The 60948-nt window shown below is 45.6% G+C and overlaps 2 protein-coding genes across 6 annotated transcripts in view; both read left to right on the top strand.

The window, feature by feature from the left end:
* Positions 1-240: 240 nt before the first annotated feature.
* TRIM35 (tripartite motif containing 35) lies at positions 241-20056 on the top strand. The gene is made up of 6 exons (XM_082842316.1): positions 241-707; positions 12439-12534; positions 14752-14982; positions 16773-16795; positions 17543-17661; positions 19084-20056. The coding sequence occupies exons 1-6, from the start codon at positions 273-275 to the stop codon at positions 19659-19661; spliced, it is 1482 nt and encodes a 493-aa protein (XP_082698442.1). The 5' UTR covers positions 241-272; the 3' UTR covers positions 19662-20056.
* Positions 20057-60024: 39968 nt separating this feature from the next.
* STMN4 (stathmin 4) overlaps positions 60025-60948 on the top strand; it is a gene marked incomplete at its 3' end in the record, with an annotated part of 5569 nt that continues 4645 nt past the window's right edge. For 3 of the 5 annotated variants that reach the window (XM_082842552.1, XM_082842551.1, XM_082842550.1), the window contains exon 1: positions 60025-60115. In XM_082842552.1, coding sequence (XP_082698678.1) covers positions 60034-60115 — 82 coding nt within the window. In that variant the 5' untranslated portion in view covers positions 60025-60033. Of the gene's footprint in view, positions 60116-60769; positions 60851-60948 lie in introns of all 5 variants that reach the window. The other 2 variants (XM_082842549.1, XM_082842548.1) reach the window with 1 other exon arrangement.

Raw genomic sequence — 60948 nt, 5'->3', positions numbered from 1 at the left:
GGGTGTTTTTTCCCGGCTAAACTCGCTCGCCTAGGACTGACCGGGATTGCGGAGCATACGGGGCCCACCTCGCTCTTCCGGGGTTTCCCGAGCCGACCGGAACTGGGGCGGAGCCTCCCGAGCGCGCCCAGCGCGATTGGCCGGCACCGCTGTCGCTCAGTGCTCCGAGTGGAAGGGGCTGACCGCCGGCATCCGCAGGGTCGCGGGAGCAGCGCGGCGGATGGGAGGGGCTGGAGCGAAAGTTGCGGGCGCGGGATCCGGTATCCGGGGCAATGGAAGCGGGGCCCGCCTTGTCCCCCGGGCCTTCCCGCTCCTTCAAGGAGGAGCTGCTCTGCGCCGTCTGCTACGACCCCTTCCGTGACGCCGTGACTCTGCGCTGCGGCCACAACTTCTGCCGCGGGTGCGTGACCCGCTGCTGGGAGGTGCAGGTGGCACCCACCTGCCCGGTGTGCAAGGACCGCGCGGCCCCCGCCGACCTGCGCACCAACCACACCCTCAATAACCTCGTGGAGAAGCTGCTGCGCGAGGAGGCCGAGGGCGCGCGCTGGACCGGCCACCGCTCTCCGCGCCTCTGCCGCCTACACCGCGGCCAGTTCAACCTCTTCTGTCTTGACGACAAGGAGCTGCTGTGCTGCTCGTGCCAGACGGACCCCCGGCACCAGGGGCACCGCGTGCAGCCGGTGAAGGACACTGCCCACGACTTTCGGGTAAGCGCGGACGCGTGCTGGAGGTGGCCGAGCGCGCACGTGGACTGGAACCCAGCACCCTGACCCCGCTGCTCCTGCACTCCAGCCTGCCAGAGCTGGTGTGCCCGGTCCCGCCCCTCTTCCCCCTGCCAGCTTGCTGGTGCCTCCTCGGGACCCCCACTCCCTGCCGCTGGTAACATACAGAGGCTGCCTTCTTCATCAAGGCCGGCCCAGGGGCCTGAGATGGAAGGAGAGAGAATGTCAACAGGAAGTGTGAGAACTGGGGTTACAGGATGTTCTCAAGACAGCTCCCCTGCCCCACCACCTCTGAAGGGCTGAGGCCGTGCACCCTTTCTACCACAGGTGTGTGGCCCATGCCACTTTTAGAAGCACAGGTGTGGGTAAGCCCGCAACCCTGGAACTTGGCACACTCAGGGTGGAGGTGCAGGACCCCAAGACCTGGCCAAAGATGTGGAGCCTTTTAGATCTCCCCACATCTTTCCCCTCCTTCCCGGGCTGGAGCCCTGTATTGTGTAGCTGTGGGGAGGCCTCTGGCCCTGGCCCTGGCCCTGGCCCTGGCCAGCTGGTCCCTTCTGGATCACTCTCTCAGCATCCCCCTAGAGTTCCAGTGGCTATAAATAAGGTAAGGAACAATTTTAGGGCAAACTAACATGGAGAAGTTTTTGGCAGAGGAAGGAAGAATGATCAGGAAATAAGGATTAGCCATCTCAGAGGTTTTCAGATTTTTTGACCTCAGCTAGCACATGGTAAGACATGTTTTTTCATTGAGACCCAGAACTGCCACATGCATGTATGGTGTCTGTATCAGCTGAAACAAAAGTTCTGTGAAAATGTCTATTGTACTCAGGTATTTTCTGTCGTTTTATTTTAAAAACTGCACAGGGTGTAAAATATTAATTTATTTCATCACCAACTAAAACCTACTAATACATAGGTCAGACCCACAGTTTGGAGAACCCAGCTCTGCTAGTCTGAAGCTGAGTGTATTGAAAAGGAGGCACTATAAGAATGCCTGTCTCCAGACACTGTTTTAGTTTGTTTGCTTTAATGCCTTTCTTAAGAAATATCAAAAGTTGACAGTTCCATACACATTTTGACAAAGTTCAAGGGAAGGGGAATGTCATCAATATGCTTGTTTGAACCCTACACTAGCTCGGCAATGGGATAAGCCTGTAACTGCTGTCACAGTGGTCCACAGCAGTGCTTTTTCTCATTCATTTCCGTTGGTAGAAGTGCCAGGTCCTGATTTGGGATAGCTGAAGTAAGTGCTGGGCATTCTGGGGGCTGGGGTTGAGGTAGGGGGCCACCAGGGATCGAGTCATGACGAATCACCATGGGACCGCCAGAAGTATAGATCAGGAAGATGGGCAGGGGTCAAGGCCAAGAGCACTAAGGCAGAACCCAGGGCTGAGCTAAGCCAGGATTCAAGATAAGTGAGCCAGGTGCCCCAAAGTGCATATGGTCTAATGACATCTTTCTGTTTATTCAGCAGATGCCTCGTACTGCTAGGCCCTGGGGATACTGCAGGACACGAGCTAAACAGTAATTCATACCTTCAAGGAGCTTCAAGCAGAGACTGAGGGGTTAGCCAGGTGAAGGGGGGTCAGGGAGGGTATTTCAGGCAGAGGCAGCAGCATGCGTAAGGGTCCAGAAGCAGTGACTTTCCAGACACTGAGAGAATGAGGATGGAGTTGCAAAAGGAGCCAGGAGGCCCCAGTCTTGGCCTTTGTTCTAAAGGCTGTAGGGAGCAGTTGGAGGGTTTTAAACAGAGGAATGATGCTGACAGACCAGTGGGCACTCAGGGCTATGTCTGAGGGGGTGAAGAGTCCAGTCCGGAAAGATCTGAGGAGTGTGCTCAGCCTGGTGCTGGGTGGCATCACTCATGCGTTAGACAGCTGTGCGCCAGGACCTATCCTGGTTGCTGAGGCTGCAGAAGTCAGTAAGCCAGAGCCCCTGCCCCATGGAGCTCGCACTGTAGTGTGGGGACGTCAGCCAGCAAATAGACAAGTTGTCGTTCTGCATGGGTGGATAGGCGGTGGTGGTGGGGACAGTGTGGGAAGGCTGGACAGGTGAGAAGGGGCTGATGGGGAGCCCTGAAAGCTGTCCCACAGGGGCTTTGCGATGAGATGTGTACATTCGAAAGATTACTTTGGCAACCGTATGAGGGACTCCAGCAAAAATAATCATACCAGCCAACACTTTTTGACCACTAAACTAGGTACCATGTGCTCTTAAGTGTTTACTTGTCAACACACTTAATCCTCACAAAAACCCCATGAGGTTGTGTTTTAGTTTCCTCTCGCTGTTGTAATAAATTGCCGCATACTTTGTGGTTTAACACAGCACAGATTTATTAGCTTACGGCTCTGGAGGTCAGAAGTCCCGACATCAAGGTGTTGGCTCCATGCCCTTTGGAGGCTAGGAGAGGATTTATTTCATTACCTTGTCCAGCTTTTGGAGGCCCCTTCCTTCATCTCTGAAGTGCATCATTCCAACTTCTGCTTCTGTTGTCCCATCGTCTTCTCTACCCCCCTGCCACCCTATCGTAAGGACCCTTGTGATTACAGGGGGCCCCCGCAGACAATCCAGGATAATCTCCCCATCTTAAAATCCATATTTTAATCACATCTACGGAATCCCTTTTGCCGTGTAAGGTAACACATTGCCAGGTTCTGGGGATTAGGATGTGGACATCTTTGGAGGGGCTGCTATTCAGCTTGCTACAAGTGGGTACTGTTCTCCCCATTTTACAGGCAATGACACTGAGTCTCACAGAGGTTAAGCAACTTGTCCAGAGTTAGAGCATTTACTGTACAGTTCACCTGGGGCCTTGCTCTGCTCTTACTCTGGTCATGGACTTTTTTTTTTTTTTTTTTTTTTTTTTTTTTGCGGTACACGGGCCTCTCACTGTTGTGGCCTCTCCCGTTGCGGAGCACAGGCTCCGGACGCCCAGGCGCAGCGGCCATGGCTCACGGGCGCAGCCGCTCCGTGGCATGTGGGATCCTCCCAGACCGGGGCACGAACCCGCGTCCCCTGCATCGGCAGGCGGACTCTCAACCACTGCGCCACCAGGGAAGCCCTGGTCATGGACTTTGATAGAAGCTGCTCTGGTCCCTGCTGGCCCTCTGTTCCGGAGCCGTGAGGGCAGCCGCCTCTGTGTTGTGGGTCCTTAGAGGCTTGTGTGAATGAGAACCATCGTCAGTGGGCCGACAGGTGTGGACTGAGTGCCTGCTCTGTGCCAGGCACAGTGTGTGCAGGAAAGGACAGTGTGGTTCAAACCCCTGCATTCTTGGAGTCAGGTGGGCATGATCGAATACTAATCACACCAATGGTCAGTCACGGGCAGTGAAAGCGGTACCTCTAGGATTAGAACGCAGGTCTCCTGACTCCCAGTCTGATGTTTGGCCCGGCTTGCATCTTCAGAGCAAACCAGCCCTGAACCTCCACCAGGTCCCAGGCCTCAGAACTTCCTTGTCTAGACCCCTTTCTTCTCCATCTCACCAGACTGATATGACAGCCATTCTCTGCCCTCCAGCTTCTTCCTGCCCCAGACCCAGCCTCTTCCCCTTCTGGGGTTACCTTAGAATCAGTCTAGCCAAGCCTAATCGAGGTTTATTCCAGAAACCTCTTAAGTCTTCCCCCTTCCAATCCTTTCCCCTTTTCCCAACTGCTCAGCCTCATCCTGGATCTCTCCTTATGGGCCAGGCCTTCCCAGATCCAGGTTGTACTGGAGGATGTTTAATTGCCTCCTGGCAAGGCCTGTGACCAGGGGCAGGATGGGGTCTTACTGAGTACCGCCCATTGAGCTCCTGAGTTAGGGGGCCTAGCTCTAGTTGCCATGGTAGACACCTGCTTCTTAAGGAGGACTGACTACCAAGGGGAAAGGAAGAATGGGAGCCTGGATTGGAGTTGGAGAAGAAGGGCATCTGAATGAGATCAAGTTGTCCCAGATGCATCTCTGCATCCATTTAAGAAACCTGGAAAATAAACCAGGAGGAGAGTTAAGTTACCTGGGACCAAGTGACGCTCAGTAGTAACGAGCTAACACATGCCTGGTGCACTCTTATAAGTACTGAACGTGGATCCTCACAGCCATCCTCTGAGCTAGGTAGTGTTCTCATCCCTCCTATCCGGATGAGGAAACTGAGGCACCGAGAAGTTAAGGAACGTGCTGAAGATCACCCGCTACTAAGTGGAGGAGCTGGGATTTGAACCTGGGTGGCCAAGTGCCAGAGCTCTTAGCTGCTATTTCAATCTGCCTGAAAAACAAATGTTTGAAATACATAGGAAAAATGACACTACCTGGAGACAGATGCCAGAAAATTCTGGTGATGGGCTAGGTGAGCATGTACAGAGAAAACTACATACTTCATTTTTATGGTGGCATTTGAGAGACCATGGGCACTTTCTTGCCTTTATCTTTCAGGGTTGGAGCCTGACTGCCCGACAAAGAGCTTTTGCCAAAGTTCTCACCAGTGGTCAGTGAAAAGGACAAGGTACAGATCAGGCCTCCGAGCTCTCGATCCAGGAGGCCATGGGTTGTAGTGGAGAGAACGTCAACGCCGAGTGTATTTGTCAACTGGGCAAGTGGTTAGTTGAGCATCTAGTTTGTGCTGAGACCTGGAGATGTGCAGTGGTTGAAACAGTCTCTACCTTTTCAGAGCAAGCCTTCATTTTCCGTCTGCAGTTTATGGAGCGCTACTGTGCTCGGTGAGAGGACCAGGCAAGAGGACCTGCCCCCAGGAAGCCTGCAGCCTTTACAGGAAAGTGAAGTGGTGATGCTGAATAGGAAGTTCAGTGGCAGAGGTGTCCACAGAGAGGCAACTAAACTCTACTGGGGAGGCCGAGGTGGCTTTCTGGAGGAAATGAAGAGGGCCTGAGCTTAGTTTTCAAGACCACGTTGGGATAGTTGGGTGAAGCAGGTGGGAATCGGTCAGAAGCAGCAGTATATGTAGGGCCTCAGAGGACAGAGAACCTGGCTTGTGCTGGACAACGCTGGCTGCACACATAGCTCTAGCACTTTGATAAGTACTTGAAAGGGTGCTGTGACAGGAAATAATATTCTCTTACTGGCACCCTTCCCCTTTTCTTTTATATCACACAGCACCTGTGTTAATGGATATTTTGGGTAAAACAATATTGTAAAATCCTTAGGATATTAAATATGCAGTTGAAATTTGCTGCTCAAGGTATCAAATTGTAGTTTTTAAAAACACCTGGTAGACTATATAATCACATTCTGAATCCTTTAGTGTAAATAAAACCTTCCTATTTTGTGTGTATTTATAATTTAAGTCATCTTGAATGTTATAATTGAAGCCAAAATCAGAGCTTTTGCTGGGCTTGGGCCCTGGGTGATGTTCCAGATGTGTCATGGGCCACTTAGCTCCACGCAGGGCAGTGATGACCCTTATTGGTCCTGACCAGCCTTTGCACCAGAGCCCCCACTAGTCTCTGTCATTTCAGGCACTCCTTGGACTACATGCGGGTCCCTGAATGGTGGGTCCAATTGTGATCCAAGTGTGTTTAGTGTTAAAATCAGAATATCAGAAGCAAACATGAAAAGTGTATTGTTTAGATTCATTTGAAATCGCACTTTCTCCCTGTAGTATTTTGTAGGTTAACCACTAAATGTATATAGGGGAAAAAAGTGGAATAAAAAATCTACAGTCTAAAAAAAGACAAGGAAGAGAAGAAAAAGACGTATCGAGCAAGCAGGACAGATAGCACAGAACGAGAAGGTGGACTTAAATGCAATTATATTGGTAATTATGTTAAGTACTCCAGTTAAATGACAAAAGCTGTCTGACTGGATAAGAAAACAAAATCCAATTCTGGGCCACTTAAATATGATGAAATCATTAAATGAAAAAATTGATTTGCTTAAATTCAGTATCCTTTTGTGATTGAAAAAAAATTAGCAAACTAGGAATAGAAGGAACTTTATTAAACTGCTTAAGAATACCAAAAAACTTATAGCAAATATCATATTTAATGGTGAAACACTTAGAGTTTTCTTACTGAGAACAAGAAGAAGGCAGGAATGCCTATTATGACCAATTTTATCCAAGTTTGTATTGGAGAGCCTAGCAAATAAAGTCAGGAATAAAGGCATAAGGTTTGGAAAGAGGGAAACAACACTGGCATTATATGCAGATAATATGATTGAATCTGCATAGAAATTTCTGTTGCATAGAAAATAAAAAGGTGCTATAGATAAATTATAAATATGTAAATGAGTTAGACAGAATGCTGGTTTGTAAAATAAAGATTAACAGTTGTATTTATATCAGTAGCAAATTGAAAATTTTAAAAACCATTTACAATAGTATTTTAAAAAAATCAGATATCTGGGAATAAATGTAACAAGAAGTGTGCAGAACTCTGGCAGGGAAAAATAGAAAACTTTGTTGAGGGACATCAAAGAAGACTAAGTGGGAAGATATACCATATTCATAGATTAGAAGACAGTATTTAAAGATGTCAGTTATTCTCAAACTGATCTGTAGGGTCAATTCTATCCCAATCAAAATCCCAACATGATTATTTTGTGGATTTTGACAAGCTGATTTTAAAATTCACATGCAAGCTCAAAGGGCCAAGAATTGCAAAGCATTCTTAGGAAATATTTATTAGATGTCAGTTTATATTGTAGCTGTAGAAGTTAAGATTGTGATACTGGCACAAGGATAAACAGATGGCCAGGGAAACAGACTGGGGAACCTAGAAACAAATCTGTGTGTGGTGTATGACAGAGGTGGCCTTCAGACCAGTAGGGGAATGGTAGTATTCTTTTTTAAATTAAAAAAAAAAATTTATTGAAATATAGTTGATTTACAATGTTGTATTAGTTTCCAGTTTATTCTTAAATAATGCTTTTGGAGCAAACAAGCTACTGGGTCACACCATTCACAAAATAAACTTCAGGCATCCACATTAGACCCAAATGTGAAAGGAAAGCTATAACTTTAAATAATATAGGAGATTATCTTTATGACCTCAGAGTAGGGAGGTATTTCTTAAAACCAACGAGCACTAATTCCAGAGGAAAACACTGATACATTGGATCACACTGAAATTAAGAAATATAAGTGGTACAATAGGAGATACTAGTTATGCATTTAACCCATAAAAGACATACACTGTGTATTTATAATAAATTCTTACATGCCAGTAGGAAAATGGCAGGCAACTCAATAGAAAAAGGGTCAAAGATTTTAATAACAGGTATTTAAAAAATAAAGATCCAAATGATTAATAAACATTTTTCATTCACATTGCTCATGTGGTATAAATTGGTACACCTGCTTTGGAAAAACGTTTAGCATTTATCTACGAAAGTTGAAGATACACGTACCAGTGGCCCAGCAATTCTACCCCCAGGAAATATTTTGTAGAAGAACCAGTGTACCTGTGCCCTAGGAGACCTATACAAGAATGTTCATCCTATTTGTATTACTCGAAGTTGTAAATGACCCAGCTATCCATTGACAACAGAATGGATACCTGATTGTGGTGTATTCATAAAATAAATTACAATGCAACGATGAACGGGTAAACTTACATACAATTATGTATTTGAATCCTACAAACTTTATGTTATGTAGAGGAAGCAAGACACAAAAGAATATATAGTTTTATTCCATTAATATAAAGCTCAAAACCAGGCAAAACTAAAGTGTATTATTTAGGTTAGGGATCATACATAGCGAATATAACTCTAAAGAAAAGCAAGGAAGTACCATAGAAATTAGGAGTTTCCTCTGACAGAAAAAAGGGATTAAGGTTCAGAAGGGACATGTCCTGGGTGGTGGTTACAGGGGTGTTCAGTTTATAATTATTTAAGAGATAGCACGTTTATGTCTTATGCAAAGAAAATAAATTGGTGACAACAACAAAGGAGATGGAAAGGTACAAAGTAACTCATTAAATTGGAGAGAAAAGGGAATTAATTCCCTGGCAGTCCAGGGGTTAGGACTCGGCGCTTTCACTGCTGTGGGTCAGGGTTCCATCCCTGGTAGGGGAACTAAGATCCCGCAAGCTACACAGCAGGGCCAAAAAAAAAAAAAAAAAAATTGGAGTGAAAAGGAAGGAATTTCCTCTCATTAAGCTCTTGGTAATTTATAAGAAAAAGTTAAAACTTCTAAAGTTTTCATTTTATAGGCTTTTAAAAATTTGAGGTATAACTTACATACAGTTAGATGCATAGATCTTAAATGTTCAGTTGGATGAGTTCTATTACACACACCCTATACCTGCCACTGCAAACGAAGTAGAGAACATCTCCATCACCCTGGAGGGGTCCCTCCTTCTTCCCAGTCAGTCTTCCACCAAGAGGCAACCACTTTCTGATTTATCACCTTGGATTAGTGTTGCCTGATCTTCAACTTCACATAAATGGAATGATACTGTGTACTCTCCTCCAGCGTAGTATATACATATACCTTTTGGTTCACCTATGTTATGTGTATCAGTAGTTTGCTCCTTTTTTTACTGCTAAGTAGCTTTCCATTGTATGAATATACCATAATTTACTCACCCATCTCTTGCTGATGGACATTTGGGTCATTTCCAGTTTTTGATTTTCCATAAGTTTTAAAGATGCATTGTTTAATTTGACATTTATGGGAGGAAAATTTCATTCACATGCTAGGTTGTTTAAGGAATTGGGCAAAGTATGGCCAGAACTATAAGAGTTTATTCTCCAGAACTAAAGAAACTGACATGTTTGATGTCAACAGATTTGGAAATAAGATGACACATTTGGAAACACAAAAGACAACTAGACAACATAGTAGTAGCTCCCTGAATGAAATAGGGCGGGTAGTCTTGTGGTTAAGACTGTGGCCTTTATTCTTGGTCAGTTCTGCAGACAGATCGTGGTTCTGCTGCTAACTATAATTTTGGCAATTTACTTAACTTTCCTGGGCCGCCTTTTCTCTTCTATATATTAGCAATATAGCGCCTACCTTGCAAAAATGTAAGAATTCAATAGAATGATGTTTGTAAAGTACCTAATTTAGTGCCTTGTGCATAGTACATGCTCAATAATAACTGCTTGCTGGTGGTAATATAATCATTGGTGGGTCTCACCAGCTAGCATCTCAGAGAAGGGCACATTTTATTTAGGGTTGGGATTTGCTGAATTAAAGCAAAACTCTCCAAGTGTTTGAAAAGTTTGGGAAGGACAAGGGACTGTCACCCCCCTCCCATCTTCATTACCCCATAAATCCCGGACTGAAGGTTGAAGGGCAGAAGGTTGGGCCGTGTTGTTTGGGGCCAGCATGCCCCTGGATAATGTGACTTGCTTCGCTCCTGTCATTCACACTTCTTTGGCAAATCGTGGAATTGTCTTTGGGGACCCTATTACATAACTTTGCAACAAAACATTTCGTCCCACAAAATAACACATTGGGATGATATTTCAGTGGTTTTGTGGGACGCTCATGCTAATGTTATTTTGCTGTTGACGAGACACACCTTAGAGGTGATATGCTACGGAAAACAGTATTTTTAAAAAATCTGTTAAATATTGTCAAGAAGAACATAAACATGACTAGAATGAATAGAAAACAAAAGCTGCAGAAAAAGAAATCATTGTTTATTTTCCGTAGAAGAGTGGTTAAAAGAATGGACTGTGGAGCAGGACAGATGGGCTAGTTATCTAGTGCTGTGTAACAAATTGCCCCAATCATAGCGGCTTAAAACAAAAATGTCTATTATGTCATGGTTTCTGTAGGTCAGGAATCTGGCGTGACCTGACTGGTTGTTTCTGCCTCAGGGTCTCATGATGCTGCAGTGTTGGTCGGGGCTACAATCTCATCTGAAGGCCCAAGAAAGCCAGGATCCCCACTCAGGCTCACTTGTGTGGTTGGTGGCAGGATTCGGGTCCTTGCGGCTGTTGGTTGGATACCCTCAGTTCCTAGCCCCATGGGCTGCTCCAGAGGGTGGATCACTTCCATGCAAGGGAGCAAGCACGGGAGGGCAAGAAAGGGGTGTGTGCAGACTTTTTGTCACCTCGGTTCATGTCCCATCACTTTTGCCATATTCTGTTGGTTAGAAGCGAGTCACTAGATCCAGCCCACAGGGAGGGGATTCCACCAGGGCATGAGTACAGGGAGGTGGGATCATTGGGGCCATTTTAGAGGCTGTCTCCTTCAATCTGTGCTCTGGCTCCAATGATGGATGTCCCTCCCACATGCAGAGTATGTTCACCCCCTCCCAAGATTCCCAAGCATCTTGTCCCATTACAGCATCAGCTTGAAGTCCAGAATCTCGCCATCTACATCAGGCCCAGGTGGGGATGAGGCTTTCGAGGACAAATCTGTATTTATCACTCATAACAAATTAGCCTCAAATTTGGCATCTTAAAACAACAAACTTTCTTATCTCACAGGAGGGATCACTGGGAACGATCTTAGAGGCTGCCTGCCACCACTGTTTAGGTTCTCATCCTTGCTCTGCCATGAACTAGCCGTGTGCCCTTGGGCTAGTCACTTCCCCTTTCTGTGCTTCAGTTTTTTCATCGGTAAAAGCGGGCTGATAAAATTACTAATAGGAATAATGTGATGATTAAGTGACGTAATGTGTAAAGTAATTAGCAAAGTCCCTGGCACATAGTAAATGCTCAATAAATAGTAGTCATTTATAATTATTGTTGTTAGAATTGTTATTTTTCCAAAGAGAAAACTTGTGAGGCTTTTTCAGAATGTAGAGGGAAAAGGATAAAGATGGAGAGAAAATGCTAGGCCTGGGATACAAAAGGTCAGAATCCAACCTAAAACCAGCAGTGGTTCCTCTAGGAGCCCAGGGAGATCAGAGCAGAGGTTAAATTTATAAAACAAAAACTAAGCAAGAAGTATTTGAATCTGCTGATTAAAGTCTTTCACACGATCCAAGCACTACTAGAATATCAGGATAAGGCAGGGATGCGGGGAGACGTGTACAGTAGCCCCTCTGTAGTTACAGGTTCCACATCTGTGGATTCAACCAATGGGAGATCAAAGATATTCGGGGGGGGGAAATCCAGAAAGTTCCAAAAAACAACTTGAATTTGCCACTCTGGCAACTATTTACATAGCATTTACATTGTACTTACAACTACTTACATAGCATTTTATACAAATACGACACCATTTTTATATAAGGGACTTGAACATCCTTGGATTTCAGTATCCATGGGGATCCTGGAACCAATACCCTATGGATACCAAGGGAAGACTGCAGTTTAGATAAGGCCCTGTGGGAAGAACTGGGTCATCCCCACTATCAGGCCTATTCTTTCGTGACTGCAGACCAGTCCAGTTCAGAAAGTCACCAAGGGAGCCTGTGAGGACATTGTCTTTACCATCGGGCCCACAGCTCGGGTTCATGGCCCAGCCTTCACCAGCTTTAGGCCAAGCGGGATGCCTTCTGTGCTGTCCCGTGACCAGTGTGGGAGGGAACAGGTCCCTTTACCTCCTCACCCTGTCTCTCCATCTGTATCAGGTATAAACGAAGGGACTGGGTTAGAGGCTATCTGAGGCTCTTTATGCTGTACCCCATCCGGTTCAAGGTCAGGGCTGTGCTTTTCCAGCTGTGTCCCACAGCACGTGGCCGGACCGGGTGCAGTAAATGTGGTCGAGTGGTACCCACGGTGATGTGCAACTCCCGCTGTGATGTGGCGTGCTGCATCCCTGCCTGGCCTCCACCCTAACCTGCCTCCTTGCCTCCTTCTCGCCCCTCACGGCAGGCCAAGTGCAGGAACATGGAACACGCACTGCGGGAGAAAGCCAAGGCCTTCTGGGCCATGCGGCGCTCCTACGAGGCCATCGCCAAGCACAATCAGGTGAGTGACGCTGGGGCTGAACGGGGCGACGGGGACACCCGGGGTTGCTGCGGGGAGAGGTGCAGGTGGGCCGGCCCTGGCCATGCTGCTGCCCACAGGGTCGGCCTTTGCCATCCCTGATGGCCTCACACAGCCTTGCCCTCGGATGCCGGTTGTGGCTGCGTGGGCTCTTCAGACACCATGCCAGCAGCCATGGAGCAGCTTCAACAGCCCCCTGCACCACCTGCCCTGTGGTTTCAGGCTGACAGCACGTGCCACGCTGCACCGCTTGCCCGGCCGCTCAAGCCAGCGGCACCCTCATTCTCACTCCCCACGTCCATGGTCTCCAGAATGCATCCGTCCGTTGACAGTCGTGCTGCACTGCCACCATCCTGGTCCAGGTCCCCATTGTTTTTTCCCTGGCCTCCTACCCGGGCCCCGTACTTCCACTCTTGTCCTGCAGTCCACACTCCCTGGAGTGGGCTGATCTTTTCTAAAGATAGATCGATTGTGTCACTCCTCTGCTTAAAACTGTCCAGTGGTTTCCATGGCACCCGTGGCACAGTCCAGACTCCTCACCATCCAAGGGCCTCATCCAGCCTCCGCCTGCCCCTCAGCTTCATCTCCTCCCAAGCTCGGCCTGTGCCGTGTGCCTGGCTGGCCTGGTGCAAGGTGCGGTGGGGACACCTAGGGAGTGTCCATGTGTCCAAGTGACAGCTGCTGTCTGTCCATCCCAGGCACTGTGGAATTCTCAGGAGGCCAGGTGTGAAAAGTCCAGGATTCCAGCTTCATTAATGCTTTTCCTCTAAAGCCAGTCAGTCCAGGTGGATGAAAAATGAAAGTTTTGTGTTTACCTCTTTATTGAGGGGCTGCCACTGCCAGCATGGGAGTGGCTGGAGCTGAATTTACACTGGCTGGTTTTTCCTGTCTACTCTGTTTTTCATCATCTGGTATGATAAGAATCATCCCGGATTTCACTCTCTCCCTCTATACGTTATCAGTCTTTTTACCTGATATTTCAACAGCGCCATCTCTCCTCATATGCATTTCTTTGTTTATTAATAAGTGTGTACATCCTTTCACAAGTATAACAGCCATTTGCATTTCTTCTGTGAAGTTCACATTCTTTTTCTTGGAATGCTTGTCTTTTCTCCTTGCGTGTTCATAAGAACACTATTATGAAGAATAATAATAATCTACCATATAGGTTGGAAGTATTTTTCCTAGTTCGTCCTTTTTCAAAAACTCATTTCCCCCCTTTTTTTGGTCATTTTCCCTTTTTCAATGAATCATTTTGTCATCGTATTATCAGAGCCATAAACATATATTGAATTTTCAGTTCAAATATGTGGGTTACTAACCTGCCATTGCTAGAGCACACAATTCGAGTTGTTTTTCCAAAATTTGTCATGGAATTGTACTTATGTATTTAGTCTCTTGCCATGTAAAACTTCTTATTTTTATATGTATCCAATTATCTCATTCGTTCTTTGAGGCTTCTCAATTTCATATCATGATAAGAAAGGTCTTTCTCATTCCAAGATGAGAAATAGGTCTCTGCTTTTTCTTTGAGTATGTTTATGGTTTTGTTTTAACTTACTTTAAATGCTTTTCATAGTTATGATTAGGAGTGTGCATGTTATTAATGATTCAGTTTTAAGATAAAAACTTCCTACTATTTTTTTGGTAAGCCTCTCTATCAAATTTGAGGTCCTAATATTGGAAGGCAAATAATTTGTTTTAAACAATTAGACATTGGATTTTATTTTATTTACTTATTTTGGCCATGCGGCGCTGCATGCAGGATCTTAGTTCCCTGACCAGGGATTGAACCCCTGCCCCCTGCAGTGGAAGTGCGGAGTCTTAACCACTGGACATCCAGGGAACTCCCTGGAAGGCAAATAATTTTTTTAAATCTTTGCTGTTTGCAACAGTTCACTTCTGTGATTCAGGGCTTCCCTCACTATTGCACAACCTATACAGGTACAGAGTATTGCTGAGGAATTTATAGGACTACAGTTGTCATCTATAAGCGGTGATTTGATTTTTCATGTATCAAAACAACCTCGTTAGGCTGTTTGACTTATTTTAAACTTACAAATTCGTGCTAAGAAAGCTGCATGTATATTTTGTCTTTCGAGGTTTTGCATGTGATTCCTCCTGAAAAATGGAGTTCCTTTGCTAAACATCTGGGAGCCAGATGTGGTGGCTGAGGCCCCCTCCCGCCCTCTGCTGCAGGTGGAGGCTTCCTGGCTGGAAGGGCGAATCCGGCAGGAGTTTGACAAGCTTCGAGAGTTCTTGAGAGTGGAGGAGCAGGCCATCCTGGATGCCATGGCCGAGGAGGCCAGGCAGAAGCAGCTTCTGGCCGAGGAGAAGATGAAGCGGCTGGCAGAAGACACGGAGGCCCTGGCCCATGAGATTGAGCGGCTGCAGATGGAGATGAAGGAGGATGACGTTTCCTTTCTCATGGTGAGGAGCTCAACGTCCAGAGTCAGTGACAGGGACCAGACGTTCAGGGGCCAGCGGGGAGCCTGAGGCCAGCGGCCCTGGCCGACCCAGCCTTCCCATAGCTTCCGGACCCCAGGTTGGAGGAGCTTCCAGATGAGATGCTTGGCTTGTGTCAGGAGGTGTAGGAGTTTTTTTTTTTTTTTCGTAGGAGCTTTTAATCAAGACCTTGAGGGCCTCTCCACTCCTCTCTGCCTCTCTCCTTCCCTCCTCCTCCCTCTCCCTTCCTCTCTTGCACTTATTCTTCCTCTCTCATTTTTTTTTTTTTTTTTTTTTTTTTTTTTTTGCGGTACGCGGGCCTCTCACTGCTGTGGCCTCTCCCACCGCGGAGCACAGGCTCCAGACGCGCAGGCCCAGCGGCCATGGCCCACGGGCCCAGCCGCTCCGCGGCACGTGGGATCCTCCCAGACCGGGGCACGAACCCGTGTCCCCCGCATCGGCAGGCGGACTCCCAACCACTGCGCCACCAGGGAGGCCCCTCTCTCATTTTTTGTTTCTTCTCTCTTGACTCCTTCTTGATACAGTGGAGTGCTTTTTAAATAATTTTTTATGTGCGGCTTCTCTAGATTTATGGAAAGTTGCCATTCTGTAGGTTATCTTTTCACTTTCTTGATGACGTCCTTTGAAGCACAAAAGTTTTCCATTTTGCTGAAGTCCTATTTATCTGTTTTCTTTTGCTGTTTGCGCTTTTGGTGTCATATCTAAGAAACCATAGCCTGATCCAAGGTCATGAGTTTTATAGTCTTGTCTCTACATTTAAGTCTGATCCATTTTGAGCTAATTTTTGTATATGGTACAAGGTGGGAATCCAGCCTTTTGCATGTGGATACCCAATTGTCCCAGCACCATTTGTTAAAGACCTTTCTTTTCTCATTGAATGGTCTTGGCACCCATGTTGATAACCAGCTGACAGTAAATATGAGGGTTTATTTCTAGACTTTCAGTGTCCATTGATCTATATGTCCTTATGTTAGTAGCACACCATCTTGTTTAGTGTTGCTTTTAATGAGGTTTTTTTTAAATTGAGGTATAGTTGATTTACAATATTATATTAGTTTCAGGTGTTCAGTATAGTGATTCAAAATTTTTATAGATTTATATTCCATTTAAAGTTATTATAAAATATCGGCTATATTCCCTGTGCTGTAAATATATCCTTGTAGCCTATTTATTTTGTACATAGGAGTTTGTGTCTTTTCATCCCCTCTCCTTATCTTGCCCCTCCCCTCTTCCCCTTCCCTACTGATAACCACTAGCTTGTTCTCTATATCTGTGAGTCTGTTTCTGTTTTATTATATTCATTTGTTTGTTTAATTTTTTTTTATATTCCACATATAAGTAGTAACATATAGTATTTGTCTTTCCCTGACTTATTTCACTTAGCATGATACTGTTGTTGCAAATGCCAAAATTTTATTCTTTTTTTATGGCCGAGTAGTAACTTTTAATAAGTTTTGAAACCAGAAAGTGTGAGCCACCAACTTTGTCCTTCTTTTCCAGGATTGTTTTGGCTCTTCTGAGTCCCTTGAATTTCATATCAATTTTAGTATCAGCTTATCAGTTTCTGCAAAGAAACCAGCTGTTATTTTGCTAGGAATTGCATTGAATCTGTAGATCAGTTTGGGGCGGGTATTGCCATCTTAACAATATTAAGTCTTTCAATCCATGAACATGGGATGTATGGCTCCTTTTGAGGTCAGAAACTCATGTTTTCTCTGTGTCTCTGTTTGTGTCTCTGTTTTTTTCTTTTTCAGAAACACAAGAGCCGAAAACGCCGGTAAGTTGCCAAGGCTGGTAGAGGGGAGGGGAGGAGTCAGCAGAAATACCAGGGGTGCAAACTCCCATGGCTCCAGGGCCAGGCATGTAATGAGGCTGGCTGGGTGCAATACAGAGGGAGCAGGGGGACTGACCAGGTGGAGAGCCCTCTTTCAAGGCACCCACTTCTGATTTGCACTGGTGCAGTGTTGTTTTCCTGAGTGTGCAACGTGACCATTCCCTGTGTGGGGAGAGAGTGCCGTCGTGCACGGGGACTGTAGTTCTCTGGGGGCCGGCCCCCTGCCTCTGAGAGCCTCAGGACATGCTGGTTTGTGTTGATGGTTGTAGAGTTCACAGGGATGAATACGGAAGAAATGTGTCCCCGTCAGAGCCGTACAAAGATGCTTTGGGCAGTAGTGAGTTCCCTGAGATGTTGAAGCAAAGGCCAGTGACCCCTTCAAAATGTGGGACTAGAGGACCCTTAAGGTGCCTTCCAACTCATATACCCTGTGAGCTGATGTGTACGTGTGATTTCTGCCCACATGCATGTCTGAGAACCTCCTATTTATATTTATCCCAGTGGGGGCAGGATGGGCTCAAGTACTGAGTCCTGAAGGGGTGTGAGCTGCCCAGTTGGCTCCTCTTGTATTGAGTAAGATGGCCAGGGAGTCTAGGCCTGAGGCAAGGGATCCTATTTCCAGCTGACCCAGTTAGGTCCCAGGATGCATGGCCCTGGCCCAGCACACCAGGCCCAATTTTCCTTTCCCAGCCTCTTCTGCACGATGGAGCCAGAGCCTGTCCAGCCTGGTATGCTGATCGACGTTTGCAAGTACCTGGACTCCCTGCAGTACCGAGTCTGGAGGAAGATGCTCGTGTGTGTCGAATCTGGTGAGAGGGGCCCAGGCGGGTGTAAGAGCGGGGGGGAGGTCATGCAAGGCAGAGAGCCAGCTGAACTCACTCCTTCCAGCTTCCCACCCCTCCTCCTCCTCCCCCCACTGGTCCTCTTTCATTCAAGCCCCGTGCCCTGCTCCCCTTCTTGCCCCACTGCTCAAACCCCTCCTGGCCGAACCCTTCCTTTTTGGGTCCTGACTCTTGGCCACCTCTTCAGAAAGAGCAACTGACTTCCCTTTCTATTCCGAAACGTATTGTATATATAATATAATGAAAGAGTTCCTCAGTTCAGGGGCACCTCTCCAAGGTGATTCCAGCCCACATGAGTCACTATATCATGTGCTGTGGACTGAATGTTTATATGTCCCCCCGCCCTCCAAATTCATATGTTGAAGCCCTAACCTCCATTTGCAAATTCCATTTGGAATTTGCAAACAGGGCCTTTGGGAGGTGATTAGGGTTAGAAGAGGTCATGAGGGTGGGGCCCCGTGATGGGGTTAGTGCCCTTTTAAGAAGAGACACAAGAGAGTTGGCTTCCTCTCTCTCTCTCCCTCCCCTGTGTAAGGACACAGCAAGAAGGTAGCCATCTATAAACCAAAGAGGGCCCTCACCAGCAACTGAGCATGCTGGTACCCTGGTCTCTGAATTCCAGCCTCCAGAACTGTGAGAAATATAGTTCTGTTGTTTAAGCCACCCAGTCTCTTGATACTTTTGGAGTAGCAGTCTGAACGTGATTTTACAGGGAGAAATGTCAGTAACCCAGGGGCATGTTACGTGCTTTTGTTAGATGTCACAGGCATCGTGTCAGGGTCAGGATCCCTGCCTACATTGGCTTCCTGTGGCTGTCCGAACAAGGGACAAAGACTAGACGCTTTAAAATGGCAGAAATGTATTCTTCTGGAGGCTTGAAGTCCAAAGCCAAGGTGTCAGCAGGGCCGTGCTCCCTCTGAAACCTGTAGGGGAGGATCCTTCTCTGCCGCTTCCTACCTTTTGGTATTTGCTGTCAGACCTTGGCTGGTGGCTGCAGCACTTCGACCTGTGCCTCCAATATCACAGGGCTTTTCCCCATTATGTGTCTATGTCTCTTCTCCTCTTTTATAAGGACAACATTCATACTGGATTAAAGGCCCCCTCTACTCCAGTCTGATCTCATCTTAAATACTTACATCTGCAACAATCCCATTCTCAAATAAGGTCACCTCCTGAGATACGGGGTTAAGACTTGAACATAGCTTTTTTGCAGGGCACATTTCAACCCATAACACCACCCCTCAGCCCAGGGCAGCCGCCTCCATGCACTGGGCCCAGTGGGACACAGTCTGTCAGTTTAGGGGGACCGGAGGCATCAGGCTGGCCTGACAGCAGGGCGGGCTGTCAGGTTTGCTGATTTCACCCACTCTCTTCCCACTGCCCACCCAGTGCCTTTCAGCTTTGATCCCAACACTGCGGCTGGCTGGCTGTCCGTGTCAGACGACCTCACCAGTGTCACCAACCACGGCTACCGGGTCCAGGTCGAGAATCCGGAGCGCTTCTCATCGGCACCCTGCCTGCTGGGCTCCTGCGTCTTGTCGCAGGGCTCGCACGCCTGGGAGGTGGACCTGGGGGCACTGCCGAGCTGGCGCGTGGGCGTGGTGCGGATGCGCCAGGACGCGGGCGCCGAGGGCCACTCGCACAGCTGCTACCACGACACGCGCTCGGGCTTCTGGTACGTGTGCCGCACACAGGGCGTGGACGGCGACCACTGCGTGACCTCGGACCCCGCCACATCGCCCCTGGTCCCCGCCATCCCGCGCCGCCTGCGCGTGGAGTTGGAGTGCGAGGAGGGTGAGCTGTCCTTCTACGACGCGGAGCGCCACTGCCACCTGTACACCTTCCACGCCCGCTTCGGGGAGGTACGGCCCTACTTCTACCTGGGCGGCTCACGGGGGGACGGGCCCCCCGAGCCGCTGCGCATCTGCCCCCTGCGCATCACCGTCAAGGAGGAGCTGGATGGCTGAAGCCTGCCCTGCCTGATGCCGCCGGGTCTCGCGCCCCGGTCCCGTTTTCTTTCTGTCTCTTCCCAAAGGCACACTTGCCTTGGTACCTCTCTGCCTCCCGCCTTCTTGCCAGGATCTTCCTACTGGCCATCCTGTCCTTTTCTGTGGCGCCAGGCCATGTACCTCCTCCCTCATTTTTGGTCCCTTCTCTACCCACCTTTGAAAGTTATCCAGGAGACACCTCCCTGATTAGGCTTTTTCCAAAGTTGTGGCATCCTCTGGATGTGAATTTTCTGATTCACATTCTAAGATTGCTGGGGATAATGTTTGCTTCTAAGAATGGGTCTGTTTAAAAATGTAAGTTTCATCATTTTCCAAGAGTGGTGAGGCCAGCAGACTGGAAGAGGACTGCTGTTGAGAAGAGTTTGTTACTCACAGTCTCCAGGAGGAGGGCCCTGCCATGGTGGGGGTGGGGTGGGGTTTGGGAAGCACCAGGGTCCTTAGGAGGCGGGGGGCGTGAGGGGAAAGCTTGGGTGGGAGACTTATTGTGCTTTTCAAGGGAAGGAACAGGCCAGGCAGGGTAAGTGGGTTTATGATTGGCAAGTTGGAATACTTTTGACCAGCGCTAGGGCGCAGGGGCTGCCCCTAGGGATGATTAGGACAGGGAGATATTGGCCTGGAGTGGAGGAGCCCTGTGAGAGCCTGATACAGGAGGTGGTTGGGGGGTATAGCTCTGCGTGTAGAAGGTTGGCTGCATTTGAAAGGCGTGCTCATAGGGGAGTTGTTTGCTGTATCTAGGAATTTGCTAGCCGGAGAAGCCCCAGATGCCAAAGTGTCAAGATTACAGAAAAGAAGAAAATATAGTTAATACAGGACCATTGCCATGGCTTTGGGGAGGACCCATGGCTAGGCTTGTCTGTCACTTTATACCAGTATTTAAAACTGCTCCAGGGGCCTCCCTGGGGCCCTTCAGGGTGAGGTTGGGGGCAAGGCTGCCCATCAGCTCGGCTCTGATTTATTGATTTACACTTCTTGGATGATTTCCTGTGAACAGAGGTTCCAGAGCACTTAAAAACACACAATTTAAAAACCACGGTTTAGACTTGTTCCCTCTGTGGGCCTCACTTTCCTCATCTGCAATGAGATTGTAGGCCTGGAAGGTGGTGCCCTTCTGTAATTGTGTGGAGCATCTTCCTCTGATTCTTCTCACAAAGGTACAGAAGGGAGGGAAAGAGGGGCCCTTGAAAGAGGGAAAGAGGAAAGAGGGTTCCTTCCTTAGGAAGGAAGGAACGGGACGCGGTCCAGGGGAAGTACAAGGAGGGAGGGAGCTCCAGGGCTCTTGTCTTTGCTGACCTCAGCCTGCTCATTCTTGTTCTCCTGGCTTTTGCGTTCTCATCCTGATTTCTTCTCCCTCTGCCATGCCTACAGACTCCTACCTCCACCTTTTCTTCCTCATACCTGCCTGCAGACAGTTTTTAATTGTCAACTCACTGTGTCCTGGGACAGTACTGTAAAAGGAAATGTTTTCCCACTGGAGCAGTGTTCTAACGGGACGCTTTCCTGACCAAGGGCTCACAAACTTTCTCCTGTTTGTGTCCCCTGGTTCACAGAAATGGACATTTTAAGCAGAAATGAGGACTCAAAACTAAATATTGGTTATAAATGGGATGTGTACATCATTGGCAGCCATGGGGAGGGACGTGGTAGGATATGCCACTGAGTGAAGGAAGAGCAGGTGTGGGCGAGGGGGTGAGGATGTTGGCAAACAGGTGTGAGCTGAGCAGGGCCCTGCTAAAGGCTCTCAGACTCAGCAAAGCTCAAGGCACTTTGCAGCCAACACATCTGAGTCCTGTGTGCACTTTCTACCATAAAGTATTTATCTAGCCCATCAAATATAATTTCTACATAATAATCTTGACCTGAAATTATTTTGTTAGTTGTAATAAACTTATAAAAAATGTTTTTCCTTTCCACCTTAGGTGTTGGAAGAGGTTTTCTTAGAGGATAATTTGCATAGCCTAGGGCCCTTTTTACCAAAATGAAAAACGATATTTGAGCTAAAGCCCACTTTGTCTTTTGACATTTTCCTTTCAGTGTTGTTGTAAACAAAAGTTCATTCACCTTGTATTCCACCTTCTTTGTTTTTATTATTGGATAATCTATTGTATGGATATTCTACATTTTATTTATTCTTCAGTTGGTGGAAACATTTCGATTGTTTCCACTTTTTGCCGTTATGAATAACGCTACTGTGAACACTTGAGTACAAGATTTTGTGTGGACATAGGTTTTTCGTTCTCTTGGGTACGTATCTAGGTGTAGACTTGCTGGATCATGTGGTAACTCTGTTTAACCTTCTGAGGGACTGCCAGGGACTTTCCAGTGTGGCTGCACTATTTTATAGTCTTACCAGCAGGGTATGGGGTTCCAATTGCTCTGTATCCTCATCAACACTTGTTATTGTCTGTATTTTAACTTAGCCGTCCTAGTGGGTGTGAAGTGGTATCTCATTGTAGTTTTGACTTGGATTTCCCTGATGCTTAATGGTATCAAGCCTCTTTTCATGTGCTTATTCTCCATTTGTGTATCTTCTTAGGAGAACTGACTTCAGATCCTTTGCCCATTTTTAACTGAGCTTTTTGTCTTTTTACTGTTGAGTTGCAAGACTTCTTTATATACTTTCTAGATACAGGTCCCTTATCACATACATGATTTGCAAAAATTTTCTGCCACTCTGTGGACTGTCTTTTCACTTGCTGGAAGATGTCCTTTGAAACACAAAAGTTTTAATTTTGATGATGTCCAGTTTATTTTTCCTTTCGTTGCTTGTGTATCCTAGATCTCTTACCTTTGACACTGCCCTTAAGCTCAGAGACTCCAGATTCTGGATTTTGGCTCCGGCTTGGGCATTTGTCCTGCTGACAAGGAGCCCTAGTCCAAGAGCCCGTTCCTTCTTCCCTTGAGCCCTCCTACTGCCGCCTCCCTCTCTCACCAGCCCCCATTTCACTTTCCTGCTCAATGTGACATCCAGGCTGGAGGTTGACTTAATGATTCGTGAGCTACCTGAGCCTTTTGAGCCTCTGCTCCCTCATCTAAATGAGGATTAGGATACCTACCTCAGGCTGTTGTGGGGATTTTGGTGTACAAATGCCATGTGGTATATCCTAAACATAGTATAGATGTAATACCTGTTGGCTAATTCTTCAGAAAATGGGAAGTTTTGAATGTTGACCTTACGAATCATGTTAATGAAAAATCCCAAAGGAACCTGAGAAATGTAAGTTATCCAATATTGGGAGCGCTCAGATTCCTTGAGACTTTTAGCAAGATTGTATACACAAAACTTATGTTTATGACAGATTTCAGTAACATGGGAAAATGGTTATGTTGTGATGACCGAGAAGACTAGGATTTATATGTATAGACATGCAACACACACAGAAAGACCATTTGTCTCTAATTTGTGTGTGTTGTTTGATTAGATCATCCATTTATGTGGCTGTAAAATCCAAAGGTACAAAAGGTTCTAGAACAGTCTCCCACTTCTGCCCAAACACTCAGCTCCCTTCCTTGTGGGCAGTCATTACCATTAAAAAATCCTTCCAGAGAGATTTTATGTACAGCAATACTCTTGTTTTATGAGTATATTCTGGTTCCCCTAATACACTGTAATTTAAAAGCAGATACTCTAGATCTGTATCTCTAAGCAACCCAACAAGAGGAGAACACTCAAAATAAAGGATGTTATTCAAATAATTTCCTCCCCTCCAGGGGGAGGTTTGTTATGGATGTTTTCATGCAGTCAGTTCACTGGTGGATTCAGCTTTTCATTGTTTATTTCACCCTAGGGTTTTAAAACAGGGAAAAACAAAGTGGAATTTAGTTCCTCCTGACATTGGAAGACAAAACTTACACTTGAGACCTCAACATATGTTTTTAAAATCTCAATCCTCACCAAGGTGTCCAGTGACCTACATAGCTAGTGGTTAAGAGGCTGGGCTATGGGATGGGCAACCTGGATTCAAACTCTGCCTCAGCCACTGTGTCACCTTGGGAGAGTTATTTAACTTCTCAGTGCCTTAGTTTCATCATGTGAAAGGATGGAGATAATATCTTAAGATTAATGGAGATAATAACCTACTTCATAAGGTGGTTATGAGATTAAGTGAGCAAATGTGTAAAGCACTTAGGATAGGGTCTGGCATATACTTTGCCATTGATAGTTTACCGTTGTTTCCCCTGGCTCTGCTACTCCATAGCTCTGTGGCTTCAGATAAAGCCATTCGACTTCTCTTCTGTAAACGGGGAAATGAAGACACGGGCATGATTTTTTCAAGGTCTTTTCCAGTTCTAATGTCCTGTGATTCACAATTTGTGTCCCTAGCGAAGGCTGGGATCCTGCACACAGTAGGGGCTGCTGATTTAGGGTGCTGCTGTCGACCAGTATCCAAGACCCTGCAAGTGGTACCAGAAGGCTTGCCTCATGTTTGAGTCTGGAGAAAAAGAAAACGAATGAGTCGTAATGTGTGAAGGATAGAAAAGTTATTCCAGAGAGCAGCAGGTCTTGAAATTTTGTTCCTAAGATTAGTAATCAATCATGCACAATAAAATTGTACTGTCATGTTCCACAGATGGTTCATGTGCTTGTTTGTGGGAGGTTAAAGATGATGTCAGTGGACTTCCCTGGCAGTCCAGTGGTTAAGACTCCATGCTTCCAATGCAGGGGGCACAGCTTGGATGCCTGGTTGGGGAACTAAGATCCCACATGCTGTGCAGCCAAAAATAATCAAATAAAATGATATCAAATATTGACTCCCATGCACTGTGAATATGATCTCTGTGGCGGCAGAGCTGTTGGATTGGGCAGAAGATGACTGTTAATTGTTTGTGGTGGGGACTGAAGCAGGTCACTTCAGTTTTCAAAAAGAAACTGCATCTTCTCACATGCCCCTGTGTCACCCATTCCTTCCCCAGCCACGACTGGTGGACTGAGCAAGATGGGTCACTGGCTGTGATAGCCTGATTCCTCAGCACAGGGGAAGTGCTCCTATGGGCACTGTCAGTCCTCTTTTGTGGGTGTCTCTTGGGTGGGTTTCTTTCGCTGGGGAACAGGCCGAGGAAGATGGGAGATTTTGGTTTCTATGGATACTGGGCTAGCTGGGATTTGCATAATGTATTTCAGAGACAGACAGTCTGGGGACACTGGGTCCAGGAGGAATGTAGAGGCACATGGAAACAGGTTGGAGGATCTGGGTAGTCAGGCTCCATTTCAGGCGTCCTCTGGAGATACGGGTCTGGGATCCTCCCCTACCTTCTGGAAAGCTGGCAACTTGGAGCCCCAAGGATCCAAGGATGTGGTGCGTGAATGGTGACCCCTACAGGGCATGGCATGTACTGGGGGGCTCAACAAGTATTCCCGCTCTTTTGCTTCCCCATTTATCTCAGCAATGGACTAAGAGGATCCATCAATAAATAGGTTTAGCGTGTGAATCCTCCCTTGTTTATTTACAAAGCATTCCACCATGCCCCTCGTTTTTCCCTTCTCCGTTAATCGTATTTTTTATTTTTATTGTGGTAAAAATACACATAACATAAAAATTACAATCACCTGGGACAACATTAAATGCACCAACATTCGAATTATAGGGGTCCCAGAAGAAGAAGAGAAAAAGAAAGGGACTAGGAAGTATTTGAAGAGATTATAGTTGAAAACTTCCCTAATATGGGAAAGGAAATAATCAAGTCCAGGAGGCACAGAGAGTCCCATACAGGATAAATCCATGGGAAAAAACGCCAAGACACATATTAATCAAACTATCAAAAATTAAATACAAACAAAAAATATTAAAAGCAGCAAAGGAAAAACAACAAATAACATACAAAGGAATCCCCATAAGCTTAACAGCTGATCTTTCAGAGAAACTCTGCAAGTGAGAAGAGAGTGGCAGGACATATTTAAAGTGATGAAAGAGACAAACCTACAACAAAGATTACTCTACCCAGCAGGGATCTCATTCAGATTCGAAGGAGAAATTAAAACCTTTACAGACAAGCAAAAGCTAAGAGACTTCAGCACCACCAAGCCAGCTTTACAACAAATGCTAAAGGAACTCCACTAGGCAGGAAACACAAGAGAAGGAAAAGACATACAATAACAAACCCAAAACAATTAAGAAAATTGTAATAGGAACATACATATCGATAACTACCTTAGATGTAAATGGATTAAATGCTCAAACCAAAAGACACAGACTGGTTGAATGGATACAAAAACAAGGCCCGTATATATGCTGTCTACAGGAGACCCACTTCACACCTAGGGACACACACAGACTGAAAGTGAGCAGATGGAAAAAGATATTCCATGCAAATGGAAATCAAAGGAAAGCTGGAGTAGCAATTCTCATATCAGACAAAGTAGACTTTAAAGACAATTACAAGAGACAAAGAAGGACACTACATAATGAACAAGGGATCAATCCAAGAAGATTGATATTTATGCACCCAACATAGGAGCACTTCAATATATAAGGCAAATGCTAACAGCCATAAAAGGGGAATGGACAGTAACACAATCATAGTAGGGGACTTTAACACCCCACTTTCACCAATGGACAGATCATGCAAAATGAAAATAAATGAGGAAACACAAGCTTTAAATGGTACATTAAACAATTAAACTTAATTGATATTTATAGGACATTCCATCCAAAAACAACAGAATACACTTTCTTCTCAAGTGCTCATGGAACATTCTCCAGGATAGATCACATCTTGGGTCACAAATTAAGCCTTGGTAAATTTAAGAAAATTGAAATCGTATCAAGTATCATTTCCGACCACAATGCTATGAGACTAGATATCAATTACAGGAAAAAAATGTGTAAAAAATACAAATACATGGAGGCTAAATAATACACTACTAAATAACGAAGAGCTCACTGAAGAAATAAAAAATACCTAGAAACAAATGACAATGAAAACATGACGACCCAAAACCTATGGGATGCAGCAAAGCAGTTCTAAGAGGGAAGTTTATAGCAATACAATCCTACCTCAAGAAACAAGAAACATCTCAAATAAACAACCTAACCTTACACCTAAAGCAATTAGAGAAAGAAGAACAAAAAAACCGCAAAGTTAGCAGAAGAAAAGAAATCATAAAGGTCAGATCAGAAATAAATGAAAACGAAATGAAGGAAACGATAGCAAAGATCAATAAAACTAAAAGCTGGTTCTCTGAAAAGGTAAACAAAATTGATAAACCATTAGCCAGACTCATCAAGAAAAAAGGGAGAAGACTCAAATCCACAGAATTAGAAATGAAAAAGAAGTAACAAGTGACATTGCAGAAATACAAAGGATCATGAGAGACTAGTACAAGCAACTGTATGCCAATAAAATGGACAACCTGGAAGAAATGGACAAATTCTTAGAAAAGCACAGCCTTCCGAGACTGAACATGGAAGAAATAGAAAATATAAACAGATCAATCACAAGCACTGAAATTGAAACTGTGATTTAAAATCTTCCAACATACAAAAGCCCAGGACCAGATGGCTTCACAGGTGAATTCTATCAAACATTTAGAGAAGAGCTAACACCTATCCTTCTCAAACTCTTCCAAAATATAACAGAGGGAGGAACACTCCCAAACTCATTCTATGAGGCCACCATCATCCTGATACCAAAACCAGACAAGAATGTAAGAAAGAAAGAAAACTACAGACCAATATCACTGATAAACATAGATGCAAAAATCCTCAACAACTAGCAAACAGAATCTTACAGCACGTTAAAAGGATCATACACAATGATCAAGTGGGGTTTATCCCAGGAATGCAAGCATTCTTAAATATATGCAAATCAATCAATGTGATAAACCATATTAACAAATTGAAGAATAAAAACCATATGATCGTATCAATAGATGCAGAAAAACCTTTTGAGAAAATTCAACACCCATTTTTATGATAAAAACCCTCCAGAAAGTAGGCATAGAGGGAACTTACCTCAACATAATAAAGGCCATATATGACAAACTCACAGCCAACATTGTTCTCAATGGTGAAAAACTGAAAGCATTTCCTCTAAGATCAGGAACAAGACAAGGTTGTCCACTCTCACCACTATTGTTCAACATAGTTTTGGAAGTTTTAGCCACAGCAATCAGAGAAGAAAAATAAAAGGAATCCAAATCGGAAAAGAAGAAGTAAAGCTGTCACTGTTTGCAGATGACATGATGATACTACACATAGAGAATCCTAAAGATGCTACCAGAAAACTACTAGAGCTAATCAATGAATTCGGTAAAGTAGCAGGATACAAAATTAATGAACAGAAATCTCTTACATTCCTATACACTAATGATGAAAAATCTGAAAAAGAAATTAAGGAAACACTCCCATTTACCACTGCAACAAAAACAATAAAATACCTAGGAATAAACCTACCTAAGGAGACAAAAGACCTGTATGCAGAAAACTATAAGACACTGATGAAAGAAATTAAAGATGATACAAACAGATGGAGAGATATCCCATGTTCTTGGATTGGAAGAATCAACATTGTGAAAATGCCTATACTACCCAAAGCAATCTACAGATCGAATGCAATCCTTATCAAACTACCAATGGCATTTTCCACAGAACTAGAACAAAAAATTTCACAATTTGTATGGAAACACAAAATACCCCCAATAGCCAAAGCAATTTTGAGAAAGAAAAATGGAGCTGGAGGAATCAGGCTTCTAGACTTCAGACTATACTACAAAGCTACAGTAATCAAGACAGTATGGTACTGGCACAAAAACAGAAATATAGATCAATGGACCAAGATAGAAAGCCCAGAGATAAACCCATGCACATATGGTCACCTTATTGTTGATAAAGGAGGCAAGAATATACAATGGAGAAAAGACAGCCTCTTCAATAAGTGGTGCTGGGAAAACTGGAGAGCTACATGTAAAAGAATGAACTTAGAACACTCCCTAAAACCATACACAAAAATAAACTCAAAATGGATTAAAGACCTAAATGTAAGATCAGACACTTTAAAACTCTTAGAGGAAAACATAGGCAGAACACTGTGACATAAATTACAGCAAGATCCTTTTTGACCCACCTCCTAGGGAAATGGAAATAAAAACAAAAAGAAACAAATGGGACCTAATGAAACCTAAAAGCTTTTGCACAGCAAAGGAAAACATAAACAGGACAAAAAGACAACCCTCCGAATGGGAGAAAATATTTGCAAATAAAGCAACTGACAAAGGATTAATCTCCAAAATTTATAAGCAGCTCATGCAGCTCAATATCAAAAAAACAAACAACCCAATCCAAAAATGGGCAGAAAACTTAATAGACTTTTCTCCAAAGAAGATATACAGATGGCCAGCAAACACATGAAAGGAAGCTCATCATCACTAATCATTAGAGGAATGCAAATCAAAACTAAAATGAGGTATCACCTCACACCAGTCTGAATGGCCATGATTAAAAAATCTACAAATAACAAATGCTGGAGAGGGTGTGGAGAAAAGGGAACCCTCTTGCACTGTTGGTGGGAATGTAAATTGATACAGCCACTATGGAGAACAGTATGGAGGTTCCTTAAAAAACTAAAAATAGAACTACCATACGACCCAGCAATCCCACTACTGGGCATATACCATGAGAAAACCATAATTCAAAAAGAGTCACGTACCACAATGTTCATTGCAGCTCTATTTACAATAGCCAGGACACAGAAGCAACCTAAGTGTCCATCGACAGATGAATGGATAAAGAAGATGTGGCACATATATACGATGGAATACTACTCAGCCATAAAAAGAAACGAAATTGAGTTATTTGTAGTGAGGTGGATGGACCTAGAATCTGTCATACAGAGTGAAGTAAGTCAGAAAGAAAAACAAATACTGTATGCTAGCACATATATATGGCATCTAAAAAAAAAAAAAAGGGTTCCGAAGGAACTAGGGGCAGGACAGGAATAAAGACGCAGACGTAGAGAATGGACTTGAGGACACGGGGAGTGGGAAGGGTAAGCTGGGACGAAGTGAGAGAGTAGCATTGACATATATACACTACCAAATGTAAACTAGATAGCTCGTGGGAAGCAACCACATAGCAAAGGGAGATCAGCTCGGTGCTTTGTGACCACCTAGAGGGGTGGGATAGAGAGGGTGGGAGGGAGACGCAAGAGGGAGGAGATACGGGGATATATGTATATGTATAGCTGATTCACTTTGTCTTAAAGCAGAAACTAACACACCATTGTAAAGCAATTATACTCCAATAAAGATGTTAAAAAAATTACCATCTCACTTACTTTTAAGTGTATGGTTCGATCGTGTTAAGTGTATTCACATTGTTGTGTTTTCTTCCTTATCTTAACCTCAGTGTTAATCGCAGTTATATTCTTCTATGTCCTTTCAGAAAATTATATTGTGCCCTCTCATTTTAATCCCCACCCTCATTTGTCCAACCTATGAGACAGATTCACCATGTCAGGAGACTTGTCCAATGGTCATGTGACTAATCTGTAGCAGAGCCAGACCTCAATCCCAGGTCCCCTGGAGTTACCATCCCCAAATCCCAAAACATCTCCTGGGGTTCCCAGCATCAAATGTGGCATAACTGAGGCAGTTCAGTTTGTGAGGCCTGAACTAAGGGATGGGGAGTGAGGATAAAGAGAAATGGGCATTAGATACACCGAAGGAGGTAAGATGGTCAGGAAGTGTCCTGGAGGAATATCCCAGGTGAGGAAAATCAGGAGTCTTATGGCTGCCGAGTTCCTGGCTCGAGTGTTGTGCTGGTCACTGAGCTGTGAAACATAGGAGAGCAGGTGGCTTCAGTATTGTGTGTGGGGCACTGGGTGGAAGTATAGAGAAGGCTGCTGATACAGTTCTGTAGCCCAGGATCTGGATGGGATGGGAAATACAGAGTCAGGAGTCGTCGGCAGAGTTGTCTCATTGGAGCTATTGGAGTCTGAGCTCTCGCGTGGAGAGTGTCTGGAATAGAAGGAGGCAGGGACAGAGTCCTTGGGGGCGCTGACACACGTTAGAGGTGGGCCTAGGATTCCAGGTTCGAGACACGAGGGAATAGAGAAGCAGAAGCAGAACCAGGGCAAGGTAGTGTGGCAGAAGCAAACACAACATGTTAAAGGTAGAAGGGAGGGAGCAACAGCATCAAAAGGCCTAGAAAGTCAGGTAAAATGAAGATGGAAAATAATTCACCGACTCTAGTTTACTCATGGGCCCTGACACGGCTTCTCCCAATATTAGTGAAGACAAAAGAAAAGATGAAAACGCACGTCATCCACAAGAAGTGATGGGTGACCAACCTTTTGGCAGACATTAGGAGGAACGCCCCCCAGGGGAGCTGCAGTTTTAGCACCCACTCAGACTTTGCCTCTTGAAATGCCCACCCAGGAGACATCAAAAGCTACTTTGTCTTCCCCCATCTCTCCTCTGTCTGTATTGTGTGGACTAGATGCTACAGAGGTTCTGCTGTTGGTCCTTTGGGCTCTAATGAGGTAGAAAGCACAAAGTGGAATTTAAAGGGATATATCATACTGACAAAAGCATCAAAAAATATAAGGCAAGTTGTTGGACATACACTGCAATGTGGCTGCTGTAGTATTTGCCTACAAACCCAAGACAATCAACTGAAAACAGAACTAATAAGAGATGTGGTAAAGTGAATCCAAATGACATTAGTTTATAAAAATCGACATTTTTATGTCAGCAATATCCAGCTAGAAAATATGATAGAAATAAGATTCCATTCACAAAATAAACTAAAATATAAAACTACCTTGAATTAAATTCTAAAACTGAACTAGAAAACTTTACCGAAATAAAAAAAAAATTCACTAGACTAAGCAACCATAGATCAAAATAACTAAGGTTTGATTTTGAAATTAGACAAAGTGATTTCAATTTAATTTGGGATAACAAGAAAGGAAGATTAATCAAAATATTTGGGGGCAAAAAGTCTTTAAGGTAATCCTATCACTAAGATTGCATCTGAAATCTTGGGACTAGAAATTATGTACAAAGGCTCCTGTTCTTCATCACAGATTTAAAATAGGGAATAGTTGGAAATCATCTAAATATATAAGAATAGGGGTATAGTTACATTATTCCGTATGCTGCAAAACTATGAAGCCACTAAAAAAACAAAACAAAACCACTAAGAATATTTAAGGACTTGAGGAAATGCTCACATGAGAAAAGCCAAAGGGGAGGGGGGCATGAACAAACTATAATCAGTGCATTTCCAAATTGGCAAATGTATCATGTTTTTGACGTGAACATCTGATATTGTTAACCATGGCTGTCTTTGGATGTTGCTTTTACACAGGACTTGTTTTCTTCCTCCTCCACCTCCCTCATTCCTCTTCCTCCTTTGTTTTCTAAAAAGAGAAAGCATTACACTGAAAAATCAGAAGAAAGTAACTTTAAGAAAATGAGTCTGTTAGATGCAGCTATTAGGTGGTTACTGGTGCCAGTGACGCCGGGTTTTATTTCCAGAACTATGAGTCTAGGAGGGGGACGCCTGAACAGACAAGGGAGAGGGGGCATCAACGCTGAACTGGGTCCTCACAGAGAAGATGAATGACAATATGCGATCAAACTGAAGCAGTCGCATTGACTCGTGAATCTTCTATTGTTTTCAGCCGTCTGCTAAAAAAGCAAGCAGCTGAGGTGTCCGGAAAAAAAGTAGTGAAGCTCTGGACAGAGGGGCTGGGAGAGGAAGCCAGAGCCCTTCAAAGAGCTGCCGTGCAAGGGCCAGCACCGCGGACTCATAGGAGACCCTAGGCTGGCGTGTGCCTGCAGAACAAGCCCCGTCAGGGCACTAGGTGGCGGGGGACGGGGGGCGGGGGGCGGGGGGGCCTAGATCCGCAGGTCGGGTCCACAGTGCTCAGCGGGCCACGTCTAGGGTGGAAACGGCCAGCCACCAAGTGGGTCCAGAAGCCTCTTTAAAGCATCCGGGTCTTAAGGACGCTTCCTAAGCAGGGACGCTGCTGTTGGTTCCTGATCCTGGCATGATGTCACCATCAGCCAATCTGAAGTCAGCAGTTCCTCCCAGGAGAAGGAGTTAATTAGGAATTAATTAACTCTTCCTAAACCATAGGGGTTAGGCAAAAACAGTGCACGTCATCTTTTTTGGCTTCTCTTTGCCAGGAGAGTGAGCAGGTGCGGTTGGAAATAAACGGAAGACCAGATAGTGCCAGGTTTTGTAGATATAGGTATAGCTGTGATTTTTTAATGTATAAAAGTAATGTATGTTCGTTCAGAAAACTGTAAAAAGAATCACTCGTATTCCACCACCTAGAGTTAATAATATTAAACATTTCAATGCAGTTTCTTCCTACATTTTTAAACTCACAAGGGAGAGATTTTTACTGAAATTAACTCACACTATAATTTTTGTAGCATTTTTCATCCATTTACTGTGGATAATTAATAGTCTTCAAATGCGGTAGTACTTAATGGCTGCAAAACTTTTCAACTAAATGGGCATTCCGTAAGTGCCCCATTTTCCAGTATATAAATCAATGCTATCATTTTTACTGGCTGCAAGGAATTGTATTGTATGGATATATCACAATTTATTTTTAAAGTGCCCTGATCACGATTGAAAATAATACTGCAACGAACACCGTTATATATACATTGTATATTTTGATATATACATTGTCCAATTAATTCCTTAGGATAAATTCCTGGAAGTGAAATTCCTGTGTCAAAGATTAAAATACATGTTCCCAAACTGCTTTACTGACAAGGTGCCAACAGTCCATGAGAGTGTTCAATTCTCAACATCCTAAACAAACATGAGTGTTTTCAATCTTTTACATCACTGATAATCTAGTACAGAATGATAGGTAGCTCATGAATCTTTTTCAAAATTCATTTTCTCATTACTAGTGATGTTGACCATGTTTCCATGTATTCAATGGCCTCATATTTCTTTTCTGAGTTCTGTGTCTTCTTTGCCCATTTTTATATCAGGATGTTTGTTTTTTTCTAATCTATTTGCAAGACCTTTAATCCAACTTGACACTGTTTTCTTGACTCCTATTTATTTATTTACTTATTGGCTGAGCCACATGGCATGCGGGATCTTAGTTACTTGACCAGGGATTAAACCTGCATCCTCTGCTGTGGAAGTACGGAATTTTAACCCCTGGACTGCCAGGGAAGCCCCCTTGACTCTTTTTTAATAGATACATAAGTGGGTGTATGGTTTTCTTTTAATATGCTATTTTTTGTTGAGCTTTTGTTTCAGTGTTCAGTTACTTTTGTAGTGTAATTGGACAGCTTTTCTATTTTTCTTCTGTGCCATGGAATAGTTTATGTGGTATGTTCCTGGAAAGTTTAAAGAACCAGAGTCATTATTGGAGGTAATTCTTTGACTACTTTTAAAATATTTTACATAATTATTAGTCAATTCAATTCAATTAATCTATGCTTTACTAAGTATTAAAATTTTTAATTATTTTTAGTTCAATAAGTTAAAGCTACAATTAAAACTTTATTACAATATCTTTATTAATTTTAAAATTATGCTGTATAAAAATTAAGTTAAATTAAAAATTAAAAAAATTTTTTAATTAATAATATTCACTTGGGAACAAATGCAACTTCAAAAGGAAGACATTACAAGTAAATTTCTCTCTCTTCTCTGCCCCCAACCATCTACTTCCTATTCCCATAAAAACCATTATTACTGGTTTATTATGGATCTTTCCATAGATATACTAAAAACAGGCACATTGCTTTACTTTTTTTAACCACAGAATAGTCACAGACTGTAAGTATCTTTACTTTGCTTTTTAAAAACATAATATACTTTGAAGATTATATCTTATATATACACATAGAGGTGCTCCATTCTTTTTTTTTTTTTTTTTTTTTCGGTACACGGGCCTCTCACTGTTGCGGCCTCTCCCGTTGCGGAGCACAGGCTCCGGACACGCAGGCTCAGCGGCCATGGCTCACGGGCCCAGCCGCTCCACAGCATGTGGGATCTTCCCGGACCGGGGCACGAACCCGTGTCCCCTGCATCGGTAGGCGGACTCTCAACCATTGCGCCACCAGGGAAGCCCACTCCATTCTTTTTAAAATCTGTGTGGTCTCATTGTATGAAACTTATAATTTACTTAGCCACCTCAATTTTGAGAGAAATTAAGGTTATCGCTAATATTTGATATTACAAATTATGCTACAATAACTACCCTTACACATAACTATCAAATCTGTGAGTTTTTTCCTTTTATTAAGCAAGGTTAGCTCATTTGTAATAATTAGTGTGACAGATAAACTTAACTTAATCCTGTCATCAAATTAATATTATGAATTCTGTTTTTACATTCTGAATTTTTTTTTACACAGCAGGTTCTTATTAGTCATCAATTTTATACACATCAGTGTATACATGTCAAGCCCAATTGCCCAATTCAGCACACCACCATCCCCACACCCCCGTGGTTTTCCCCACTTGGTGTCCATACATTTGTTCTCTACATCTGTGTCTCAACTTCTGCCCTGCAAACCGGTTCATCTGTACCATTTTTCTAGGTTCCACATACATGTGTTAATATACGATATTTGTTTTTCTCTTTCTGACTTACTTCACTCTGTATGACAGTCTGTAGATCCATCCACATCTCAACAAATTACTCAACTTCATTCCTTTTTATGGCTGAATAATATTCCATTGTACATATGCACCACAACTTCTTTATCCTTTCGTCTGTCGATGGGCATTTAGGTTGCTTCCATGACCTGGCTATTGTAAATAGTGCTGCAATGAACATTGGGTGCATGTCTTTTTGAATTCTGGTTTTCTCTGGGTATATGCCCAGTAGTGGGATTGCTAGATCATATGGTAATTCTATTTTTAGTTTTTTAAGGAACCTCCATACTGTTCTCCATAGTGGCTGTATCAATTTACATTCCCACCAACAGTGCAAGAGGGTTCCCTTTTCTCCACACCCTCTCCAGCATTTGTTGTTTGTAGATTTTCTGATGATGCCCATTCTAACTGGTGTGAGGTGATACCTCATTGTAGTTTTGATTTGCATTTCTCTAATAATTAGTGATGTTGAGCAGCTTTTCATGTGCTTCTTCGCCATCTGTATGTCTTCTTTGGAGAAATGTCTATTTAGGTCTTCTGCCCATTTTTGGATTCGGTTGTTTGTTTTTTTTAATATTGAGCTGCATGAGCTGTTTATATATTTTGGAGATTAATCCTTTGTCCGTTGATTCGTTTGCAAATATTTTCTCCCATTCTGAGGGTTGTCTTTTCGTCTTGTTTATGGTTTCCTTTGCTGTGCAAAAGCTTTGAAGTTTCATTAGGTCCCATTTGTTTATTTTTGTTTTTATTTCTGTTACTCTAGGAGGTGAATCAAAAAAGATCTTGCTGTGGTCTATGTAAAAGAGTGTTCTTCCTATGTTTTCCTCTAAAAGTTTTATAGTGTCCGGTCTTACATTTAGGTCTCAAATCCATTTTGAGTTTATTTTTGTGTATGGTGTTAGGGAGTGTTCAAATTTCATTCTTTTACATGTAGCTCTCCAGTTTTCCCAGCACCACTTATTGAAGAAAAACCACTTTTCTCCATTGTATATCTTTGCCTCCTTTGTCATAGATTAGTTGACCATAGGTGTGTGGGTTTATCTCTGGGCTTTCTATCTTGTTTCATTGATCAATGTTTCTCTTTTTGTGCCACTACCATATTGTCTTGATTACTAGGAGTCTGATTCCTCCAGCTCTGTTTTTTTCCCTCAAGACTGCTTTGGCTATTCGGGGTCTTTTGTGTCTACATACAAATTTTAAGATTATTTGTTCTAGCTCTGTAAAAAATGCCATTGGTAATTTGGTAGGGATTGCATTGAATCTGTAGATTGCTTTGGGTAGTAGAGTCATTTTCACAATATTGATTCTTCCAATCCAAGAACATGGTATATCTCTCCATCTGTTGGTATCATCTTTAATTTCTTTCATCAGTGTCTTATAGTTTTCTGCATACAGGTCTTTTGTCTCCTTAGATAGGTTTATTCCTAGGTATTTTATTCTTTTTGTTGCAGTGGTAAATGGGAGTGTTTCCTTAATTTCTCTTTCAGATTTTTCATCATTAGTGTATAGGAATGCAAGAGATTTCTGTGCATTAATTTTGTGTCCTGCAACATTACCAAATTCATTGATTAGCTCTAGTAGTTTTCCGGTAGCATTTTTAGGATACTCTATGTATAGTATCATGCCATCTGCAAACAGTGACAGTTTTACTTCTTCTTTTCCAGTTTGTATTCCTTTTATTTCTTTTTCTTCTCTGATTGCCGTGGCTAGGACTTCCAAAGCTATGTTGAGTAATAGTGGTGAGAGTGGACAACCTTGTCTTGTTCCTGATCTTAGAGGAAATGCTTTCCGTTTTTCACCTTTGAGAATGATGTTTACTGTGGGTTTGTCATATATGGCCTTTATTATGTTGAGGTAGGTTCCCTCTATGCCCACCTTCTGGAGAGTTTTTACCATAAATGGGTGTTGAATTTTGTCACAAGGTTTTCCTGCATCTATTGAGATGATCATTTGGTTTTTATTCTTCAGTTTGTTACTATGATGTATCACATTGATTGATTTGCATATATTGAAGAATCCTTGCAACTCTGGAATAAATCCCACTTGATCATTGTGTATGATCCTTTTAATGTGTTGATGGATTCTGTTTGCTAGTATTTTGTTGAGGATTTTTGCATCTATATTCATCCGTGATATTGGTCTGTAATTTTCTTTTTTTGTAGTATCATTGTCTGGTTTTGGTATCAGGGTGATGGTGGCCTCAGAATGAGTTTGGGAGTGTTCCTTCTTCTGCAATTTTTTGGAAGAGTTTGAGAAGGATGGGTGTTAGCTCTTCTCTAAATGTTTGATAGAATTCACCTGTGAAGCCATCTGGTCCTGGGCTTTTGTTTGTTGGAAGATTTTTTTCTTTTTCTTTCCTTTGCGGTACGCGGGCCTGACACCCTGTATTCAAAGCATCACTTCTTAGCTCTGAGCTCTGATACCAGCCAGAGGAGGTATCTCTCTGGGGGGTTCAGCCCCCTTCTGCCTGGAATTCTGCCCTGGGGAAGGAGATAGCTCTAGTGCTAGAGGCCAAGATATGCAGAAGGCAAATATTCTTCTCATTCCCAGCATTTCTCTTTTTTCACCTATCCTGATTCAAGCGTTTTGCCATTGGCAATTACCTATTTTTCAAAGACATTTTTGCAGTGAGCACAATATTGCTGTTTTACTGTGAGTCACTAACCCTGGTGGGGTTCCCATGTGGGATGTCTGCTCCGGTCTCCATGATGTCCCACTCTGAGAACAGAACCCTACTTCCCGCAGATTCACACTATGCAGCCCAGCCCCTGGCCCAGTTCTTGACATCAGACACGCACACCTTAGTGAAATTGGGCCAGATGGATTCTCTTGCCTGGACATTTGAAATTAGGATTGAAAGAGGGCTAGTCTGTTTCTCTGTCACCACAAGAAACATGGGATGGCCAGTGCTCAGAAAGCAAAGAGAGTTTCTCATGGAGATGGAAGGAAATCGCCTTTAGATGGTGCAGATGTGGACATGAGTGACCACGTGATGATGTGGGAGGGAAGCACATCCATGTCCAGAAAGAAGGAGAGAGGCTGGGAGAGAGGGAAAGAGGGGGAGAGGGAGAGAGAAATCCGCTGCTCAGATTCTGTTGGTTTCCTAGTTCCAGCCCAGCTGTTCTTTTGTGTTAGCTTCTATACGATAGCCCGGTAAACTTGAATGAACTTCCTGTTTTTGCCTACGGTAATTTGGAGTAGTTTCCTGTTAATTTGAAGCCAAAAGACTCTGAATAAAATGCAACCTGGTATCAGGAAATGAAGTTGCACATAACCACAGAACTGGCCCATTTCAGGGCTTGGGAACGGTAAGGATTCCTCCATCCCGGGACACGGAGGAATGTTAGTGGAACAGAGACTAAAGCAGCCAGTGAAATTAGTGTCAGTTGTTTCAGGGACTTCAATAATTTTCCTTTTGAGGCTGAGACTTTAGGAGGCCACCTTGAAGGATGTCTGACCGTGCTGGCGCCTCCTCGGGACTTCAGTATGGTGCACGGGAGACATGCACCAGTCTGAGGCTGCCTGGCTTAAAATGGATGGGGGGAAACAGGTCAGTTATGCAACTCTGCTCCTGGAAGTCCTTTCTGCTTATAGTATAGGAGCTGAGACCACTTTTGGTCCGTTTTCAAAATTCATCGTAGGACTTACTGAGCTGCAGCACTTCCACTCTGTGGGGCAACCTACATTGAGAGCTAAACGTGGTGAATCAGTTACGAAACAGTGATGTCCTAGCGCTTGGAAAGAGGACATCTGGGATGTGCCAGGGGTGTTGGGGACTCCTAATCTTTCAACGCTTCTTCCAAGTCTGTCTGCTGCACCCTCTTGCAGGACAGAGGTGCTGACACCTGCCAATGTGAAGCACTCCTTAGGACAGGTTTTGGATGCTCTATTGAGCTAAAGAGGTGAAACAGGCTCTCTGCTGCCCTCTTGCACCCTAAGGTGAAACCCATTAAGCAGAGAACTGGGCACAGCCCTTCTAAGAAACTGAAGCCCACCATGCATGGCCCACCTCTGACTGCCCAGCTGAACAAGACGTCTAGCAAAGGCATCCTACAAGTTGAATCTCTCTAACTTAACGGGCTGCCAGCTAAGGTCTTACAGGCATTACACTGCCAGGAAACCTCAAGCCTGGAGAACAGGGTCTTTGGAGGGACACAAATCCACGCCACAGGGCTTTTTGATCCCTCAGGCAAACCCAGGCTCAAGCTCAGAGGCTGCTGGCTCCATTCAGAAGGTGTCACATGCCCCACAACTAACTCCTTCCCAATCTCCTTCCAGGGGTGGCCCTGGAGGACCCAGGACAAGGACCAGGTCCTCGGGGGAGGAACCTGGAGTGGCTCTACTGGAGAACGAAGGAGCTCATCCTGCAGGATTCAACAGGCGATGGCCACGCACTTCATCAGATAACCAGCGACCGACTTGGGGCTGCTGTCTTGGAGGCCCCCTCCGTCTTCATTTTTAAGTGGAGGCTTTGTGGTTATTGTCTGGTCTCTCTTCCTGCATTCTGTATCAGATGGGATATAGATGGCAGGTTTTTGTCATGTCCTCTACAGACTGAACAGGCTTGGGACTGACTTGGAGAAGGAGGCGTTGTCTGGGAATAGGGCCTCAGTGGGAGAGGTGAAGGTGTTGACATTGGCAGGCACATCAGTGCTCTGTGACCCCCTGCCATGGGATGAGGCAGGACTCCAGGTCCAGACAGGCCTGGTTCATTTTGTTTTCCTGGAAATTTTGAATTGCATCAAAGACAGCTAATGGATTTCTCTGTGTGGCCCAACTACAAACTATACCAGCAAGGCCAGAAGGCAACGGGGTCCCTCATGGCCGTGAAGCAGCCACACGCACAGAGCAGCAGAGACAGTAGTCTACAAAGAGAGAAGAAAGCACCTCTGCAAACAGGAGAGAGAGACAGAGACAGAGATAAAGATAGAGAGATACAGAAAGAGAGAGACAGGGAGACAGACTGATTCATGATTGCTTTCCGGCTGTTCGTTTCCTGGGGGGAGGTGTTGCACCCTGCTTTGGACTCCATCCCTGATACTCCCTCCGCCTTAAATACAAACTTTTAGGCCTTCCCTGGTGGCGCGGTGGTTGAGAGTCCGCCTGCCGATGCAGGGGATGCGGGTTCGTGCCCCGGTCCGGGAAGATCCCACATGCCGCGGAGCGGCTGGGCCCGTGAGCCATGGCCGCTGAGCCTGCGCGTCCGGAGCCTGTGCTCTGCAATGGGAGAGGCCACAACAGTGAGAGGCCCGTGTACCGCAAAAAAACAAAACAAAACAAAACAAAAACCAAACTTAGTTGTGAAATAATTATAGATCCAGAGGAAGTTGCAAGACAGGACAGGGAGGTCCCATGTGTCCATAAGTGTTCTGCCCACGGTTACAATTTACATAACTGTAATATAATATCAAAGCAAGAAGTTGACATCAGTATAATGTGTGCTATTTTATCATGTGTGGATTTGTGTAACCACCACTGCAGTCAAGATACAGAACTATGCATCCCATAAAGATCTTACTGCTACCTCGATATAGTCACCCCTCCTCCCACCATTCCTAATCCCCAGCAACTACCAATCTGTTTTTCATCTCTATAATTTCATTATTTTGAGAATATTCTATGAGTGGAATCACAGTTTGTGACTTTCTGAGACTGGCTTCTTTTCCTCAGCATAAATCCCTTGAGATCCGTCCAGGTTAGGGTGTGTATCTCTAGTCCACTCACGTTATTGATGACTAGTAGCCCATGGCACGGATGGACCAGGGTTTTTTGAACCATTCACCCAGGGAGGGACATTTTGGTTTTTTCCAGTTTGGGGCTATTATAAATAAAGCTGCTGTGAGCATTTGTGTACAGGTTTTCGTGTGAACTTGTATTCATTTCTCTGGGAATAATGCCAGGAGTGCAATTATGGTGAGCGTACGTTTTGTTTTTTTTAAGAAACTGACTACTTTCTGGAGTGACTTACCATTTTATGTTCACAGCAGCTATGCACGAGAGTTCCAATTTCTCTGCATCCTTGCCAGCACTTGGTATCGTCATTTTTAATTTTACCTGCTCTAATAGGTGTAGAGTGATATCTCCTGGTGGTCTTAAATTTTATTTCCTTTATTGCTAGTAATGTTGAACATTTTTTCACAGGTATGTGTGTGCATGCCCTAATTGTCTGCATGCCCTAATTGATGAAATGTCTCGTCATATCTTTTGCCCATTTTCTTTTTTTTTTTAATTTATTTATTTTATTTATTTATTTTTGGCTGCATTGGGTCTTCATTGCTGTGCGCGGGCTTTCTCTAGTTGTGGCGAGCGGGGGCTACTCTTCGTTGCGGTGCATGGGCTTCTCATTGCGGTGGCTTCTCTTGTTGCGGAGCATGGGCTCTAGGTGCGTGGGCTTCAGCAGATGTGGCACATGGGCTCAGTAGTTGTGGCTCACGGGCTCTAGAGCGCAGGCTCAGTAGGTGTGGCGCACAGGGTTAGTTGCTCCACTGCTTGTGGGATCTTCCCGGACCAGGGATTGAACCCGTGACCCCCGCATTGGCAGGCGGATTCTTAACCACTGTGCCACCAGGGAAGCCCTGCCCGTTTCTAACTGATGTGTGTGTGTGTTTACTATCAAGTTTGTTTGTTTGTTTGTTTTGGATGAGGGTGCATCTCCTCCAACATCTTTTTATTTTTAGTATTTTATAATTGAATTTATTTATTTGTTTATTTTATTATTGGGGTATAGTTGTTTTACAATGTTGTGTTAGTTTCTACTGTACAGTGAAGTGGAGTTCCCTGTGCTATATAGCAGGTTCTTACTAGTTATCTATTTTACACATATTAGTGTATATATGTCAATCCCAGTACTATCAAGTTTTGATATAAATTATCTTGTTTTGTTAACAAGTTTGAAGTGGGCTGTTGTTACTTGCAAACTTATAGGTAGTCTACTTTGTATTTAGTGACAATCATAATAACATCTGATGTTTACTGAGCACACACTGTGTCAGGCATTGTCTCAGTGACTCCCAGGTTTTAGTTCACTGGATATTCGTTGTTTACAAACATCATATATTGTTGTTCTAAACATTACCCGCTGTTACAATTTAGTTTACAAATAACTGTCAGCATAAACAAACAGCTCTGGCATTGCCTAAATTCAAATTGCCTACATTTATTTGTGTTCCAGTTGATTGAAAAAATTCTAAGCCACTGATACACAAGTCAGGATAGCCGCTCTTCAAGTGGAATAACAGTGCTCACAGTTAAAACATATCACATAGTGCACACCTTTGTATTTGTTTTAAGTAAATATCTGACCATGTTCAGTTCAACTCATTCTACAAAAAAAAAAATCCCCCAAACTTTAGTTTCCTCCTAAAACAAGGGCAGAAAATAAATGCCCATTTACATTATATAGTTTCTTTTTTTATGTTTTATTTTTATTTTTTAACGTCTTTATTGGATTATAATTGTTTTACAATGTTGTGTTAGTTTCTAGTGTACAACAAAGTGAATCAGCTATATGTATACATGTATCCCCTCCCTCTTGAGCCTCCCTCCTACCCTCCCCCATTACATAGTTTTTAAAAACCCGCATTGGTGTGGGTGAAGCAGATACACAAGCAGTGATCAGATATTCTGAGTTCCTGGATGAGGTTGGGACCGTATTTCCTGAGGTTTGGAAAGAGATGGGAAGTTTGTTCAGGGTCCCCAAGGCGACTGCACAGTTGGCCGAACAGTAGAACCACCCCGTGACGGGCACGGCCCCTTTGGGGACTGGGCACGCTCCTCTGTGCCCCGGGGCTGTTAGTGTGAGTTACTGGTGAGTCATTGAGCAGGATTGCCCTTGGGCACCTGGCTTCTGGGTGATCCATCATCTGTGCTGCTGCTTCTTTCCACACTTCCAATCAACAGGAGGACGCAGAGCCCATTCCCACATGTTAGACAGTCACGTTTCACCCTTGGAAGAGGCAAATGAATGGGGTCCCCATGGCGCAGCCGGGCAGCACATGGGATTCAGGGAGTGGCCACACACGCCATTGCCACAGTGGAGGGTGGTGTCAGCAGAGTGAAGCTGCAGATCTGCACATCGTGGACCCAAGTCACTTTGACCAATATCCAGCTGCTGTGTTTCGATCACAATCAGCTGTCCCAACCCCCAGCAGACCCAGCAGGTCCAGGAACATCCTCTGCCCTGCCCGTCTTTCTCAGCGAAGTTCACAGCAGCTTTGGACACTGAGGTGTGAGGTGCACGCAGCCCACCCTCCCTCCCCTCCATCTATTCCCTGGGCACCCCCCCCACCAGCCCTCTGAGCCTCCCACCTTTGACCTTGCTCTTTTCTCTCCCCACCCTTTGTCCTTTGGACTTGATGCTTGGTCCATTTCCTTACAAACCATGTTTCTTTCTTTGTTCCGTCACCATGTTGCCTTATGCCACGCCAGGGGAGCAGCCCTGGGACTCTCCCTTCCAGTAAGGTTCCAGGGATGGTTCTACCCACTCTCCCTCTTCCCAATATTCTTTTCTCTCCCCCTCCCCCCAGTTGAACTCCAGGCCTCACCACTTACCAGCTAGGCTGTTTGCAAGTTACCTTTCCCATCTGACTCTGTTTCTTTTTTTTTTCTTTTTTTTCGCGGTACGCGGGCCTCTCACCGTTGTGGCCTCTCCCGTTGCGGAGCGCAGGCTCCGGACGCACAGGCTCAGCGGCCATGGCTCACGGGCCCAGCCGCTCTGCGGCACGTGGGATCTTCCCGGACCGGGGCACGAACCCGTGTCCCCTGCATCGGCAGGCGGACTCTCAACCACTGCACCACCAGAGAAGCCCCTGACTCTGTTTCTTTTATAAATGGTGTCCTTTTCTGTGAGTCCCTTTCTCACAAGGCTGTTGTGAGATTTATGGATTATGTTACACCAGGGGTTGTGAGGAGAGGGAAAGGGGAATTCTTGTTTAATGGGCACAAATTTTCAGTTTGGGAAGATGAAACGTTCTGGAGATGGATGGCAGCACATCATTGTAAATATATTTATATATCCCATCACATCTTAGTACTCAGATCGTAACTAGCTAATTCTAGAAATGGGCAGCCCTCCCCCTTTCTGTCCCCCATCTTGGTCTCTGCTCGCAGGTCATGACGACCTGTCCCCCACCCCCTTGTCCCAGCCCCACCCTCTTATCAGTCAGTCAGGGGGACTCACAGAGCACTCCGCTTCCCCAGCAGCGGAGGACCGCTCACTGGCTGCCATCACCATGGCAACTCACTGCCTCCTCCCCCCTCCCCTCACTTTCCAGAGCCAACAGATTTGTGGAGTTTCAGACTTCTCAGGGCTGGGAGGGAAGAAGAAAGAGACTGGGGGAGGGGAGAGAAGCTCCCTTGACTGCAGAGGCAACCACAGGGTTCAGGTTGGCTTGGAAACCCGATCCCAGCCAGGTATGCAGTGTGGCCTCTGTTGTCCCCGCCTGTTGAGGAAACCTTTTAGGTATCCCTAGGCACTCCTGATTCCCTCTGAGATGGGCCAGTGTGGGGCCCGAGGGTGATGGGCTAGTGGCGTGTGGCATGCGCGGTAGGTAAGCATGATGTTCAAACAGAAGATGGGTCTCTTCTGCTGCTCTTGCAGCACTGCTGGTTCTATCTATGATTACAAGATAGAACCAGTGGCGATGAGCTTTGCAAATGCCAAAGACTGTCGGGGGGCGTTCGTTATTCTGGCCACTCCCAGTGTGGTTGGCCAGAGCGGAGCAGCCTAATGAAAGGTCTCCCCTCCTGAAGCGAAGTGGGGGGCTTGGTGATACAGGTCCTCCTGGAGGACAACACAGGGGCAGTGGGCACAAGATGCCAACCAGTGAGTCCCAGCTGTGGGGTACAGCCCGGGGGTCAGCGCCAGATCTCGAGAACCTACCTTTTCCCCAGCTCACCTGCAGAATCAACACATCCATGTCTTATACATGCAGGACCTGCGACATGTAGATAAATGCTCATTGGTGCTCTTGTAGTTAGAAAAAATAATTTCAAAGCATGGGCTGAATTCGAGGTAACTTTTTGTCATGATGTGCGTCCTCAGTCAGCAGGGCTGTGGTGGTAGAAGGTGAGGGTCGGTGAAATTGATGGCGGTTGAACAAACCCTCCTTTAAAAGGGTGAGGGCATGGAATTTGGACCCAGGCTACAAGGTGGATGGACCTTGAGGACATTCTGCTGAGTGAAGCAAGCCAGACACAAAAGGACAAATACCGTATGATTCCACCTACATGAGGTAATACATGAGGTAATGAGTTTGCTGGAATAGGCAGATTCACTGAGACAATAATAGATTAGAGCTTACTGGAGGTTGTGAGGAGAGGGAAAGGGGAGTTAGTGTTTAATGGAGACGGAGTTTCAGTTCGGGAAGATGAAAAAATTCCTAAGATGGGGGACAGGGTGATGGTAGCACAGCATTGTGAATGTACTTAATGCCACTGAACGGCACACTTAAAAATGTGAAATGGGATTTCCCTGGTGGCGCAGCGGTTGAGAGTCCACCTGCCAATGCAGGGGACACAGGTTCGAGCCCTGGTCCAGGAAGATCCCACATGCCGTGGAGCAACTAAGCCCGTGCGCCACAACTACTGAGCCTGTGCTCTAGAGCCCGCGAGCCACAACTACGGAGCCCGCATGCCACAACTACTGAAGCCCCCGTGCCTAGAGCCCGTGCTCCACAACAAGAGAAGTCACCACAACGAGAGGCCCGCGCACTGCAACGAAGAGTAGCCCCCGCTCGCCGCAACTAGAGAAAGCCCGCACGCAGCAATGAAGACCCAACACAGCCATAAACAAATTTATTTTAAAAAATGGTCGAAATGGTAAATTTTATGTTATGTGTATTTTACCACAATAACAAAAATCACCCCCCGCAAAAAAGGGGGGAGGCGAGGCTGGTTGGTGGCCAGGTGGCTGGCTGTTCCTGCCGTGGAGGTGGGGGGACTCAGGGCTTCCTTAAGAAGGCTTTGATGGGGAGCAGTGTTCTGCAGCACTCCATAGACCTCTGCGCCCCTAACTGCCTCACTCTGCCACCTCCGGCCAACTGGCTGAGGGTGGGCAGGCTGAGAGGTTTGTGTCCTGGGCTCCCTGCCCCCATTTGCTGAAGCCACCACGGATGAGCCGTCACCTCCCTGTAGGGTTCCATCTCATTTAGGAATCACCAGGGTGGTGATGACTTTGAGCTTCAGTCATGGTCTCCCTTCCTCTGGAAGGTGCAGGTGGGCGAGGTGGGCTGTGAGGACCCACCAGTGCTGGCCAAGTGGCCACAGCAAATGTGTGGGCCATGTGCCAGCCAGGTGACGAGAAGGAAGCGTTGTTCTCCTGGGACCCCCGTGCCATGCCCACACCAGCTCCAGGGCCCGGGGTACCTGCAGCTCCTCCTTCCCTTCTGATTCACTGTTCAAACCCACCAGCCCTTCTGACAGAGCTAGAAGCAGACACCAAGCCCTCCAGGGAGCTATATTTAGGGTTCATCTGTTCTTTCTGATTTCTCCTCTAGATTCCATATTCTCCCACCCCCAGATCCGAAAAAGCTAAAGAATCTGGAAATCTTTCATCATTCCCTCTGTCTAGGTGCTCTTTCTTCACTGGGCAGCTCAGTTTGCAAGCTGGGCTCTCACCCTCACCTTCCCGTACCACTCCCTCTTTCTTTCTTCATCCCCACCCTCACCCTCTGGTTCACCAGCTCCAGAGGCAGCACAGAAAGCAAGCTATTTGTCTGACATCATCTTCTACTCCCCGGCCTGCTAAGAGTTACTCACTCAGGCAATCCCTGCTCCGCCAGAGGAGACTGTCCAATTGCCAAGCAACCCACTGTTGGCCAATCACGGAGCTTGGAGGTGATGTCATGGCAAGAGCTGAGCAGTGGTGCTGATGTGGAGAGAAGCCCAGGGTACCACTAATTGAGGGAGTGAAGAAGGGAGCAGCTCACTTCTAACTGGACTGCAGGTAAGTAGAAATAGAATGCAAATTATTTGAGGCTTTTCAGACAAAAGAAAACAAAAACAAAAACAACCCAGCAGCTGCAGAGAGCAGAAGCAAGGAGTCTGGCATCTATTGTGTTGCCTTTCGGTTTCACTCAATTAAACTTTGTCAAATCCTGGTGGAAACGGGGCGAGGTGAAAAGGATGGTGCCTGGCAGAGGGGCGAGGGTGGGCTCCAGGTGTTTCTTCTATTCTGGAGCTCAGGGGACAGAGGATGGGTGGGAATCGCCAGCGTTTCTTTCAGATCGGATGTCCACTGTGAGTTCTTTCTGCATAAAAACGTTTTGTTGCTGAGGCAGAAAGGTTTTGTTCAGAGTCTGGCTTTCCCCGGAGCGGCTCAGGCCCACCAGAGCGCTTTCAAGCTGGAAGCTGCCCTGTGGTTTACGTTGCCTTTCTCAGCCACAGCTGTTCTGTCTCCTTTTCCCATTTGCATCATCCTTTGCTTCCTCCTCTGTCTGCACTGGGTTACTTTTTTCTCTTGGTTCTAAGGGTACAATGAGATCACCATCTCTTCTCGCTCCGCCCCACCCTGAGGTCAACCTGGTCCTACCTGGGCAGGGATGGTTGGCTGTAATGCTGCGAACTGCTGGAACCCACACCTGCCACACCCTGGTCCCTGCCTGTGACCCAGCCGCCCACCCCTGGCGCTCAGCCCGCCGCCCTGGCCAGGAGTTTAGGCATTGTCCCCACCTCATCCCCAGGAACCAGGGATTTGACAGCCAGTGGCCAGCTCTGTTCCCACGTGGTGGTGCTGCCTTTGTTTTATTCCTCTTGGAAGGCACGGTCAGGTGTGAAGGAGTCTCATTGTCCTGAAAAGGGCAGGTCTCCAGGACCCTCTTGGGTGGCTCAGAAATATCCAGGCAGCACGTGTCGAAATACCTTGTGCAGGGACCCCCGTGTCTCAAGACCAAGAGAATAGTGGGGGGGGGGGAGGGACAGCCAGCAGGGTGGCCTGCAGGAGTCCTGCGGGGTGGGTGGGAGGTTGAGAGGGGATGCGGGGGAATCTGTCTCCACTGAGGCTGAGGCTCCCTCTAGGGGGAGGAAGCCTCTCCCACAGGCAGGGAGTCAGGGTGCCGGGGTGGGGGGGTGGCGGGGGGGATGAGATCATCTTTCAGATAAGGAGATAATCTTAGCGCTAGAGCCAGCCGTGAGGGGGCAGAGGGGAAAGGTCTGATCCACAGCTCCACAGAACAGAACTGGAGTTGCCCGGAGACCCTGCCCCACCCTCTAGGGTCAGCCAGACCCCCTCTCCTCAGCTGGCATCACACCCTCACCTTGCCACTGGGAACGATTCTTCCGCCCCTCCTTGAAGCCCACTTATCGCTGCCAGAGCCAGAGCACCTGTCAGCAGGTCCCGGCCCTTCTGGGATCCCCAGCTTCACCTAGGCTGCTTGGGGAACAGGTTTGAAGTGGGCAAGGATCCTAAACTGCTGGATGGATCCGCCACCGAGCACTGTAGGGAGTGAGCTCCCCATCGCTGAAGGCGTCCAAGCAGAAGTTGGATGACCACCCAGCAGGGTAGCTGTAGAGGAGATTTCTGTGTTGTGTTGGAGACTGGACTGGATTAGTGTTTTTCAAACTGCAGGTTGAGACCTGTTAGTGGATTGTGAAATCAATTTTGTGGGTTGTGACTGGTATTTTTTTTAGATAAAATGGGATAAAGTAGAGAAGAAAAAAGTCAAAATGCATCTCATATGGTATACCATTTTTAGTTATATATATATATATATATTATATATATATATTATATATATATTATATTTAGTTATATATACCATCCTATACCATTTTTAGTTATATATTCTCAGTTATGTTAAATATGAATATATTATTATGTTTATAAATATATTTAATAAGTGTTATATTTATAAATAAATATGAATATATTTATGTTTATATTTCAGCTATATATAGGTGTATGTATATATATGTATTACAGTTATACATGTGTATATATGTATATATATGTATGTACATATATATACACATATACATATATATGTCAGTATCATGACATATACCTATTGGATCATGATATAAAATGTAGGTCTTTATTGCGGATTTCAGTAAGAAAAAGGATTGAGAGACATTGGGCTAAGTAACCTCTAATTTTCCTAACTATAAGACTGTAAGCCTATGGATAACTCTTATTAGACTGTGAAGTTCATTTAAAATCTAAAAAGATCTTTGACTGTGGTAAAATACACGTAATGTGAAAATTACCAGTTTAGCCATTTTTAAGTGTATCGTTCAGTGATATTAAGTGCTTCACATTGTTGTGCAACCGTCACCACCATTCATCTCCAGAACTTTTTCACTTTCCCAAACTGAAACTCTGCCCCCACTAAACAATAACTCACCATTCTACTCACCCCCGCAGTCCCTGGCTACCCCCATTCTACTTTCTGTCTATGGATCTGACTACTCTAGGTCCCTCATGTAAGTGGAATCATAGTGTCTGTCTTTTTGTGACTGGCTCGTTTCACTTAGCTGAATGTCCTCAAGGTTCATCCATGTCATAGACTGTGAACTTCTTACAAGGAGAACTGTTTTGTTCACAAGTGTCCCATGTACAAAATAAGTGCCCAGAGTCCAAGTGTTGTTTTAAATGGAAAACTGTGTCTCTTTAAGGAGAGACTTTGTTCTAAAGGACCCATCAAAGTCAGAGAAGCCTGGTCTGATATCGTCCCTCTTGAGCAGATTGTTGGACAGACATGTTATGGCTGGTGCGGTAGCGGGAGTGTCTTGGCATTTCTTGCTTCCTTATGTATATCTCATTGTGGCTCAATCATAGAAATCCTAGGGCGAAGGGAGATTAGCTGCCTTCTCTCATACAATGAGGCCGCTTTAACCACATTTCCCCTGTGGGACGGAAGCAGGCTGACTGACAAGATTTAAAATAGAGCAATCAAGCCATAAACTGAGATGCAGAGAGCGAGGTCGTGGAACAGGAAGCAAGGACATGGCAAAGAAGGAGGGTGAGAGAGAGCTAAAGCGAGACTGTCTACATGAAACCAACCACGTCGAATGGGAAAACTCAGATCTTTTGTGTTCTTGATTTTAAACAATTGGATATCTAAAAAATCAAGAGCATAACCAAAGAAAGGCTTCATTTTTCCTGAACCCCTAAGATCCTCTCTCCAGACCCCCTTGATATCTCCGTATCATTTCCTACTTACCTGGAGAGTATCATTTGGAGATCCAGAATTCCCAGAGATTTTGAAATCATGAGTAGGTAGACCGTTAGGGGGGTGGGGTGGGAAGGAGGATAGAAATTTGGAGGAAAATTCTAAAACATGCAATATGTAATTTTTATAATGCCGTGTAGGGAACCAAACTCTCTCCTTCCCCATCCTACCCCCCTCCCCTTTTATTTTGGCTTGAGAAATAAACATACATCATGTATAATCTAATTTGCTTATTAAATTAGAACTTGCTATATTTAGAGATGTGATAGTCTTGGAAAAGTTTACTTTTTCTGCTTTTCTTTGGGGAAGTGTAAGGACCAAAGAAAAAAAAATCTCCCCTGACATTTTAAAAAGCATTTGTCAGCGTTTTACATTTCTGGTCCCACGAGGAAGACAGGGAGACACACAGATAAAGGTACACCACCCCTGCCTTCTCACACACACCTATCTTGTTTCCCCAGCAAAGCTCGCTGGCCTTTTCCATCAATCCAGACTGACCATTGTGTGTCTACTCTCTCAGCGTCCTGCTGTCCACGGTGGGTGGTGAGAGGCAAGAGGACAGAACAGAAGGGGCAGGCATCTGGCGGGGTGGCCTAATTTATGACAGGGCACAGGCAACCTGAGAGTTCAGAGAACAAACCAGTGAATGTGAGTACAGAGAAAAGAGCTGAGCGCAGACTCTGGGGTAAAAGACCTGGCGGGGAGGGGGATGGGCAGAGTGCAGAGTTAACAGTGGATCATTTGGGTGTCAGTGCCCAGAAATCCAGACCAGGTAGGGAGCAAGGTTCAGACTGAGTATGTGGAAATAGGTGGATAGACTCGGTCTGCTGATGGCCCAAACACAACTGGGCTATAGATCCCAGGACAGGTCTGTCTGTTTCCTAAACCTGCCACGAAACCAGATATGTATGGACTCAACAAAGATTCCATGAGTCCCTCCTGGAAAAAAAACTACTTCAGAAGTAGTCTAGCTAATCAAAAAGTTTTATCAAATTAAAGAACTCAAGTACAAAAAAGACAGGCTATTGATAATGATCACCAAGAAAGAAAACACTAGAATTTAGTCATTGTCTAATTATAATCAACACGTTCATAAAGCTGAAAGCAAATGTCAAATATCTTGAGGCTGGGGAATAGATCTATTAAATTCATCATTGTATTTCTCCTTAGTACCTCGCCTAGTGCATATAGTAGGTTCTTCATAAATATTTGTTGAATGAATAATGCAAGAAAGAAATCAATAATGATACTCCAGAACTGAAAATCCAAGTCATTGTGACAAAATCATGTTTCTAGGGAAAGGAAGCAGAAGTATGCTAAAACTCTTATCTAAAGAAAATTATTAGATACTGTTTTATTCTTCATGTAATGAAATTTACATGCATACCTCACTTTATTGTGCTTCAGAGATATTGCTTTTTTTTTTACACACTGAAGGTTTGTGGCAACCCTGTGTTGTCAGATGATGGATAATTATTATTTAACAATAAGTATTTTTTAGACATAATGCTGTTGCCCATTTAATAGACTACAGGATAGTGTAAACATAACTTTTATATGTACCGGGAAGCCAAAAAATTCATGTGACTTGTTTTATTGCGACATTCGCTCTGCTGTGGTGGTCTGGAACTGAACTCGCTATGTCTCCAAGGTCTGCCTGTAGACATAAATGATTTTAACTTAAAGATAAAAGCAAGATGTAAAACTTACAAAGCACTGGAGAAGAATGAAAGAACAAAGAAATAAGAGTAATATTGCGAAAGAGAAGGGTCTTGCATTAAGGTAGCTAAACGTTGGGCCAGAAACAAGGCTTTGCTCCTTCTACTTAATCTTGGGAATGACACTGGACCTCTTGGGCCCTCTGAAAAAGGGTGTGAACCGGAAACGCTAAAGATCTCCATGGCTCCTCCCACTTATGGGCAGAGAGCTTGACCCCTGGAAATGTTCACAAATCTATTGCCTGTTCTCTGCTGGTGTGAAAATGATTTAATTTACTACACTTGGTGGGTCATGTGTGTGCATTTTAACAGGGACTTTCTGAGGCAATGCTTGACACAAAAGAGAGCTTAATGGTGAGACTGGGCCACCCATGGTTGGGAGGCCCATCTGGCACAGGAAAGCCTTCGTGTGTCCTTCAGCCACATGCCCCAGGCAATCAATCATCTTGCTTACATTTACACTTGGCCTTGTGTCTGAAGAAGTACCATGGAACTTTGATATAAGAAGACTCTGGTTGAAATCCCATCTTTATCATTTTCTACTTATACAGCTTTAAGCAAATCAAGTCACCTACCTGAATTGATCATCTGTAAAATGGGTATATTAGTATCTGTTTGATAGGATTTGGAGAGAATGAAATGATAAAATATATATGCCCAGATTACAACTATGTAAAAATAATAGACATAAAAAGAAAACTAGAAGGAAATGCCAATACCAAAAAGCAGTAAGATGACAGGGATTTGTTTCCTTTTCTCTGTCACATAGATGTTCTGAAATATGATATTAATATGTTTGTAATTAAAACATTATAGATAAAAGGAATAGATGCATATATATATGCACTTGAAAGTGCCTAGTAAACTGTAAAGCACTACAAAATATTCCTGTTGTGACTAGGAGTTAGATTACAGGGACGTGTTCTATATGTTGATGCTTCCAAGTGCTTTGACCCCAGGACCTCACACAGAGCTGGGTTCCAGTCCCTCGCACTCCATCCAGCAACCCTGCACGGAAGCCCGTGCCCCTGACTTTTACTTCTAATATATTGACTCTTCTGCATCTATTGAATGGAAAATAAAATTAGCCCAGAAATTACCATCACTGTGAATTATTTGGGGTTGTCCATTTTGCAGACTTAATTTCCTTCCTCTGGCTTGCCTACAATTAGGAGGGGCTCCTCAGACTCAGGCCACCAGAGCTCCGCACTTGCCAACAGGTGACACCTCCTTATTTCCTGGAAACACCACTTCTAGGAAACGAAGCTGCATTTCTCAGCGTGTTAGGGACTGTCTGGGGCTCCCACCATTTCTTCCCTTTGAAGCCTCGGAAGCAAACCTAATGGTGGGGGGAGCGGGGCGGTGATCAGACAAGCACCAGTTTCCCAAGGTCAGTTAATGCCAAATGACGGTCAACCCTCAGTATCTGAAGGTTCCACATCCACGGACATGGAGGGCCGACTGTACCACGCCTGGGACTTGAGCATCCACGGATTCTGGTATCCGTGGGGGGCCTGGAACAGATCCCCGTGGATCCGGAGGGATGACTATATTCTGCTTTGCCCAGTGTCCCTCTGTGAATCTCAATAGTCCCTTCTTGGCCTGTGCTCTAAAACCTACTCTTTCTCCCTGTAGAACATGGTCCTTGTTACTGCCAGAGAATTGCCAAAGGCTAGCAGAAACTTCCAGAGGCTCCAAATTCCCACCCAGGGGACCCATGTCATTCTTTCATTATTGAAAACCCCTGTGGTTATTTTAGGAACTAGCTGAGGGCTTGGCACAGAATTAAATATTCAATAAATATTGTGGGAGGGATGAAAACCACAATCATGAAAAAATAATTTATCTCCTTTTCTTTTTAAAAACCCAAAGAAGACATAAGGCTGCCAATCAGGGCGAAATAACCAGGTTACCGTATGGACACGATATGTATGGATATGATTCTATGACGTTTAAGTAGCTCGTGCAGCTTACTTCCGGTGAATATTATAATTTCAACAGGACTTTTAAAAAGACTGATAATTGGCATGAACCTAAACAGCCAGCTTCCTGTACTGCTTGGGGCTAAAGCACGTGGGTCAGAACTCAGCGCTTCCACGGCCTGACTCTGTACCAGAGTTCTTTTACTGTCTCTGAACACTCTTGCCAAGGTCCACTCTATTCAAACCATTTAGATGTGCATTAGCTTATCTTCTCTCAGAAACAGTCCACGTGAGATGTGACACATCCTGATGGCATCATCTGGGCAGTGTTTGCCGTGACAAATAAGACGCTTGCTCACTTGGGTCGTGTTGGCGGTCAGAGATGCCCCCGGCCAGGCGTGCACACGGTAAAAGGCCACGTGGCATCTGAGAGCTGGATGCTCTTCTCTGTCAGCCACTGGCCACAAGCAGTGATAGCTATTATTGTTGAGATGATCCTCGGCATCACCATTTCCTCTCTTCCTTTTTTTTTTTTTTTTTTTTGCGGTACACGGGCCTCTCACTGTTGCGGTGAGCACTGGGAGCTGAGATGCAATGAACGCATCATGGATTTGAACCCTGGCTCTGTCACTTATTGAGTGTATTAGTTTCCTGCGGCCGCTGTAACAAATTATCACAAACTTAAAGGCTTAGATCAACAACAAATCCTTCTCTCGAAGTTCTGGTGCCCAGAAGTCCAAAAATGAAGGTGTCAGCAGGGCCTCACTCCCCCAAAAACTCTAGGGGAGGGTCCTTCCTGCTTCTGCCAGCTTCCAGTGTTCCAGGCATTCCTTGGCTTGTGGCAGCTTCACTCCAACCTCTGTCTCCATCTTTACATGGTCTTCTTCTCTCTGTGTATCTCTCCCCTGCATGTTTCTTTCTTTCTTTTTTTTCTTTTTTTTTTTTTTTTTGCGGTACACGGGCCTCTCACTGTTATGGTCTCTCCCGTTGCGGAGCACAGGCTCCGGACGCACAGGCTCAGCGGCCACGGCTCACGGGCCCAGCCGCTCCGTGGCATGTGGGATCTCCCCGGACCGGGACACGAACCCGGGCCCCTGCATCGGCAGGTGGACTCTCAACCACTGTGCCACCAGGGAAGCCCCTCCCCTGCATGTTTCTTAGAAGGACACTTGTCATTGGATTGAGGTGCCACCCAGATAATACAGAATGATCTCATCTTGAGATCCTTAACTTACTTAAATCTGCAAAGACCCTTTCCAAAGAAAGTCACGTTCCCAAATTGCAGGGATTAGGATGTGGACATACCTTACTGGGGGACACCATTCAACCCATTACACTGAGTGACCCTAGAAATGCCACTTAGCCTCTCTGAGCCACAATTCGCACCTGTATAAAACAGGGATAGTAATTCCTACATCACAAGGTCATGATGAAAAAGTGAAATCATTTGTCACATAGTAGATGCTCTGTAAATACACATGCTTAATGATGCAGCTTCCAGCCCTGTGAAGCTGAGAGATCTCAGTTGCAAATCCCTTGGACATGCATACCTCTGCTCATCTTTTTTTTTTTTTAATCTTCTTTTTTTTTTTTTTAATTTATTTAACCTTATTTTTTGGTCACACTGCACGGCCTGTGAGATCTTAGTTCGCCAACCAGGGATCAAATCAATGCCCCCTGCATTGGAAGCGTGAAGTCTTAACCACTGGGCCGCCAGGGAAGTCCCCTCTGCCCATCTTTAGGATGTCTCCTCTTCCCAGCCCCATCTTCTTTCTCTGTCTCTCTGACCTGTGCTCTCTACTTGATTCCTCCTACACCTAAAACTCCTAGCATAACATCTTCCATTGACGTGTAGAGAGCACTTAATACATATTTTTCATTCAATCATATCCTGAGGCTAGACTGTTTTTCCCCGAGTCCCCAGGACCATGGAGGAGACAGCAGTTAGCATCCAGTCCTTCCACTGGCCACAAGAGAAGAGCTTATAAGTCAGAAGACCTGGATCCTACAGCTAGCTCTACACCAGCTAGCTGTGTGACCTTAGCTAAGAGTCTTAACATCTCTGAGCCCCAGATTCTTTATGAAAAGCAAAGCTGATGATGCCTGTCTTAACAGCCCAGACCAGCCTCCTGCAAAGATCAACTGGGATAATGTAGGCGACCAGAACTGTAATCAGTAAAGTGCTCCATGAGTGTAGGGTCTTAATTATCATTTCCAGCTCAAGCCAAAGGGTGAGGTCCCTGACTCCAGATACCCACGCCTACAGAAAAAGCCCAGCTCAGTCCCCCTTCTTTCTCAGGGTGCCTTCTCTGCCTCCTCTTTCCTATTTGGACCCCCACTTCTGATTCATTACCCAGGTTAAGGTCCAAGGCCATGCCCTCTCCTGGCAACGGCTCACTCCCTCTGCCAGTCACCCCATCAATCAGCCTGGACATGAATGGGAGATGGTGTGGAACAGAGCTCATGACCAGGACTGTCGTATCCAGGCACTTAGCCCGCATCCCTGTTTGGGGACTCGCTGGTACTGCCAGGATCAACTTGACTCCGAGGAGAGAGGGCCCATTGTGCTGCATCGGGAGGGGCACAACAGGGGCCTCTGGCTCCAAAGCACAAGGAGAAGAACACAGAGATGCTGCAGGGAACAGAGCCCTTCAAGGTCAGCTGACCGGGTTTCGAATCTCTGCACTTTCACTTTTTAGCTGCGTGACCCTGAGCAAGCCACACAAACCCTCTGAGCCTCCGTTTCCTCACCTGCAAATGGGGACCACAGTCCTTACCTGCAGGGCTGGTGAGGCCTCGGAAGCAGGTGTGTGGTACCCGGTAGCGACCTTCTTGGAAAAAGCAGGGGAAAAGGAACTAATATTTATGAAACGTTCCCTTTTGCTGGACGCTTTTCTCATTTAATTTGTACAACTCTGTGCAGAATTAAGATGGGGCGAGCAAGGCTAGGCATGTGAAGTAACCAGTAACATCTACGAGAGAGATGAAGTCTGTCTGACTCCACACTGGCCCAGCCCCACAGCCAGAGCTGAGCCTGCTGCCCCCATCTGCTCCCCTGCCCATCCCCAGCCAGGACAGACCCTGGTCCCCAGAGGGAAAACACCTCAGTAAGCAGGGAAAGGGCTTCTCAGTTGGTCTCAGAGTCCCTCTGGCTCATGGCGCGGCAGGCAGGGAAACTGTGGGCTCATGCCACCCTCTGCCGGCACAGCGACCACTGAGAGTGGCTGTGTTTGTCAGGGTTCTCCAGAGAGATGGACCAATAGGATCTACATAGAAAGAGATCTATTATGAAGGACTGGCTCATGCAATTACGGAGGCTGAGAAGTCTCACCATCAGAGCTGGCTGCAAGCTGGAGGCCCAGGAAGGCCAGTGGTGTAAATCGAGTCCAAGTCTGAAGGCCACAGGGCCAGGAGCTCCCATGCCTGAGGTCAGGAGAAGACAGACGTCCCAGCTCAAGCAGACAGGGAAAATTCCCCCTTTCTCCGCCTTTTTGTTCTACTCCCTCAATGGATTGGGTGATGCCCGCCCACATTGGGGAGGGTCATCTTCTTTACTCAGTCTGTCACGCAAACGTTCATCTCTTCCAGAGACAACCTCACAGACACACCCAAGGATGATGCTGACCAGCTATCTGGGCATCTCTCAGCCCAGTCGAGTTGACACAAAAATTAACCATCGCGGCGGCCAAGGATCAAGTGGTCCCTACGACGGCCACTCACTGCTGGCTATTCCTCACTCCATCAGATAGTAGCTTTCAGGAGATTCCTGGCACCTCCTGTCCCCCCACACACTCCCCAATCTGCTCCCTCCCTGCCTCTCCTGTTTCGCCTCCTTCACGCTTTCTGGTCCGGCATCAACCAGCTTGAGACCCCATAGACGCCGGGCTTTCTCAGCCTGACTTGCACGTGCTGTTCCCCCAGCAGAACGCCCTCCCTGCCGTCTCCTGCTTCATTTCGACTCATCATTCAGCAGTTCCAGGGCTGGTAACATCAGGGGGCCCTTCCTAGCTCCCCAGGCCTTGTGCTGAGTCTGGAGCCCTGTCTCTGAACTCCCATCGTAATCCCGAATGCGGATTTCCATCTCTGCACGGATCACATAATGATTACATTATTCCTTAGCATTTGTTTATTCTCATACTCCAGGGTTGTCTTAAAGGGGGTCAAGCAGTGCTTAGAACACTGGTTCGGAGCAGGCAGGGGGCAAGAGAGTGAGGGGGAACCGAAGAGGTATCTTGACATCCTCTGTCCAATGTCAGAATGCTCTGGGCAGGAAGGTCCGGGCTGGGTGTAGGGAGGAATTCAGGACACAGAGTTATTTTGCAAATACCTCCCAGGCGATTCTGACTTAGGGTTTGTTTCTCACCTTAACCTTTCCTTCGGACCAGGCCACTGAGCTGCACAGGGAGACAGATCAACCTCCATTGATACATTCAGTTTGGGGAAACCCATGTTTGAGTCTCAGGGGGTCTTGCGATTGGGAAACCAATTATGAAATGATAAACTTCTCAAGTATGAAACTTTCCAAGTTCAGTGCTTGGAAACTGAACTTGACTGAGTGACGTGGAAGGGGGGGGGGTCGGTGTTTGGGGAAGGGAGAGTCAGCCTGGAGGTGGGGGCAGATGACGTACCTCCTGGGATTTCCTCCCCAGTTGTGTAAAGACCTTCCTTATGCGAATAACCTGTCAGCTAAAACGATCTGCTTTTCGGATTTGTGACAGTGTCCTGAGCTGGTGGCAGACCTACCCTGACTTTCACTAGGACTCACCTCTCACATTCCAGAAAACATGACCCTCGCGGGTAGGTACAAAAACCGTTTACGTAATGGGGCGCTACAGCATAGGGTATTTCTGTACACGCATAGATGTACTTATATGTGCATAGAAAAGATAAAAGGCTGACAGGAAATACACCTAAGGGTTAAAAGAGGTTATCTTTGGATGAGGGGTGGGGTCACAGCTGAGCTCTTCTTCCTTTTACTCATCTGCATTTGTTTTTAAAAGTCTTTACAATGCCCATGTATTATTTTTGCAGTTAATCCTGTTTTTAATTTGTAAAAGGAAATCAGGGGAGAGTTCAGGGCAGTAGGGATGGGGGAGGGGCCCAGAGGAGGTGGGTTGGACTGGACCCAACAAATCAACTCTAGAGAATTCCCTGGTGGTCCGGTGGCTAAGACTCGGCGCTTGCACTGCTGAGGGCCTGGGTTCGATCCCTAGCCAGGAAACTAAGATCCCACAAGCTGTGCGACGTGGCAAAAAAAAAAAAACCCCAACAGTTATCAGCTCTAACTCATGACCTCGCAGTTTCCAAATCCTCCCCAAACACTGAGAGACCCCTCCAGCCCTCATGGACACCAACCTCACTGGCTTTGACCACTGCACTGGGATGGCCAGGGAAAGCTCACAGCCTGACCTTGTCACCCAGGGAGAGGCAGGACCACAGGGATGGCAGTGGCCTTCTTTACCTTCAGGGAAGCACTGTCAAGTACTCTGAGAATGGAGTGTGGGTTTCCTCCGTCCTGGAGCAAAAGGCACAGAATATCCTGGGCACGTACGGGGACATAGAAATTGAGGTCCAGGGTGCCGGCGGGGGCGAGGGCACTGGTGCTTGGGGTCCATACCTGCAGGCATTTTGCGTTCAGTACCACAAAGCGAGATGAGGTGCTGGAGAGAAGATGGGGGTCTCTGGGTGCCCTGGAAGGCGCAGGTGGACGGAAGTGGGTCCGAATCACACACAGGGATCCTGAACAGGGCTGCTCAGGGCAACATGGGCTGGGTCTCCAACCAAGGGGTGGGTTTGGGTGGTTTGGGTGCCTCTGTGGAGCTCGGTGACCCCCCTGCTGCTCAGGCACCCTCACTTGCATGGGTGCTGGCTTCTGAGTCTAGGAAAGGGGTCGCCCTCTTCACCTGTCGGGTGTTTCCACAGCCTACAAAGAGAAGATGAAGGAACTCCCGCTGGTGTCCTTGTTCTGCTCCTGTTTCCTGGCAGACCCCCTGAATAATTCATCCTATAAATATGAAGGTACGTGAAGGTCACAGTCGGAAGAGTAAAGACGGAAGCTTCCTGTAGGTTGCATCCAGGAGGCCAGCACCTCCACCGCAGTTTCCTGAAAATCTCCCCCCTACATCGCATTCTCTTTCCCAGAGCCAGTAACATCACCACAGCTGATTCTGAGGGTCTAAGTCCCACGCGAAGGTGGGCGTGGGGCTGCGGCCTGGGGGACCAGACAGCAGCTGGGGGTCTGAGTCAGACCCTCTGCAGAACGCCCTCGATGTCAGCTTTTGTTCATGTGCTGTGGAGGACGCAGAGGCCGAGTAGACAGGGGGTCTGCCCTCGGGGGCACCTAGCCTAGAAGGGGGACAGTCATGGTGTGAATGAGCCGCCCACAGATCTCCTCAGTGAAGGGTCGAGAATGATCTGAGCAGGTCCAGATGTGGCAAGGGACTTCCGCTCTTCAGCCACCCAAGGAGACTCTGGGATCGCTATGCCACCTGAGCCCTGTGACAGGTCCCAGGACACCGGCAGGGAGCACTGAATGGCCACCTCCTGATTGGAGGTGGTGGTCAGGGCATAGGTCACCTCTAGCTTCCTGGGGCTTCAAAGGAAAGGATGGGTTTGGTCTGGAAATGACAGGTGGGAGTGCTTGGGTCACCTGAGATTGTTTTTTCTGTTTAGGCTGGTGTGGGAGAGAGTGTAGGAGAAAAGATGAAAGCCAGCGGAGAGACAGTACTGACTGGAGAGAAAGAAGAGAGCAGGGTAGGATGGGGCAAGGGGAGAGGTGTCCAAAGGCTGAGCCATCAGATCGGTAGCGGGGCGAGGAGTGGATGGGAGGTGGGTGGTAAGTAAACGCCTCA

Source organism: Leucopleurus acutus (genome assembly GCF_964270905.1).
Source record: "Leucopleurus acutus genome assembly, chromosome: 7".
Classification (NCBI taxonomy): Eukaryota; Metazoa; Chordata; class Mammalia; order Artiodactyla; family Delphinidae; genus Leucopleurus; species Leucopleurus acutus.
This window is presented reverse-complemented; position numbering and strand designations above follow the sequence as displayed.

Coding starts and splice junctions, on each gene's coding strand:
- TRIM35 (XM_082842316.1), top strand. CDS start 273: ATGGAAGCGGGGCCCGCCTTGTCCCCCGGGCCTTCCCGCTCCTTCAAG. Junction 14,983..16,772: donor ATGACGTTTCCTTTCTCATG/GTGAGGAGCTCA, acceptor TTTCTTTTTCAG/AAACACAAGAGCCGAAAACG. Junction 17,662..19,083: donor GCTCGTGTGTGTCGAATCTG/GTGAGAGGGGCC, acceptor CTGCCCACCCAG/TGCCTTTCAGCTTTGATCCC.